General features: G+C 44.0%; 4 protein-coding genes and 1 non-coding gene across 17 annotated transcripts in view; 2 read left to right on the top strand and 3 right to left on the bottom strand.

Annotated features, from left to right (window-relative positions):
* Positions 1 to 567: 567 nt before the first annotated feature.
* On the bottom strand, positions 568 to 3,815 carry LRRIQ4 (leucine rich repeats and IQ motif containing 4). Its single transcript, XM_062603226.1, is given in 7 exon segments — positions 568 to 752; positions 755 to 868; positions 871 to 943; positions 946 to 1,032; positions 1,035 to 1,093; positions 1,096 to 1,519; positions 3,696 to 3,815. Coding segments are annotated over 7 exon segments (1,062 nt in total).
* On the top strand, positions 3,655 to 14,130 carry LRRC34 (leucine rich repeat containing 34). 8 transcript variants are annotated; one of them, XM_062603442.1, is made up of 11 exons: positions 3,655 to 3,753; positions 4,339 to 4,460; positions 5,324 to 5,448; positions 5,587 to 5,651; positions 6,434 to 6,517; positions 8,146 to 8,274; positions 9,650 to 9,745; positions 11,625 to 11,779; positions 11,875 to 12,030; positions 13,448 to 13,574; positions 13,850 to 14,130. In XM_062603442.1, the coding sequence occupies exons 2-11, from the start codon at positions 4,345 to 4,347 to the stop codon at positions 14,051 to 14,053; spliced, it is 1,257 nt and encodes a 418-aa protein (XP_062459426.1). In that variant the 5' UTR covers positions 3,655 to 3,753; positions 4,339 to 4,344; the 3' UTR covers positions 14,054 to 14,130. The 8 variants fall into 8 exon arrangements, with proteins under 8 accessions (XP_062459426.1, XP_062459425.1, XP_062459424.1 ...); XM_062603441.1 differs by having other exon boundaries at positions 3,655 to 3,768; positions 4,342 to 4,460; XM_062603440.1 differs by having other exon boundaries at positions 3,655 to 3,768.
* Positions 14,131 to 17,981: 3,851 nt separating this feature from the next.
* Positions 17,982 to 29,960, bottom strand: MYNN (myoneurin). Its single transcript, XM_062603448.1, has 8 exons — positions 29,669 to 29,960; positions 28,678 to 28,959; positions 25,955 to 26,757; positions 23,936 to 24,095; positions 23,174 to 23,352; positions 22,820 to 22,903; positions 22,323 to 22,409; positions 17,982 to 20,653 (listed from the first exon to the last, which is right to left on the bottom strand). The coding sequence occupies exons 2-8, from the start codon at positions 28,941 to 28,943 to the stop codon at positions 20,385 to 20,387; spliced, it is 1,848 nt and encodes a 615-aa protein (XP_062459432.1). The 5' UTR covers positions 28,944 to 28,959; positions 29,669 to 29,960; the 3' UTR covers positions 17,982 to 20,384.
* Positions 29,961 to 30,239: 279 nt separating this feature from the next.
* Positions 30,240 to 30,312, bottom strand: TRNAV-AAC (transfer RNA valine (anticodon AAC)). The gene has a single exon. It is a non-coding gene; the product is annotated as a tRNA-Val (tRNA).
* Positions 30,313 to 54,704: 24,392 nt separating this feature from the next.
* The window catches only part of MECOM (MDS1 and EVI1 complex locus), a 343,256-nt gene continuing 337,012 nt past the window's right edge, over positions 54,705 to 60,948 (top strand). Inside the window, exon 1 of one of the 6 annotated variants that reach the window (XM_062603153.1) lies at positions 54,705 to 54,957. In XM_062603153.1, coding sequence (XP_062459137.1) covers positions 54,921 to 54,957 — 37 coding nt within the window. In that variant the 5' untranslated portion in view covers positions 54,705 to 54,920. The remainder of the gene's footprint in view (positions 54,958 to 60,948) is intronic. The other 5 variants (XM_062603154.1, XM_062603155.1, XM_062603156.1 and 2 more) reach the window with 5 other exon arrangements.

The raw sequence follows: 60,948 nt of genomic DNA, 5'->3' as shown, positions 1-60,948 counted from the left end.
TGCAAATGTTAGTGGTGTTAAAGGCATTAATAATACTACATCCATTTTTAAATTGCCATCTGCTCTGTTTCAGTTTGTGGTAGAATCACAGAATGGTTTGGGTTGGAAGGGACCTTAAAGACAGTCCCGCTCCAACCCCCCTGCCACAGGCAGGGACACCTTCCACTAGACCAGGTTGCTCAAAACCTCCTCCAACCTGGTTTTGAACACTTCCAGGGATGGCAGCCACAACTTCTCTGGGCAACCTGTGCCAGTGCCTCACTACCTTCACAGTATTGAGTCTAAGCAAATGCAGTTCTTACTTTCCAGTGTACACAAAAAAAAAAATAAAGACTCAAAACAATGGAAGCAGGCTAGCCAATTGGGATTTCATCTTTGTAATTCAACACAAAGGTCAGTGTTTCCACATTCTTGCTTTCTTCTCCCTGCCTGAATACAGTGATGAATAACCCAGGTTCAGGTGCATACCGGGTGGTACATGCCTTCTCACTGTAGTAAAGAAAGATGGCACACAGCTGTAATGAAGAACTTAGAATTTGCAAAAGGGAGGTATCAATAAAATATAAATTAAAACAAAGGACCAAACAACTCCTGTATCTGATTGTCATCCAGGGCCAATACTTCCACGTTTTTCATAGTGCATATTCCTTTAGGAATACCATCAAGGGAGTTGTCATTTATATAAACACAGAAAGGGACAAGCAGCAGCAGATCTGGTGGGAACTTCTTCAGGCTGCAAGCAGTTTGAGCAGTCTCATTTCAGTGAGATTCTTCAAACCTGGGGGAAGCTTGTGCAGGAGATTATGAGACAGATCCAGCATAGCAAGCTTCTGGCAGTGCTGCAGTGAAGGAGGAATGGGGGTAAGTTATTAAAAGCTAAAAGTGGCTTAACTGGGTTTGTCAAAAAGCCTCCCTCTTCTGTGATGACACTGATTATATTTTGTACTTTAGATCTATTATTTCTGAATTAGCAATATGACAAAGCTCCTTGGGAAAACTTTCAAATCTTTTTCTGGAGGTAAATTTCCTTGATTTTTTTTTTTTTTTAGGTTAACTCTTTCTTTAGGCAGACACTTGAGATGATTGTCAGAAGGCCAAGCAGTTCAATGTGATAGAGGTATCCACAGATCTGCACTGGAATTTCATGACAGTTTGCTTTGTTAAGCCTGAGCTGACAAAGGGACTACAGCTTGCTGCAAACTACAAGAGAGGGGATTGTTACATCTAAGCTCAGAGGAGATTTCATCTCCCCCAGTTCTTTGCATATATCTTGTATGTGATCCTGATCCAAGTAGGGGACCTTCATATGCCTCAGGCAATTTATGTCTCTGGGGATGCTTACAATCAGGTTCTACCCTGTATGCGGCTCTTCCAGATATTCTAGACTCAAGACCCCTGGCAAGACTGTTCAGTTACTTGTTGGATAAATCATTATGAAAAATATCCTCTGTGTGACACGTGTGGGAGAAAGAGCTTCATTCTCTGGCGCTTTATTCAGTGGTATTTCTTGTGTATCATACTCAAAACCAACAGAATCAGCTTTGGGCCAGTGACTGCCCCCTGCACTGGCCTCTTGGCTCTACTGAGACTCAGCCATCTCTGCTCTGATTCGGAGAAAACTCCAGGAACAAACTCGCCCACAGAGTTTCAAGTTGACAAGCAGGTATTCTTTATTGCGGCGCCGGGAGATAGCTCCTCCTAACGTGCGTGCCCATATACAGGATACAGGCTATCCTTATATATGAGGCTACACATGAATTACATCATTTTACAGAAAGTTTCCCACATGCATACAAAAAATGTGATGGTGGTCTTTAAGGGTTGTTTACTTCTCCCAACAATCTTCTGGCAGTCTTTGCAGCACCAGCTTGATTAACATTACAGGCATAGCAATCGTCCTGTCCTTCTACTCATCATTTAAGTTTAACTGCTCCCATCCTGGACATCTGCTAGTCCCGGGACACTCCCCAGTAGATGTTTACACCAGTTTAGTGGGTTCACGAACACCACAAACACAGCAATCATCCTGTCCTTCTACTTATCAGTTACTTTAACTGTGCCCATCCTGGATATCTGCTAGTCCCAGATTCTCCCCATCCCCAGGTCCGGTTTTTCTATTCTGCTTTTCATACACTTTTTGTACTAAGGTCCTAAGGACCTGAAACTATGTCAACTACCTTCAAGCACCGCAGTTATTTTCCATTACAAAGCCATCAAACTTAATGTTACTTGGAACTGACTACATTGTGCTTTTGTGCCCCCTTGTCTCAGCTCCGTATTTCTAATTCCAGAAGATTAAAACGATGAAAAATCACCAGTACTCAGGGACCTTCCTGTGCTAAGTTAAGTACTGACAGAATTCAACATTTAGGGACTGGTTCTAGTCTCAAGCTGTGCCCCTGCAATAAGCTATTTGTGTTCTTTGATCAAATCTCGCAGTACATACAGCAGGACCGTATCTTTGAATCCATTCATGTGAGGAATGTAGGAAATGTCCTCAAAGACTGAGGTCAGACTCAACAGCAAAGCAGAAATCCATTAAACGTTTTCGCAAAAACAGGTGCCCCAGTGAGGAGAGCTCACCCTGCTTACAGCCTTCTTTTAATCCCTACTCCGAACCGCAAAGTCCCTCCCTTGTTTCCCTGCTGGTTAGGTACTCAGAGGTTTACAGCCTTATCCGAAGCGCCTAAGTTACTAACGTGAAGTCCTGCCCCTGTTTACATTTCCCACTACTCTAGTTCAGGCGGCTCTTCTTACTTACACGTGTGCTCTTACGGTATAGTGGCCTACTTCCTCCGTCCCTCCCCATCCCTCCCCCCTTGAGCTTGGTTTCAAGTATCAAACCTTGTTCTAGCCCTTTTATCGCTCTGACTACAATGAGTTTCGGCTGAAATTTCCCGTCTATGTGCCAGCTTCCCCTCTGTCTTTTATTAGCACGCAAGCTATACTTAAAAGGCTGTAAAAGCAACACAGGGGTATTTCTTACAAGTGCATTCGGAAGTGTCCCAACAGCCAAATTCAGAGGGTGAACTTGTGAAGTCAAGGGAGCTGGATAAAGCAATCTCCTTGTGTCTTGAAGGGCCCTATTTACAAACCCTGACATTTCTTCAGCTATGCTGATGGTAAAACTGGGAGAGTCCTGCTGGAGAAAGGTGGCACCTTCTTCTGTGACAGTGGTTTCTGAGCCAGAGAGATGCCAGTGAATCTGGTATTTGACAATCCTCAAAGTTGTACTGTTGCCAGTAGCAAAAGAGCAAGGGGTGGGAAGGGAGAGACCCGATGTCTGGATAGAAGAAATCTGTCGCTGGCATTTAAGGAATGATAGGAGAAAATAGAGGTCAAGAGGTAGCTGACAGTCATCTCCTACTAAATACCCTTTTCTCTCCTGCTGTAGCCATTCTGGGATGACATCATGTTTTCAGAGATGAATGGTTTCCAGGTGCCACCAAGATGAGAGGAAGAACTGAGCAACCACCATGGGGGAGACGCATGCTGGGCTTCCCAGTCCAATTCAGATGTTGCACAAGGGTATTTTCTTCTTTATTGCCTCCAAGTTCAGTACTTGGGAGTGAGCCCCAGACGCTGTGGGACAGGAGAGTGTGCGATCCTAGCTTACTCGCTGCTGCGTACAAAGGCAATAGTGAAGCCATTTGGTGGAAAGGACCAGCACAGACACCTTTGAAGTAACTGCTAACCCATGCAACCACGGAAACTTTTGCAAAGCCTCCTTGGAGACTGAGGGCAGACGGCTGAGTAAATACTCTGGGGGTGAGCTGATGAAGCACCCCTCCATACAGGGGTCGGGCACCACGCATGCGGCCACTCTCCACAGTGAGGAGGGGAAGGGTGGCGGTGGGGCGTCATGCCAGGGCCATGGGCTGAGTCTGGCTGCCTTTGCCAGCTCCCTCCTGGAGGGCCTGTCACACCCTCCTTGGAAACAGGCTTCATTACCAACCGTTGTTAAGGTTGGGGCAGCCTGGCTCGCCCGCGGGCTGGCGCAGGGAGAGGGCGCCGGTGTGAATCGCTCAGGTAGGCCTGCGGAGGTCGGGGCTCGCCGCTTTTAGAGGGAGCAAAGGTCCTGCCTGTATGAATACTAATTCTGTTAGCTCAGGTTCCTTGGGATGGCTTCAGGAACACATCCACAAATCCACATTTTTCCCGATTCTTTTCTTGTCTGTTTGTATCTGTTATTCATGTGCTGCATACCGGCAGTTGTAACCCTTTTCAGACCAAGCCCAGTTTTATTGTTATGCAAAGCGCAGCACGACAGCGCTTGGGTCTATGGTGATGTTGCTAGGCTGCAATAACGATGCAATAACGCTTTGTTTTGTTTTCCAGCAGGTCATGTCAGTTTGCCCAGATCTTCACCAGCACTATGTGCAGGTCTGCCAAAACTTGGGCCAACCTGAAAACCCTTTCATTGCTCATGTGCTTCGAGAAGCTGATAAAAATGATGAAATGTAAGGAAATAACGAACGATGTGTTTCAGATGCTTCTGAAAGTCTTAAGATAGCAGGACAAGGAGTTGAACAGTGCGAAAGTTCATGCAGTTTCAGGCTGAAACACAAATCATATTTAGCATTTACTGCTGAAGTTCTGGTTTGACTCATCTTGACATCATCTTGGCAGAAGTTTGTAGCTATATATCCCTTCTGGGCAGCTTTACAAGCAGTGAAATCAAAAAAGTGAAAAATGTACAGGATGGTGCCTTTGTGTCCCTTAAAAAAGCCAAACCCAAATTCTAACTCCCTTCCTTTTGTCTCCTGTTTAAAAAAGCCTCAGCTGCATACAGTTAGCTTCCCTAAAATGTCTCTGAATCCTGCCAAGTTATTAACTACCCAAATTCTCTCTCATTATGTGTCTAGATAGGGCTTCCTCCCATGTATGCTCCTGGGGTCAAAGTTAATTATCCTTTCTAGAGAAAACCTGAGAAAATACAGCATGGTGAAATGGGTTGTGTTAGGTTTTGATCTTGAGGGCAGGTTAGGGTAAATAAATGAAAAGGAACAAGAAAATAGGAGATAATGAGGTAATCTCCAGGATAGTCTATATTTCCATCTGCCTTCCCCTCATCTTGCTTCTTCCTGCTTTTTGTGCATGTGTGCTAAGCAGCTGTGCAGTGTCCAGATTATCAGAAAGGACAGTGCTGAAGTACAGTTTGAATCACATTGTCTGCCATGGCATTACCAAAGGTCACAGCAGCAGCTAACTGCATGAAACACATCAGCGAGGGCAAGCCTGGATACACTTCCTATCTGGAGAGAGAATTCATTTATCTGTAGCATTTTACTTCTCCCCATGTGCTTACATTTTTATGTTTCAGCATATGGACAAAAGGGTTCACATTAAAAATAGCTGGAAATAGTCATCTAGTGCCTGTGCAGAGAGTTACAGATGACAATCTTCAAGTTCTTGTCTCTGTCTTACGTACGGCTGCATTTGTCACAGGTAAGCTTTTTTTAATATACATTTAAACATTGCTGTGTTAATATAAGAAAACTTAAGCAGGGTTTGTTTTGGTTTCTTTTTCAGAGATCAGTTCATTGTTGATATGCATCTGTCACATTCTTCGTTCATCTTTTTCAGGTTTGGATCTTAGGTATAATGTATTGACTGATGCTGGAGCAAAGACCATGGCAACATTCCTCCAGGTGCCACAGTGATGTTTCTCTTTCAGCAACTTGTAATTTATTTGTCAGTGATAATATTTGTATGTGCTGTATTGGAGACAAGAGTGCAATTGTTTGGCAAAATTTCAGTACTTTTTACTTTCACATCCAAATCCATCCTACTAAAATCTCAGACTGTATTCTCTGGGAAGATCTTTCATTTCTAGTAGAACACCCTTGGACATCTGGCTAAGGTGTCCAAAAGAAAGAACGGTTGAATAAATTGTGGGGCTTTCAGGCTTACCGTTCAGTTTAACGAAGGAGGTCATGGAAGTGTCAAATGTCCCAGGGCGTTTGTTTTAGATACTTATCACCTCTGTTAGACTTTTTGTAGGTCTAAACATAGGAAACTTTAATGCTGCCTTTTTGTCATTATAAGCACTGGAATAGAGATGGAAAATGGTGAGTTACCACTTGGTGCCTGTGTTCCTGGAGCTCAGGGTGTGCCATGAGGTTTGCAAAGTGCCTGAAGGTCTGCATCTGAGCTTGACCACCTGCCTCGTTTGGTCATGCTGAGCACTTGGGTTCGCAAGTGGTTTCTGTAAGCACCCTGAGGACATGTTTTTACGTGCTGCATGTTTTTCTGCCTTTTCCTCATCATCTGACACACTGGCGTTCTTTAACTACTTCTCCAAATCAAGGGCTGTCTGAAATGCAGTAAAGGTCAGAGGTTTTAAGTACAAGTGTGATGCATATCCTCTTTGAAAACTGCAGGCTTGCTCTGGAAAGGAGTCTGATTGCTTTCTGATTTGTTTGTTCCTCAGGAAAGCTCCTCTCTGAGGTACCTGAACCTGATGTTTAATAATATTGGCACAAGTGGAGCAGAGCTGATAGCAAAAGCGCTCCATGTGAGTATTTGCCTGGCAGATTTAAACAATGGTATCTCGTTTGGTATTTTTGCTTTTGAGGAACTGTACTAGCTGTCCTGCCAACATCAGAGCTGGCTGAAGGGGCCCTCTCTCTTCGGTCCATTCAGTGGTTTACTGTATCACAGGGACTGCTTGTTTTCTCAAAGCAAACTTCAGAAATCAGGTTTCACACAAGAAAACGTTGTACTGTGCTGCCATTAACACTTAATTATCACAACTATCACAGCTGGATTTTTCCAAGTGAAAAATGCTCTGCTGTGGGATATGCAGTGCCATCAATTTCTTCTTTTAAAAGAAAAGAATTGTATTATTTTTACCTGTACCTCGATGTCAGTATTTGTCTGGATTCAAGATGTCTCAGACATGTTTTCAAAACTCTGGCTCGCAGCAGAATCATAAAAAAAAGTCTGTTATTTTTAATGTGGCTTCCCAAGGAAATGAGGCTTGTGTGCATGATTTGTAGTGTTTGTGAAATGAGACTCATGTGAGCTCGCTCTTCCTCCTTCACAGTCTTTGGATTCTGAACCGATTTCAGCTAAATTTGACAGGCCCCCAGAGCACTAAGGTTGTACAGTAGATCATACCGGGCTTGCAAGCAGCCACCAAAGCACTAAGGTTGTACAGTAGATCATTCTGGGCTTGCAAGCAGCCCCCAAAGCTCTTTGTACAGCCCCAGCAGCATTTGCTGGGTTTGCTGAGCAGGCAGATGGCAGGACCCCTGGGCTGCATGGGTTCCTGCTGCCATTGGGCCAGGCAGGGAAGTCTGGGGGTGAAGGTAGGTTGTTATTGAGGGAGGGAGAGGGAAGAAGATGGCTGGAGTGAGGTACTGCATCAGGTGAAGGTGTGCTGGGGACATGTGGAAGACCTCAAACCTGTATGAAACTGGGCTTCATTAGTTCTGCTGCTAACAGAACTACTTGGTTTGTAATCTCTTCCTCAACTGTGATCTCTGGTAATTAGTGATTATAAAGGAAATAAAAATATGAAGCTACTCTGCATTTCATTTTGGGCTTTAACAGTTGAATAGCTGTTTTATATCCATTGAAATTCTATGGAGGGTGAGGGGAAAGATGCTGACTTTTCTAGACCTCTGATCAGAACTTTATATTGCCAGTGATGCCTCCACTCCTGCAAAGACTTACACATTGGTTTGACTCTACTAAGTAGTCCTACTGAAGGTGACCGGCTTCACTGAGCTTCGACTGGTCGTGTGCTTTAAAAGCCGATGAAAAATAAAGCAAACTATATTCTTGCTTAAAACACTTACTAGATTTAAATCAGTTTTGTTATAATTTACATTTCAGATGCCAATTCAGGCAGATTTATTTAGGCAGGATTATTTTTGTGCGTGTGAGATTTGTCGACTTGGGAGAAACAAAAGTTCTCAAATATTTGAGTTTTGCTTCCAGACTCTCATGCATTTCATTCCACTGAGGAAAGCCTGAGCCAACAGCTTAGTCAGTGTTATCACTTAAACACGATTCTTCTGGAGGGTTGTTTTGTCTTTGTGTGACAGCCAGCAGGATTCACAGGGGAAAGGACAGTGTTGTTTTTCAGGCCGCTTCAAAGGCATTGATTTTTTTGTCTCCTATTTTTATTTTGTTTAGGGGAATGAAACTCTTCTGCATATGAGAATGACTGGGAACAAAATAGGAGAGAAAGGTGGGATGTTCTTTGCTTCAATGCTACAAATTAATTCAACCTTGGAGAAGTTGGATCTTGGAGACTGTGATATAGTGAGTAACCCAGTGAAATAATCAGCAATGACCTAAGTCTTTCAAGGATATTACAAAGGTTCTGCACTACTTAATTAGGGGAAAATGCCATCTGTTGACATTGATTTTACATTTTGTGGTAGCAGTATATAATATTGCAGTGTGTACTTGGACAAGCATGTTGCATACACCTGAGAAGTCACAACTGATGATGTGTATGAGCCACTATGTCCCTGGGAATTCAACTGCTTGGCTTTCACATTTTCTGAGATTTGTTTCTGCTGTTCATTTTTGTTGTGCTGCCTAAGTCCTGTGTAAGTCATGTTGAAGGAAGGACTTCTTATTCCCTGGAGGCTCTTTTCCTTCTGAAGTATCCAGTGCACCTGAAAGTAGCCCAGTCCCATAGCTCTGTTGCTCCTATCAGGCTTCAGTCCCTAAAGGACATAAGCACAACAGTGCTGAATTGAGCAGAAAGGCTGCTCAAAATGAGCCTGATTTGATCCTAAATAACCTGGTGTCTCCTGGAGTCATGAGCAGGGAGACCGTGAGGATAGGAATGCCTCCATGGACTAAAAGGGTGCTTCCTACTCTAGCCAGTATAAAAACCTGTGGATAGCTTTTAAATCCTATATTCGTTTCCTGGAATTGCAGAATTTGCTCCTAAACTAGAAAGGGGAATACCTCAGGAAGTGTGCAGGGTGTTACAAATACATAAACAAGGGAAGTGTAGCCAGTGTAGGATTTATTTGAAAGCTTAATGTGTTTATGCTTGGTAGGGAGTTCGTAGAGAGTTGGTTTAGAATGAAGGGGCTTTGGGTGCAGACCAGCCTAACTGGAAAATAGCACAAATATAAATCAGTGAGCAAACTAGAAGGAAATAAAAAAAATCCAAATTGGCCTGTATTCTAGACTGTATTCTTTGTACCACATTATTCACATTTAGTGTGAATTTACCTAGTAGATAAATGTTAGCTAAGACTTTTATCATAGACTTCAGGGAAAACACACAAGCTGGTTTTGCTTCATAAATTAGGAAAACCAAAATAGAGGATCAATTAAATGGATGAGTATCTTTGAGATGCATTATTCTTGGTTTTTATTTTCCGAGTTGCCAAATTTCCTAGTCATTTGTACTACTGAGATGAATTCCACTCTATTATTCCACGGGGAGCTGGCACTGGTATTATCAGAAAATACATTGTGTGTCTGTAAGCACTTGCCAGCTGCATTTGTATCTCTCCAGAGTGCATGGGGGCAGAAATAACAGTATTTCTAATCTGAGCCCATTTGATGTTTTTGATCTTCTGACAATCAATTCTAGGAAGTTGCGGTAATTTGTTAGCTTGATTTATACATCAAATAGGTTTTTTTCTAAAGAGTTTATTTTTATTTCCAGGGTGTGCAATGTCTAATAGCAACAGCATCAGCCCTGAATCAGAACAAATCAGTCAAGGCAATAAACCTAAATCGTCCTTTACTGTTCAGCCAAGAGGTATGTAAGCAGACTGTAGTTTTAGCTGAGGGAAGCATAGTAAAGTCAGTACTTATGCCTTTATGTACATCTGAACTGCATGGCTCTCTGTGTTTCCTTACAAAGTGAAGTAAATTGTTGCAGAAATACTCTTTCTCTCTTTCTGTGCCAAGTTTTGTGCCATCACAGGCTGCCGTGGTTTAACTAGAAGGTTAATTGTTTAAAAATTGCTTTCTTGGTACATACACTTTTGTTAAATCATAAGCTAATGGAAAGGGCTTGATATTGGAGAACCAAGTATTCCTTCTGCTGTTACAGTGTGGAGAGTTTCATGCATAGTTCAGCAAATGGGGAGAAATGGTGTTCAGCAGGAAATGAGAGGAAGAACAAAAGACTGCTATTTATCTCAGCAGTGCAATACCCGCAGCTTAAAGAAGAAAGGCACGCTTTAACAATATGCCATAATCACTGGAATGTGTGGTTGTTTTACTGCGTGAACTTGAAGCACAAATTTAACAAATGAACGCACCTCATCAATGTAAACCCTACTATGAATTTGTTACCCAAAAGGAAGACGCAATCCTTCCGGAACAATCAAGCGCTGAAAAGAGAATCTACAAGTACAGATACACAGAGCTGTGGGGCTTTTGCTTGCAGGCATGCAGCTTCTGCACCTTGCTTTTCCTGCTGAAGTCTTGGCTGTAAAGCTGCTTGTAGCGGTGGTTTCACCAGACTGGCAGCAATTCTCGGGTGTCTGTGCTATGGACAGTATTTTCCTGCTGGCAGGATAATGAAATTAAACTGTTGTGAAGGCCAGATCTTCCTAAATTCCCACAGTTTAAGCAGATTTTAGTTGTTTCTTTTCTACTAAGACAGGGCTTGATCTACCTAACCCCAGTTTTAGAAGTCAATTTAAAATACTGCTATTGAAAATAAATACCAGTAAGGGCACGGTCTGTACCTGTGAGATTCTACTAGCCACTGTTCCTACCTTCAACTTTCTAATTTTCTGAGGCCTCTAGGTTGTTCCCTCATTTTTGGCTCTAAGTATTCACTCATTATTTTCTTATCAAAACTTCAAAATGAACTGAGTCTTACAATGACAGAAGGTATATTTTTTCCTGTAGCAACCCTATTTCTTTTGATGAAATAATAGACTAGCATCATAACAAAGTACTTTTAATGTTAGTGAGGACTAACTCAAACATTCAGTTTAAGAGCAATGACTGGAAGGAAAACTAATTAGACATAATGATTCAAACACTGATGCTTTTGGTATCTGCAGGGATGTACATAGCACTATCAATGTGCATATATCTTTCCAGTATTTTATTTATTTATTTCAGTATAATCCTTATATATTGTTTCCCAGCTATTTTTAATACAATACACAACAATAGAACATTACTGATGACCAAACCGACAGGCTGAGAGAGTTGGGCTTGTTCAGAGAATAGAAATCTTGGGGGAAACCTTACAACAGCCTTCCAGTTCCTAAAGGGAACTTACGAAGAAATCTGGAGAAGGGCTTTTTACAAGGCATATAGGAATATGACAGTTGGAGCTGGCTTTAAACTGACAGAGGGGAGATTTAGATATTCAGAAGTTCTTCACTGTAAGAGTGCTGAGTCACTGGCACAGGCTGCCCAGAGAAGCTGTGGCTGCCCCATCCCTGGCAGTGTTCAAGGCCAGGTTGGACAGAGCTTGGAAAAACCTGTTGCAGTGGAAGGTGTCCCTGCCCATGGCAGGGGGGATGGAACTGGATGAGCTTTAAGGTTGCTTCCAACCATTCTATGATTCTATGAAATCTTTCTGGTGGTTGTGAATCTCCCTTTTACTGAAACAAGACTATATTTTTTTCTTAAAGTATAGCTTAATAAGACTCAGTGTATGTTCTTAGGAAGAGACCACAGTTCATCTAGCTCTGATGTTGAAAAATAACTCTTCTCTTGTGGAACTACACTTGTGCAAGCATGGAATGAAAAACTTTGGTGTGGAGAGACTGTGTGAGGCTTTGTATGAAAACTCCAGCGTGAGATACCTTAATCTTGCCTGGTAAGAGTTTTTAAGTGACACAGCCCTGACTAACATTAGAAACTCATTTTCTTACCACCTTTTTAAGAAAAAATGTGTGCATCTCTCTCTTTCAGTAATAAAATAACCAGTGACGGTGTAAAATTTCTGGGAAAACTACTAAAATGGAACCAGACCCTGCAAATCCTAGATCTTAATGCAAACCAAATAGAAGATGATGGAGCCGTCTACCTGAGTGAGGCCTTGGCTTTGTACAACAGGACTCTTCAGGCGTTAGTATTTACACAGTTTCCCCAGAATCTGCAGGTGTAAGGAACTTGGGCTTTGCAGTGTCTGAGCTGACATCAAAACTGTGTGCTTTGATGTTGATCAAAATGGAAAAGTCAGGAAGTTCTGAACTTTTTGGTCCGTTTTTCCTTCTTGGGGTGAAAAAAACGTGATGGATTGGGTAGGATTGTTTTGCTAAGCATAGGTTTTTCCTCCTATGAGAGGTGCCCTGAGACCTGTGCTGGAAGTGAGCCACAGGTCCTCTTAGAGCCCTGCAGCTGGAGGCCAGGCCCGAGATACTAATGTATTTTGTGCAGTACAAGAAGCCTGTGTTTGGTAACTGAATGAGCTAAAGGAGTAAAACACAAGGCCAAGACATGCCGTTCAGCCCCACATGCTAACACCTTGTGTTTACATTCCTGCACTTCCAGGATTGCTCTCTACTCACTTTATCTTTCCGTGTACTTTTTTTTTTTTATATCTTGTATCCACTGCTGTGTGGCCTGACATACACCTTTTCTTCTCTTTAGGGCTTTTTGGGGCTGATGTTTGGCTCAGCTTTGTAGTAGTTCATCTTATATGTGATTCACAGTTTTTACAGTTGTTCTGAGGGACGTGTGGCGGGGGAGGAAATTAGATCTTGTTAGTTCTTTTTGCATCTTTAAAGCATAGGTCCCTGTGGTACACAACCAAAACCAAGCAGGAGCTGTACAGCTTTCAGAATTTTAAGATAATAAGACTCCATGCAGGGATAAGGCACTATATTTGTTGATTCTTATGTTCCATACTTAAGAAAATCCTCTAAGTTAGCTTCTGAGTGAACCCAAAAGAGCTGTAATCTCTCCATCAGGGTGTATTTTGTAGCCGGCATTAAACCATGCCCTGGCAGGATGTAAAAGCTGATCAAAGGCGTTACCTGAAGCCATTAGTTTTAAGTAGCAGACTGAGGAGGTGGTGGCTGCTAGGTGCCTCTGAAAGCCTTCCAGGTTCACTCATATAAAAATAACTGCCACTGCACAAAGATCAAAGCTTAGCTTGGAGAAATGCCAGGGCTTGGGCTTCAAGGCAGAGGAGAGATGAGACCTGGCCACCAGGCAGTCAGCCACTGAGATTGAAGAACTAAGTAGTGAACAACCTGTTATGGCTGCACCAGTCATGGAAATGACTTGAGAAATGGTACAAGTCCATAGTCCAAACTGCCTTTAGCAACATGGGAAAGATTTTATAGTAGGACTGGCCTTGATACAAATAAATATTTATTAATAACATATGTAGAATTTCAATATACTTATCAGATATATAATAATATGTAATAATAAAATATAAAATAAGAGTAAATCATAGTTAAACTCTTGGTTTTGACCAAGAGATGGGAATTCTGTGGTTTAGCACACATTTGCACAACTATTTTCTCTGGTTTAGGTTGTCAGTAGTAAGCAACAATATAAGTGGCAAAGGACTTGTAGCTCTTTCAGAGGCAATGAAAACAAACACAGAACTTTCCTGTATTTACATCTGGGGGAACAAATTTGATGAAGCCACCTGTATGGTAAGTGCTTGCTTCTGAACTCCTCTAAGAGGGTTGGAGTTTGTTTATCCTAGTTCATGTTTACAGTCATTGTAAAAATGACAATAATTAGCAAGATACTTGATTAACTATGGGGTTTATTTAAATAATTATAATATGGTGGTGCTGTAATGAGACTCACTGGACATCAGCATACTGAAATAATCAAATACTCTCCTGTCGTGTGTTATCTTCTAAAGACTTCACTGCAATCAAGAGAATATTCTGTGTCTCATTCTTGGTTTTACTCATTTCAGGCACTTTCAGAATTAATTCAGATGGGCCGCCTGAAACTTAACTGCACAGACGTGGAGCCTTATGAAGTGGATGGGCACATTTACCTTGCAGAGCTCTCCCATGGCCTGCAGAAGCATTACTACTGGACGCCAAGTTATTGGGCAGTGACAAAAAAGGATGCTAATGCCAGTCTGGCAATTGCAGCTGTTTCAGAATACTTGTGAGTGAGGTAGCAGCTTGAAGCATTCGGTATGCTTGAGCTTTTCCTGTCAGGTTTCTAGAAAACAAGATTGTATCAATATCATACTTGCTGCATGTTGTTTCTTCAGGGTCTTTAGTCTGGAAAGAATCTAAACCTGCTCGAAATGGCATTAAAGTATTGAACCAATGACTTTAAAATTTGTTGATAAGTAACAGCCAATATATTAAGAGCCTACTAATATGAAAATGCGTTATTTCTGCTGCAGTCATTTCTATTGCACACTGTCTTCTTTGCCTTACCATGACTAGCTGTAGTTCCAGAGTTCCTAGGTGAGAAATTTAGTGAAATGACATGCTCAGAGGAAAACATTTTCACCACAGAAGTGCATGAAGAGTGACATTAGGTATCGTTAACAGTAATGAGTAAACCAGTCACTGCCCAGAGGCATATGAAGGGTTTAGACTGCAGCAGTGCAGAGGCATGAAGTGAACTCTCAGCAGCTAACTACCCTGCTCTATTTAGACGACCTTCTCAGACCAAATGCTTCTTATTTAGAAAAGATGCAGAGGCTGGATTAGAGCAGTTGCAGAGCATCTGAGTGGAGTGTCCTGACCACCGGACTGCTGCAGGTGAAGAGCTGTTGTTGCCCTTCCTGGGCTGTGATCTCTGCCGTTGGGTTTCCATATAGCTGGGAGAGCCCATATGCAATGTTACTGCATCTCTGCAGGTTGGAGTACAGCCAGGCAGATCAAGCTGACAAAATCTTACACCCAGGACTACTGCTGGGCAGCAACTTTACTTGATAGCAAATCAGATATACTGCAGAAGAAGATTCCTGCTGAAACGGGGAGGTTTGGGTAAATCTGTTTGTTGCTACTGTGCTCTACATACACTCTCCTTTTACTTAGTAATGGTGCTTTTGATCTCTTTTCAAGAATAACCTTTTTTTAAACCCAAGTTAAATTAACCTAATCATTAAGCCACTATAATGCTGGGACTTTAAAGCTGGTATTTTGATTAGCTTGCAACTTGTACTTGTTCCTTGTACAACAAATGATACACACCCACCAACCTTGGTGTCTTTTCTTCCTGTCTCTTAAAAATTAAGAAGTAGCTACGTGGCAACTCTTCTGCACAAATAAGACAACATATACACACAATGGTAGTTAAACATTGTTTAATGATTTGGGTACAGACTTTGTAGAATTTTGGGAACCACTCAGCTTGTTTCCTTCTTCCACCCACTCTGCTCATACCTGTAGAAGTCACTAGATGTGGAGGTGTTCTGTTGTTTGGTTGGGTTTTTTTCATTCCTCCCACCCCAATCACAAATGAACCAGGCTCTGTTGCTCCAAAAAGCACTTACTGTCATAAGAGGACTTAAGAGGTAAATCCACAGAGCAGGTATGTTTGTTCCATGTACCTGTACAGGGTCCTCCTAACTTGTACTTGTCTTGTTAAGCAGAAAGCCCACACATCACACTGAAAACCCTGTTCTAGAGAGAAGCTTATAGTTTAACAGGAAGCTTATAGTGGTTAAACAGGAAAAACAGCAATGAGAACAAAAATTAAGGGTACACTGAATGTGATTGTTTGAGAACAAGCTACATGCTACAAAAACTTCTAAGTTTAAAAATAATTAGATGAGACTGTATTATCAAATATCAAAGTTGGTGTTTTCATGGGCATTGCTGCACTGGAGCTCTGCAGGTTACATTCCGATAGAGTACTTTCCATACTGAGACACTGATGATACAATTTTCTGCCAGAAAGGCCACTACAACATTCAGATCAAGGTAACTTTTTTCCACACATCTTTCTTTCTCTTGTATTTATGCAAGTATTTGTACTGTCTCTGAACCATTGTTTAATAGCAAGATGTGTAAGAGCACTCTGCACTATTGACATCCATAAAACTAGCTCACGTTATAGTTTACTTTGATAGTCCTTTGCAACAAAGGGCTGCAGAATAATTCCCACTGAATCTTGTATAAGCAGCTTCCTGCACACTAAAATAATTATTTGTGCAAAACCCTGTATTGCTTAGAGGCCTATGCCAGCGACATTTACTTACTGCTTTCCTTTCTGTGGAAACCAAACCTTGAAATTCTTAAAAGATGTCTCTTGTGTTCTTTGGACGTAGAGAATTTTTTGCCATGTTATTCTGAGCAAGTTATTCTAGCAAGCGTAATCCTGCTCAGTTAACCATTGCTTTAGCTTCCACAGCTTGTGGAAAGGCAGCATTTTTGCCCTAGTTTAAAAGGAAGGAAAACGGCTGACCCAGTAAACCAGTGGTACAGTGCAGGTCCCCTAAGTCCTGCTGTGTGCTCCAGTCACCACACCACCTTCTGTAAAATGAAACCATCTAGTAAAAATATGTTAAGATACAAATTCTGATAAATTCACTGAATATGTAGTTTAGAAAAAAAAAAGTACATCTTCAAAGCACTCTGTAAAAACCCACCCCCCCAGACACCTCAAAACAAGTGGAAAAAAATTAACCTAAAAGTCATTATATTGGATTGTATTTAGAATAATTTTTGTGTTTAATTCAGTTTGAATAGAACCCAAACTATCTTCTATTATGAGAATTTGGTGCGTAATGTAACAATCCTTGCTGTGTTAAGTGTGCTGCAGCACGTATCCTTCTGACAGGGTGTTTGAGGGTGGTTATGTTAGACTGCTTCCCTCCTCCTTTTGTGCTACCCCCTGCAGTTACAAACAGGAGACACCAGGTGAGGGAAAATTACAAAACAAGTTTATTAAAGTCTAACATAAAACACTTCAGGCTAAATATGTACAACTCCCTCCCTTCCCAGGGGATTATAAAATTGAGAGTTGAGATATATACAAATAACAGAGGAAAAACTGTATATACAGGAAAGATACTTTAAAAATAATTTAACCAAAAAATCAGTTATTAGTCCTTATGTGAACTTAATTCTGCAAGGCTTATCAACAGCTTCTCCAAGATCACAGCCCTGAAATCCTTAACATGGGACTTGTCCATCCATACTTGGAACAGTTTTTTGAAACACATGGTTTCAGAAAAAGTTGTCACACTTTGTGGCCACAGATCAGCAAAACTTTGGAAGTTCAGTGTTGTACAGAGAGCCATTCTCACACACGTATTTCCAAACAGCCAATTTGGAGACTTCAAGATGCAGATAACCTACTCAGACAAAACTTGCACTGATTTCAATGCAAAATTGACTGAAACAGTACTGAAACAGTGGGGCAAATCATGCAATTTTCTCTAAATTATTCCAATTTCCTCTTTCCTTTTGCAGGTAGGTCTCAAGATGTCTGCCTAAAAAGATTCCATGCCTTCCCCCATTAATCCCTTAGAGAAATTATCAATACTGTTATAAACCTTGTGCCTCCAAAATTAACTCGGAATCCTTGAGCCTAGGAATTAGATGTGCAGCTGATTTCCATGCATCTGTTGGCAAAAGGTACAGCACAGACCTGCTTCCTCAGGCCCAACCTGAACAAAGGTTGGGCCTGTTTATATATATATAAAATATATATATTTTATATATATACAAAATTTGTCTGTAGGTGTGTTATATATTTAAATATTTATATATAATATTTAAAATATATATAAATATTTATATATATATTTAAAATCTATATTCTAGTAAATGAATACAGTTCATAGATATCATACCTCAGTAGCTGAGATATCTTCATGAAAGATGAGGATAAAAATCAAGACTCTCAGATGGGGACTCAAGAGTGCAGGTCTTAAATTATTGCTCCAAGACAAAACTACAAGCCCGTGTATTCTATTAAGAAAGGTTAAAATTGTTGTCTTGTAAAAAATAATGATTATCTACTTGTCTATAAAGAAAACTAAATGACTAATAAAGCGTTACTGTTATAAGTATCTAAACAAATCCTGTATAAATCTAAGCACTGTATTTTTTTAAAAAAGTCTGAACTCTAAGAATACAGTAATAAGATACAATTTTAGAAATATAAAAACAGTCCAAACAAACATTGTTATGGAATGCATTTACTATGGAGGAATGTAAATATTTTTAACATATTTTTCTTTTCCAGAGCTAGTTCTCTCTTATGGTTATTTATCCTGGATATCTTAATCTTCAGATACTTTTCCTCAGGTAACAGCAGCCTATCATTAGTTTATCTTCCAAAGCTGTTTAAATATGAAAGCTGTCAGTTGTATGGTATTGTTCGTTTTCAGTATTTATGCGTATCCCAAGGCTTCGGCTCTTGGAGAGCAAAAGTAAAGAAGAACCTTAGGACAAGCTACACAGTTTGCTTTTTATACTGAGTCAAGATCCCAATCTTTGAGATTCTTCAGTTTCAAATGGCAAGGCTAAGGAATCCTTCAGGTGCTACATCAACAACAGAAGCTAAAAAACGGGGAGGAAAAGGGGAAATGCCAACAAACAGGAAAAAAAATATCACTGAGCTTCACCCATTGTCCTTTGCCAGCATTCTGAAGGACATTGGCTGTTCAGACATGATGTAGTGCAGATAAGCAAAGAAAAAAGGTCAGGCAGGTACAGCAGTAATTGGCTCCAGTGGACAGAACCAGAGATGCCTGCATTAAGAATGTTCCCAGTGAACACGGCTGTACTCCCTGCTGTCCATGGGGGACCTTATCAGCAAATTTGCCATGTATAAAGCATAAAATATGACCAAGAAGCAGAGGTTTAAATTTGCCACATACTAAAATGATCAACAGAAAGAAGCAAAAAGTCTATTACTTTACAGGTACAAACATGTAGGAAGAGAAAAAAGAATTCTATAGTGATGCTCAGGAGTCAGGGAACCATTTACAGAATATTTAAATGAAATCCTCAAAGAAATTTTTCACAAGTCTGTTTAATTAAGGTGCAGATTAATACTCCATGTAGAACAGTTAAGAGGTATCTCCTGTGCTCTTCTATTTATCAGTGTCTGGACACAAGGCATCAGTGGAAATAAAATGCTAGCACCAAGTAAATAACCAACAAACAGTATCTGTAAATGCATTGTTGGTACAGTATTATGACTGTTTTCTTACTATCTGATTGATTACTTAAATAATGCTCACATTCTGTTAATGGCACAAACTGGCAAAAAGGAGTATAAAAGAATCCCGTTTGTCAACCAGTGTGTATCTAATGACCCTAGCAAGACACTAGAAATGTTGCTTTTTAGAAATGTATGTTGCTAGTAATCAAACATACCTTCATACAGGTCTTGCTGGATACCAGTTTTGTGTAGTTATTGTGGACAAGTGATATGAGAGATAAAGCCATACATAAGTACTTCAATTAAACCAAATCAGTCATACTCTTAACAAAGCCTTGCCTACAAGAATAGCCATCTGCTTTTTTGTATTCTTCCTTAATACCCCTTCATGTAGCATTGACTTCTTGTTTTCACAGTGAAGGACAGGATTTGTTTCTTTCCTCTTTTATACCTAGTGTCTAGCACAAGAAGCAGCACTACTGTAAAAAAAAAAAAGGATTGTGAGGCTATGATTCATGCCACACCAATTAAGTCGATGCACCTTTTTGTCTCATCTGTAACATGCATGTTCCAAACTCTCCGTTTGAGCAAATGTGGTCACTTGTGCCAAACCCAGCATGTGTCAGGGATGTGAAAAAGAAACCCAGGACAAGATACACCAACACTGGATTCACTCAGAAGAAAAAAAACAAGTGACCTGTTGGAAAGAGTACCCAATACCCAGCAGTGTCTGTGCCATGAGAGCCCCCTGACTTACCGCACTTGAGAAAAAAAAATAACCCTCCTTTACTTGCCTTGTCAGGAAAATATACACGAAGCTTGCTTTCCCTCTGCTCAGACTTCAGCTGACAGTTGTAATTCTTTGGGAGCACTGCACCAGCCTGCCTTCCAGCATGCACCACTGTATCACTTGGAATGCAGGAGTACAAGCTTGCTAGTGCATCTGAATCATGATTTTCCCCTTACACCTCTGGGTTAATATTCCTAAATTATCAAATATGGCTTAAACATCTGCTCTCAAGTGACACCGTGACACATCAGATCAGCAGGAACATGGGTGGAGTTCTCCAAAATACATCAGCATATTTAACAGAGAATTTTTAAGGCAGATGTTGCTGGAAACGAATTGTCTTGTGGAAATTGGTGTTAATTGCAAATAGAAAACTGATTGTAGGTTAGCACAATTCAACAAAAATGTCAGACAGTACTGCACAATGGAAATGCCTTACAAGTGTCTTTACACAGAGGGAAAAAAAAACAAGTCCAATTCAAAAAGCGTGACTGCTTGCTCGATTATGTTCATCTCACCAAACGTGCGCAAGTTCACTATCAAATTACCTTGTTGCCTCTGTACTGCACTGTCAGTACAACTGCTGCAAGAAAATAAACTGAGGTTCTGAATATCCAGTCACAGCAGATCTTAGTAATGTTTCTGATGAAGGAGACTGACTACCCGTCACAGGAAGCAGCATCTGATGGTCTTCACTCCCAATGGGAAGAGGAAGTGCTAAAGACATCTCAGAGGGTTTCACATCTATGGACTCTGATAAGGGACTTTTCTGACTCTGAATGGATTCTTGTTCATTGAAAGAGTTATCAAGTGCATTAGAATCAGGGGGAGTTTCTGATCCTGGGGAAAAAAAAGAAAACAAAAGAAACGTTCAAAAGCTCCTGCTGCAAATTCCCTTTCAAATGACCATCAAAACAAACACGTGGTATGTCAAAGACTGCCAGGGCAGCTGGGCTATCAGTGCTTCGATGTGCTGCCAAGCCAGAATGAGCCGTAAATACAATGTAAGCACTGAGAATCACCACCTTTGCTGCTTTTAGCATGACAACTAGAGGAATGGTGCATTCCAACTTCATTTCTACTTAACATGGTACAGAAGATAACAAATCCTTAACACCACAAAGGAGCTTTGGAAAAAAAATGTAATTATGAAGACTTCCTTGAGACTTTCCATCCCAGAAAATCTAAGAAATGCAGCCACATCCAAACAGCCTCTTAATGTGAGATAGCAATGTACAATACCATCACTTATCCATAAACTTCTTCAGAAGAAAGTGTTTATTAAAGCCCTTCCTGCCAGACCCATGGTAGTTTTTATCCAGTCACTTGAGAAAGGATTTTCTGTTCCTAACTGAAATCACTGTGAAAGAATTCCTCGCTGCCTTCCTGTTTGAAGGCATTGGCTATTTGACCTGTCCTCTACCAAAGTGCACCCTGAAGCCTGTTATTTCAGCAATGAAGCACTTCCGTCTGCACTGTCTCCATGAGAGCAGACATGCCTTGTCAACTCCCCCAGCTCACACCCTGAGGCTCTGCCAGGCTCACCACTGCTCTCATCTCACCCTTGCTTCCACTGGCTTCCTGCTGCACTGGGGCCTTCCTAAATGGGGCTTCTCAAGCTTTTGACATTCAAAGCTACCTCTGCAAATAACTCCTGTTTTCTCATCCTCTACTCCTCCCAATCCAGATCTACACAGACATCCATTACTCCTTTTTCCCCATCACAGAGCCAAGGGAATTATGGTTAATGCACTTGGGGATGGACAGATAACAAGGTGTATGGAGCCAGTGCTGAATGCAGCTGGCTCAACGTCTCCATAGGCAAGTATTATGTCAAGTTTCTTCCTAATCAAAATCTTGTCTCTAGAATAGGAATGGAACGTATTTGGGAAGACTTTCTAGGGCAGAATTTGCAGGTGGAAACATTTTGCCAGCTGTCTGTCATTTTGTGTGCTTGCTAATCCAGCTCAGACTTGGATTAACATTGCATATATAAAAAATCACCCTTATAATAATTTGTGCCTTCAAGATGTAAAGTAATTCCTGTAACTACTACGCCTTGTTCACCTCAGTCACTGCCCTTGTAAAGACACACTCCTCTGACATGTTCAGAAGGGGTAAACCATTTCCTACAATTCAGACTTAGCCTTGAGGTGGAAAGTTCTCACAAGTTACTAGGACAAGAAAGTAAATATTCACGTATAGAAATTCCTGTCAGCAGCAATCCACTTCTATGTTGCTCAACATGTGTTACAGCAATGCAAATGCTTGAAAATGTGTCTTGAATCTACTTGAAAGCAGGCGATCTATGCTTTAAAAGGTTTGGGTACCTCTAAAGTGGATGCTTTTGGCTCTAAGGAGAGCTACTATCCAAAAATTATTCCAAAAATAATTTATGTTCTGATTTCGGGCCTGCATGAACCAAAAAAAAAAAAAAAAGAATAGTTATTAACCCCTGAAGACAAGACAGTTGATGTCACTTCTTAATGTTTCCTTGCAAGGAACATACCTGTGTGAACTTTTGTTTTGTGCTTCTTAAGATTTTTTATATCTGTGTAAGAATTCCCACACATTTCACAGATAAATGGTCTTTCACCTGAAAAATAACAAGTGGTTTGGTAGTTAGAACAATCAGAAATTGAAAACAAACACAGCGAGAGATGTAGGACAATGGATTTCAAGCTTGTATTTTAAACAAGTCTGTTATTCTGACTGTGTCTCTTCAGAAGAAAACTGTTTCCAGAATAGATTAAAACAAAGCAAAAAATCCCAAATGTCAGAAGTAAAGCCATGATCATTCATCAACCACACTGTTATGCAGATCTTAGTCTGAAAAAGGCAATTAAAAAATGCACAAATATTTTCTTTAAATTACGCTAACACAGAGATCCATAAATTAAGAAACTGCTACTTTCAAGTACAGCACAATATGGTGTATTTTAAAGGCAAAATGGTAAAAGTAAGATATTATTTATAGTGCAGGAAGCAGCCTGTCCGGCAACTAACCTGTATGGGACCGAAAATGTTTATTGAGCTCTCCAGAGGAAATAAAACTTTTTTCACAAATGCCGCAGATATATGGCTTCTCTCCTAAAGAAAACACAAGTAGTTTATTACTCCAATATATAAGCCAGGATAGCCAAAAGAACAAACCAGAATAAAGCAGAGGGAACGTCTAATGGGAGAAAGAGCTCCCTAAACTGGAATCAAAGGGAAAAAACATGAGTAAAGAGCTGGATGACAACTCTGGAGGTAACTCCAACCTACAGATTTCCAGGTCATTACCTATATCCAGCCCCTCTGCCAGATGCGCTCCCTTACCAGGCCTGCTGTGGTGCCACAGGACTCGTTTCCCCTTACCTGTGTGTTTTCGGGAATGGGTGATGAGAGAACTGGAGACAGCAAAGGCTTTTCCACAGCTGTCACACACATAGGGTTTCTCCCCTGTATGGCGGCGCACGTGGTAGGTGAGTGTGCTGGCTTGAGCAAACCGCTGGCCGCAGCGATCGCACACATACGGCTTCTCACCACTGTGCTTCCTGCGAATGAATGAAAATGAACATCAGTGATCCTGGGCAGGAAGGAAGCAACACCTGCGACCAACTCACTCTCCTCCATTAGCACTTTACCCCAAAATTCTCTGAACTACAAAAAAGTACAGGCCCTGCACACATGACATGCACCATGAGCACTCAGCATGTTTTGCATGATAGTGTACTGAAAGATAAAACGATGATTCCTAACACAGAAATGTAATTCCTGCTCCTGCCAAAAATGCAAAAAGCCACATGAAAATAGCAGTGAGCTGCAAGAACTGTTCTGTTCTGCTTCCCACCCAGGAACATTCCTCTCTGGTGCTACAAGCAATTTAAAACAAACCCACATCGCTGCCATTAGGATACCAGTACACAGAATGTCAGATTCATAAATCACAAACTGCTTCCCTCAGGAGCATGTACATAGGTGTAATTATTCTGTTCCACAACACGAGAGAAGACCCATGAGAAAAGAAACGGAAATGACCAAATTATGTGAAAGTGTACCTCTTGCTCGCACTGGAGTAAATTGTTCTGTTCAAATAAACACATGGATAAGCATTTGCAAGATTTCACTTTTGCCCACCTGGCATGAATCTTCAGATTGCTTGAAGTCGCAAACTGCAGGTTGCACACATCACATTTGTATGGTTTCTCTTCTCCGTGGTGCATCCGACTGTGGAACACTAACTGGCACTTCTGAGCAAAGCCTTTGTCGCAGAGTTCACATTTGTATGGCTTCTCCCCTGGTGAAAAATAAAACCCTTGTGCTCTCCGCATTTGCGTAAGAAAGCTTTCCAGCCCATTACCTGACCAAAGCTCAGGTGTCTGTTCTAATACTTCATACAAGTAACACCTTGGAACATCCCATAATCAGTCCACTGAAGCGGAATATGCCAGGAATACAGTGGATAACAGGCTATTTTTTAACACATTACCTTTTGGGAAAAAAGGTAATACTATTTTTTAATAGTGCCATTTCTCCCACATTATTTTTGGATGCTGCTACTGCATTTTCAGGCTTTTCACTAGTTCTGTCTACTCATGATTCTGAATATTCAAGATGAACCATCTGCCAAGTGAATCATCTGCCTTTTCTTGCCTGTCAAACAGCAATGGTCCTAATAGTACAGTCTAGTGCTCCATAATTTCTCATTGGTATCTGCTGTAGAGTGCTGCAGGTACTTCTCTGACTACTCGTGTTCTCTTTGTTCTCAAGAGTCTCACAAAATGGATTGCACAATGCTGCAGAGTCATAGATGACAGTATAAAAGAGCCTATCCCTGCATTACTGTGGCAGTACACAATCAAATCAAGAACTCAACTATTCTTAAATATACTGTGTACACAAGAACTTCAAAAATAAAAGTATTAGACATCTAGCCTGCCATCTAGCAACTCACACTGTGAAATTCCCTACCTACTCAGGCAAAAATTCCCAGTACAATACTCCCAAAAGCAGAAAACGCATCTGACATTCCTACCACGACTGGCCCTGAATACTGCTCACAAGCTCTGTCTCCCATATGAATCTTTGATTAGTTACTGGCTGACAATATCTGAAATTCCCTCCCTTGGTTACAGAAAGAGCACAGCGTTCTGCAGCTGCACCTCAATACATCCTACATCACCTCTTTACAACTTCATGGCTTTGTGGAAAGAGCTCCACTGCTGGCCTTGGCTCAGAGTTTTCCAAAGGGGAAAAAGAGCAAAAGTAAGTAAGTTTTTATCTGATTCACTGTTACTTCAGAATTCTCAGTGCTGGCCACAGAAGGAAGAAAACTCCACAAAACAGGTCCCTCCATTGCTCACTGGGCTAAGCATGGCAGCAATGGCCTGAAGAACAAACTGACCCAGAATCAAGTCTTCCATCTTCACGGAAGAATACAGGCACAGCACTTCTCCCACATGTCCCAGGCTCCAGCAACTTGTTGCTCATACTCTTTAAACATTAAGACAACATGTCTGACTTTCAAGTGTTCACAATTGATTTTGCTTTGATGCTTTGTTCAGTAGCTCTTGATACAACACAAACTTCTGGGAATTCTTTATTGAATGCAGAGATTGTAACACCATCACACATTTCAGCTGCATGTTTTACTAAATAAACCCGCAAGTGCTGTAGTACTTCAGCCACCTCCCCTACCTCATATGAAGGCCTTGCAGGAGAAGTTACCTACTTGTCACAAGATTGCATTTTCCCCCACTTTTGTTATCAAATGTGCATTAGAATTTGAAGTTTTAAAAAAGCAACAGAAATCCTGGTATCTAGTACAATGAGTTTTCCACGCTCTACTTGCACTGGAAAACTGGAGGTTTTGGCACTCCCTCACTCTGCAAAATTAAAGGGCACCCAGCTCTTCCGAGTCTTTCCAGAAATCAAGATGCTCAGACTAGTAAAGTCCCCTGTAGCTATTTAAAGCAGAAACTACGATTTTGTTCTGAAAAATGCTGCAGCATTTCATGCTACCAGGATATTGGTACTACCTCCATATGCATACCAGCAGCAGACATAATTCCTAGAGGAAAAAGATCACGAAGATTTTTATAGTCCTTTGTTCACAGGCTGTGATTCCAGGTCTCAGAGACAAGGCCAATGGCTTACCTGTGTGAGTCCTTACATGTGTTTTCAACTGATTGCACTGAGTGAATGCCTTCCCACAGAGCTGACACACATATGGTTTCACTCCTTTGTGTATTCTCATGTGGCGACGGAGGCTACTAGCTTCTGAAAAGACTTTTCCACAGGTGTTACACACTGGTTTAGCTTTGGAATACTTCTGGTCGAGCTCTTCTGCTGTGCTCTCCAGCTGGTAAGTGGTCTTTTCGCTGGCTACGTTAGACATACAGTGCTCCTTCAATGCGCACCCTTGCTGAGACTTTCCCCGCTTCTGTTTTGCAGCAATAGTCTGAACTAGGATATCCTGCGCTGCCAGCGTTTCACTTTCCACCACTGATGCCAGCTGTAGCTCAGAGTTATCACTGCCCTGGGCAGCCTGTTCTGTTATCTGGGTGGCCAGCTTATTGGCATCTAAAAACATCTCAATGGATGTGTTCTCAGTCACATCATTCTGATACTGTACAGATTTATTTTGTATGCTTTTGGGAGAGCTGAAATTCTTCTTTCGCTTTTTGGTCTGAGGAGATTTCTTTTCCAAAGCTGCTTTCTTTGCCTGTGGTTGAACCAACTCTGCAGAAGCAGTGTCTGCTTTCTCCTGGTTACTGTAATCTCGGAGAGTCAGAAGGCAAGTCTGTTGATTCATCTCGATGTTTCCAGTGATACTAGATGTCTCTGTAGAAGAAGGATTAGCAATAAAAGCAAAGTCCTCCATCTTAATTTTGCATTTAGCGACCACTTCTTCCACTTTGAGATAGTCTGCGGCCTGGTGAATTTCTTTAACATTCCAGCTGCAAGAAAATAAGATTTGGGTGACAATATTCTGGACAAAGCAAGCATTTGTTCTGCACCAACTGTATCAAATACAGAGGGCAGAACTACAGGAAAGTTACACTGTTAGAAAATGCAACTCTGAGAGCACATACAGCAAGATCTGATCTCTTGGTGCTGTGAGACCCCAGTACAACAGTTACTCCCGAACCGACAGCCCATCTCTGCACATCCACAGAAGCGAGAATTTTAGTTTCAGTTATGTGCCTTTTGTAGAATTTTCAATTAAAAGGCAAATTGTAAGGTGGTGAGGATAGACATGGGGCTGGTGGTCCAAAAAGCTCAGAAACCACAAGGATAAAATACTGGAGAATAAAATGCATAAATTACAATTCTATAAGCCTTCTAGCAAGTCTTAATTTGCAAGTGGCACATTCACCTCAGCACTGCTGTGAGGCAGGTATTAATCTTGTTTTATAAAACGATTTGCAAACAGTCTTAATTCTGTGTCAGCTGTGCACAGACAATGTTAACACCACAGAAGTCCTCATTTCAGCTACTACATTCTGCTTCTCAGTTGCTGCAACACAGGCCCTGATGGTTTAGAAAAAATTGATCTGGGGAAGGTGGCAACATGTACCATCAATGCATTTATGGATTTACAGCACTTTAAAGAGAGATTCATGGTAAACAACATCATTTTAGCCATCTATTACACAGTAAATGTAATTAAACAGTAAGTAACTAGCCACAGTTACTCTCTGTACATGAATACAACTGTCTCAGTATCTTGCCTTACAATAGCAGAGTTCAAAGGGCACCCTCCCCGTGTCTCTTGTGAACCCACCATCAGAGAAGACAACAGAATTTGCAGCCTAAAGGGACGCAGGGGAAGAGGATGGGTGCATGTGGGCAGACCTGTGAGCATCATTTTTAGCCAAATAGCTCTGCAACAGCAATAGATGACAATGGTACTTGCACCCTCCTCTTCCTTCAAAGATTTCAGCTGCTTCAGAATGAGTCCAGAAACTCTCCCACTGTGGTCCCAGACAGACATCAAGAATGCTGCATGATACTGCTCACACTAATCTGCAAAGCAGTGGTCACTAACTTCACCACACAGCTGCATTACCTGCTTTGTTGCTATTAATGCTTGTAGCTAATTAAAACCAAAATAAAACCAAAACAACAAAACCCCAAACACCACCATACCACCCTGCATCTGTGTACTTAAATTAATGACTGTGAGATTTCAGACAGGTTTTTAAACCTGCATTTGGCACCAGGCATTGGGAAAGGAAGGAAAATCCTGGACTACATACTTTCTAAGAAGTCATACTTCCCTTGTGAGGGATAATGTCTTGTTTGCCAAGAAGAAAGCACTGCAAAGAATCTCACTGTACATAAAGCAACATGACAAGCATAAGATCAGTGCAGTAAGGGGGGAAATGCTTTTTCTGTGACTCCTTTTGGGCACTGTAATGAAAAATTTTAAGTAACTGATCATGCAAATTCTAACCAATGCAATCTTTTAAAGTGGTGCCTATCCTCACCCATTCTTCGGACTTTACCTTCTACCATGTACACAGTTTCTGTGTGTTCTCTGGAAAAATGGACTCCTGTCATCCAACCTAAGAAAGAAAAAACGTATCCTTCCCTCTCCTGGTAATCATGCAAGATGTTTAATCCCTCCCAATCCAGACAGGGAAACTGAAACTAACAATCAGTGGAGTATCAGACAACAAACCTTTGTTTTGGCACTGGCATGTCCTGTCTAATTTTAAAACATACAAACAGATTATCTCCAACTTGTAATATTTATCATAGCCACTACCATGTGTTCCTCCAGAAGGTATTACAAAGGACAAAAAAAAAACAGTACTGCCATAACACAAAGTTTATTTCCCTGTTCTCTTTCTCTATTTAGTAGAACATGTTACCTGTCAAGGTTTAAGATTCCTGTATAAATAAATTCCAGGAGTTTCTGGAATCCGTCAGCTTTCACTTGAGTCTGATCCAAAACAACGTTATTGTCAGACGCATCTCTGTAAAAGGCGCCGAAGTACTCGCTGAAGGAGGCAAGCACGTTTCTGTGTGCTTTGAACTGGAATTCACCAATAACAACAGTGCAGTCGCATAGAAACCCAGCTTCTCGCTGCTTGTTCAGTCTCTCTAGAAGGTGCTCACAGTGATGGGAATACTGCATTTTGGTATTTTCTGACCTAGGAAAGCAAAAAAATTACATTCAAGATTTAACTTTGGTTTTCCCTTAACAGAGTAAGTTAATGATTACAAGTGAGTCAGTGTTCGAATCCATTCAGGACTACCGCAGGGTAATTCTTGTAGTAGTGCTTTTGTATGAGACATAACGAGACGGGCAGGTCTTTCTTCACTTGGGGAGCTGCTAATTTAGAGACAGGAGAGGGAGAGGGCACAGACGTGTATAATTCCCTCACGCCGCGATCGGAGATTAGTTTGTTTAAGCCTGTGAACTGTCATGTCGAAACGGGGCTCCGAGGAGCTTCCGCAGACACGAGACATCCGTGGCTCGGCCTGAACCGCGCTCAGGCGGCGGGGGCTGCCGCTCTCCGGGGAGCAGCCCTGCTCCCCGACGCACAGACCGGGTACCAACAGACCCCGGGAGCAACGGGTCTCGAGCAGGCACCGGGGCCCAGAGGGAAGGGCCACCTCGGCGCCAAGGCAGCAAGGGGGGTGCCGGCGAGCCACGGCAGCCGCGAACTCCCGGGCTGGCTTCGTCGCTGGACGGGACAGAGCGCGCAGCACCCTCCCGCACCGCGGCCCTCACCCGGCCCCGCCACAACGTGCCCCCCGCGGCTGACCAAGCACTGTCTGCTCCTAGCACTGCCCGCCCGACCCGAGGGCCGCTGCAACGCCGGCGAAGCCACCCCAGCCCATCAGCACCCCACGCACCTGCGGAGGGGACGGGAAAGGAAGGGACGCCTCCGCCTCAGGCCGCCATATTCTGATGACGCCGAGCCCGGAGCTTCCGGGATGGGGTTTCCGGCGTCCAGTTCCTGAGGGGCAGCGGTTCCACCCGTGACGAACTGGCGAACCTTGACCGGCCGCGACCCGTCCCGCCGAGGGGAAAGGGTAGCGCCGGGCTGCGAACGGCTGCCCGTGAGGGTCAGGGGATTCGAACTACAACTCCCATCATGCAGCGCGCCGTGGCAGGGCCCGCCATTACAGCGACAGGAAGCGGTGCACACCGGGAGTTGTAGTCACCATTACCTGAGGGCAGGTACGGGTAATTAACGCGACTCCCTGGGTTCAGCTCCTCTTCCTGTACCCCGGCTTGATAAACAGACTGGTTTTGACGTATTTGTTACTGTTAGTGCCTCAGTGCTGAAGAGCCTTGCCCATGCCTGTGCGTCCCACCAAGAAGGGTGTTTTAGCGTTTGCGATAGGGGCGGCTGAGCAGCCGGAGGGGACCGGATCCAGTCATTTTCTAGTGTGAAAAGATTAAAAATGTAGCACCCGTTGTTGTTTCCGCCCGGTTTCGAACCGGGGACCTTTCGCGTGTTAGGCGAACGTGATAACCACTACACTACGGAAACAACCGCGCAGATATGATTTCCGGCAGCACTGCTAATGGCACCCGTCACGGCTTCGCCGCCACCTTCCCTCCTGGCCTCTTCCTGCCTCAGCCCGGCGCCGAAGCAAGGGGCTTGCCCAAGGAACTGCATCTCCGCAGAACTGCGGCCTGTCCGTGCCGGAACTCCCCAAACACTCCCCACAGCCTTCCCCTGCCCCTTGCCTTCCACCCCGCTGCAGGGCCAGCAGGTCTCCCTGAGGTGCGTGGTGTTCCAGGGACGTCGCCCACGGTCCCTTCCACACACGCGCCGAGAATAACAGCACCAGTGCAAACGGAACACGTAAAAATCCCTTCGGCACAACTGCAGTGCCTGATGTGAAAATGCTCACGCTGCAGCCACAGCTCTGTCCAGCGGCACGTTGCCCCAGTACTAATAACACCCATTCTGTTCCTGCGAGGTCTTCAGCAGTCCCTAGAGATTAAATGTCACCATAGATCAGCAGTTGCTTGTACCAGGCATACAAGAAAAATTATATTATGTGTGCCTGAGCTTCGAGAAACACGTAACTAAGAATCCTGCTAAAGCGGAAAAATCTTACCACATTCCTAGTGGCCACGAGATTATGGTTCAGAATTAAAAGATTCACTGTCCTGAAGCCCTTTTTTACCTTCCTATCATTGGCATAGAATCACCTTTTTTACCTTCCTATCATTGGCATAGAATCACCGGGGATTGACAAGCTCTGCTCCAGTTCTATCATGAACAAATCATGATGAACAAATCATGATGTTGGCATAAGGACTTCAGTCCTTTCTGGCAGTTTTAGCCTCTTCCCTGAAACTAAAAGAAATGCTTAAACAAGGAGATTGTATGGTGGTGTTAGGTGGTGTTAAGGTGAATGCCGGTGCTCTTCCTAATAGGAAGTTTTCTGTTTGGACAGGAGGCTCCTTCCTTCCTTAGGTGCCTTACAGCCTACACAGATTACTGTGACAGAGTACACAGAAAGCTGAGCCCAACATGGTGCACAGAAGACATTTCTAAAATACCAGTGATTTTATTACAGGTTTTGCTTAACATTTCATAGAGAAGAACCTGAAGTGGCCGCTTTCTGGAAGCTAGTGTCTAGGGGTAGCTCTGTGTCCACAGCGAGTGTCTCGCCACTGTCACAGTGTCACAGTGAGGTGTGCACGTACAGTGCAGGGAGAATATGCCTTGCACAAAGAGAGAGCATGGAAGAGATAAATACCCTCTCCAACAGGGCACAGACATGGGTCCGGGCCCTAGGTGCAGCCCCCAGGCTCAAGTCCCTGCCCTAAATCGCAGGCACCAGCCCCTACACACCGCCGCCATGCCCCGGATCCGGCTCCAGGTCCCAGATTCAGATCCAGATCCAGGCCCAGTTCCCAGGGAAGGGAAGGGGGGTGGAGGGGCGAGGAGGGGCGGGAAGGGGAGGGGAGGGGAGGGAAAGGGGAGGGCGCAGTCCGGAGCGCACTCCCAGGAGCACGTGGTACTACCGCCGGGCGAATGGCCCGAGCGTCCCAAACTCCCGCCACTCTCTCCCTCCCGCCCCCTGCCCCCGCCGTAGCCAATGGCGGCAGAGGTGGATGCCACTTCTGACCAATGGAGGCGCGGTGGGCGTGACCGCGGAGGGTTTAAGAAGTGCCGCACGTCGCGTGGCGGTGTGGGGGGGCTCCAGCCTCACTAACCCTAATGGCTGCCGCCGTGCTCCCCTTGCACCCGTCCGCTGTTTTGTTCGCTGACTTTCAGCGGACGGGGGGAGCCGTCTGGGGGGGAATGGGATTTGCTATCAAAAAACGTCAGCCACGGGTCTCCCCAGCCTAGCCCGCCCTGGGGTCTCCGTCCCCCACGCAGCCGGGGGTGTGCCACGGATGCTCCCGCCGCCGCACTTTAAGGAGGCCGCGGTCGGCCGGTTCGCGCCACTGCCGCCGCGAAGAGTTCGTCTCTGTTAGCCTCGCCGGCGGTCGGGAGCGAAAGGGCGCGTCCCCGCCGGGTGCCCCAGCAGAACAAAACGGAGCAGCGTCTTCGGCACTGCCGCCGCGCTTCCCTCAACCGTGGGATTCGCGGATGGCGCTGCTCCGACACCCGCAGCAGCCTCTCCGATGGGGGCTGAGGATGGGAGGGGGGGGGCGGGGAGGGTGTCGGGGTAGCAGCGTGCGACCACCGCCTTGGGCCCGACTGTTGGGGCCGCCCCCCCCGTCACCTCGCCGTGAGGCGGCCTTGCCCCGCTGAGGCGGGCGGGTAGAGATCGCAGTCCGGGTGGCCCCGGCTTGGTGGGGCCCGGCCGCTCCGCCCGGCGGGGAAGGGGTGCCCCCGGGGCGAAGGGGGCTGCCCGGAGGCCCCAGAGTGTCACTTCCCTGCCGGGATTTTTGTTGTGTCCCGTCCTTCTCGGGTGGACGGGCGATGGAGGGGCCGTGCGCACCGCTGGCGCTGCCATCTTGTTTGGGAGGGCCCTGCGGTTGTGGAAAGCTGGGATTGTTGAATTTAACCTATGTAGCTCAAGAAGCGTTGTATTTTATTTTACTCCTCCGGTTTAGAAGTGTGGAGCTGAATTTGCAAAAGGACGCAAGCCCCCGGGTACGGGGAGCTGGCGACAAGCATTTTGCTGCAGTGCAGAAGAACGGGTTGTGCAGGGAGCAGTGCTGGGGCTTGCCCCCCCCGCCGCTCCTCCCAGTGCGGAGGCTTCGGCCCTGCCGTGTAGCAGGGGGCTCCTGTGGAATGCCCAGCCACAGCACTGCCTCCCTCACGGAGCAGTGCAGGGAGCGCGGGCTGGGCTGCTTGCCACCATGGGAGCAGGCTGTTTGGTTGCCTCTGCTGGGATTGCTTGCCATAGGCCAAACTGTTTCAGTGCTTCTGCAGCCACCATCAACCACTTAGAGAAAGTTTATCAGAAAAGTCGGCATGCGTGCGTTCCTGCACCCACCGCAGGCCTCGGCTTGGCAGGGAGCAGACATGGCCCTAGAAGCTGGGTTTGGTCATGCCGCAGTGCTCATATTTTACCAACCTTTAAATTCTTTCCTGGGCGTTTGACCAGTGCCATCTTGTGGCCTTGTGGGGTTTGGGTGTTTTTCATTCTTATCACAAAGTGCACTTGGGCACTTAAATTTTTTGCACTTCTGTTCCACGGAAACCTTCTGTTGCCAGAGTAAGTAGAAGTGGGAGAGTCCGACATCACACGCCTGAAGATGTATAGCTCCTTTCTGGTAATGGAATCTGAATGTCACTTAATAAACCCAATTTAGCTAAAACTTAACACTGGCTCTGCCAGCAGTAGTGTTCTTTCTCATTTGAAACCAATGCATTTTCATTGTTTTCTCTTGTTTCTTAGCAACAGCTTTCACTTAGCATCAAATAATTATTTCAGTCTTGCAACTAAACATGCAAAGCTGAAATATTTCATGTGCTTAGTACATTACTTTTCAAAAGAAAACTCTCCTTGTCTCTCAAGTCTTGTTTCCCTGAGAAAAGTTCTTGTTTCCTAATATATCTGATTTTGTGGCATTTACCATGATTTTTCTTCTTTCATAGTCACTTCTGAAAGAGGCTGTAAGCTTAAGCTGCCAATTTTCTGCATGCATGAGGAAGTGTGTGCTCTGCAGATCCACGTGTCATAGAAAAACTGTTTAGAAATGGAGGACTTGATCTACTTTTCCTTCTGTTTATTGATGGTAGGAAGGAAAACTTTGTGCGATGTGGTATTGTCATGGAGACTACAATAAACATAGCTGTTGCTGCTACAGCTTTCTACTGTTTCTGAACAGCCTGCAGCTGCCTTCTGGCTCCAGTGAAGCTGTCAAATAAAAAAAAAAAAAGCTACTTTGACTTTTTAGGAATCTGAAGCTCTCAGCATTTTCTTCCCTGAAGAGTTTAAAACCATTTGCAAGTGGCTGCAGCCTTGGTGCGTCAAAGTAATAGTATTTGAAGGCTCTTTTCTAAGCAGAACTCAACTGGCAGTAAGCCGCAGTGATCTGTGAGAGTCAGCAGGTCCACCTCAGTGCCATGCTTCAATCACTTGAAGTGGTTTTTCTTCCCTGCAGAGCGTAAGTGCTCTTGTTAACATCTACAGATTTGTTTGATTTTAAATATCTGATGGTTGGTTTGAAGCTTGTGTGCACCAAGAATGTTATTCTCAATGCTAGCAGTGCACAAAGTGACACAGAGGGAGGTGATGATGTTTGGGAGAAGAGGAGCACTTGTTCTCAAAAAAATTATGAAAGCCTGTTGTTGAAGTTCATATTCTGGGCTGCTGTTCAGGTGGTTTGGGAATGAGGATTGTGCATGCTGGGTGACTTGTAGTCAGGTGTCAGATGCTCAGAAATTAACATCAAGTTGTCGGGAGGTTCTGTAACAAATGTTTAGCTGGTGGACTTTGCAGGGTGTTATGCTCACATCTGCTTGAGGATGTTTTTGCTGTTTGACGTCAGTCATATGCCATGTATCATTTCAGCTTGTGTACATGGGAAGTGCCTTGGCCAAAGGTGACAAAGCACTGGGACTGCCCTGGCAGGATGAAATGCCCTCACTGCACTCTGCTAATGTATGCATGGGGACGTCTTCCTTTTGCATGGTCATCTTTGAAGTGTGCTATTTCTAACCAAACCCTAGAGTTTTCTGTCTCTGTGGGAAATTGCTCCCTTTCTGTGGAGAACCTAGGGAAAAACACCCAGCACAATGTGGATAAAATCCCTTGGGAGGTCTGCTAGACTTGGTGGGGTAGCAGATGGTATAATCTCGCTGTGCTTCTGCAAGTAGCCATCTTCTGAGGGTATTTCAAGAACCAGCAGATTTAGGGTCCCTGGGGAGATGAAGGGGATGAGTGGTATGACCCCCATTACCACATTTTTCAAGTGCACATTTCCAAGCATGAAATCTCAGCTGCAGTTTATTCCAGCTGTGGCACTATGTGGTGTGCAGAGGTTTTGAGCTGTGTTCCACTCTTGCCTCTACCTTGGTCTCTGCCTTCAGTCATCTCTCAGGGTCATTACCTTTCCTGATCTCAACAAGAATGTGTTTCCACTATCTGAAGAGCTTGTTGTATACGACAGCAGCAGTACTTTATCTTGCATTGCTTTCATTGAGCTGTTTCCAGTTTGCATTTTAGCTTTCTTGCATTGTTTTAAAAACAGGCACAATTGTTCGGGTTGTATGGGATGTGCCAGTGCACAACAAACCAAAATAAGGCATATTTATATTACTTCATGAGGATTATATGCAAAGATAGACAAACTGAAGTAAATTAGTATAGATTCACATGCTGGTATGACTTTCTGTTTAAAGTACAATTTGCTATGTACTTGGAATCACCAACAGAAAAGCTGGAGCCTTCTCACTTACTGAAAGTTCTGCTAAATGTTTCCAAAAATTGTTTGCAGAGGTGACAGTGCGTGCAGACTTTGTAAAAGAACAGTACAAGCAGAGTTAAATTGAAGTACTGTATTGAGTCTAACAAAACAGTTCAAGCTGACCTTGGTCATGAGACAACAAAAAGTGTCTTAAGGAGAAATAATAATTATCAAAGAGTAAAGAATGGTTTAATTCAAAGGCTGTTTAACCTCTGATAGTTCTGACAAACATTAATAGAACCCTACCTTAATTCTGTTTGTAGATTGCCTCAACAAGGGGTACTTTCAAAATGTGGTTGGATATTATATCTAAGGATATTCATCAGCAGAGAGAATGGAAGAAGCATATATCTCAATAATTTTTATATAATAATTCAATGGTAAATTGAAGTCACACAATTAAATCTTTGTAAATACTGAGAGTATAGACTAAAGATGGTTTAAGCATATTAATAAATTACCATGCTTTCCTTTGCCCAGCTCCCTGTATTCAGCTTAACACACCCAAGGGGGGAAGTAATTTTATGCAAAAGAAGTTTGGAAAAACCAACCCCAGGCAATGCTAAACTTATGTGAGAGCCTGAAAGAACAGCTCTGGGTCTTGGTCCCATGCTTGGTGACTTTGACCTGCTCAGTGGGTCAGATCAGGTCCCTCTTCAAGCAAGAATTCTATGTTGTGTGGCCTTTGCATAGAGAACTGGAAGGTGACTTTTACCTTATGCATTTATAGCTTTCAGATTGCAGAGGAGTGTTTGTAACTTGGGCATAATAGTATCTTGAAATTATTCTTTATTAATTAATATTTTAATCTGTGTGTATTCATGTGTAGCCACAGTCATTGGGACAGTCTTACAAACCCTCAAATCCATAAAAAAAACCCAGTTGTCAGAATGTTTGGCTTCATGTGTAGTTTCCAGTTGTTTCAGACATAAAAATGATAGTGGTTCAAGAGGAGAAGAGCCTTTTTTTCTAACTCTCTTTGGTCAGTCGAATGGTGTGTTTCAGAGATTTCAACAGGGTAAGCTGCTTCCCTGTGCTTGGTGGAGTCTTTGTTTTCTACGCCTATCTGTGCTCTGAAGGGCTGTTGGATGTGCTTTTGCTGTTGATAATATCTTTTCTAACGGTAGATGGCAGTAGCCATTCATTTGTAAAACGGGAGAGTGGAACTCAGCGCATATTACAGGGTTTGATATGCAAGTAAAATCATTCCTGGGTAGGAATGTAATTGAAACTATTTGTAAAAACTTTTCCTTTTTTTGAGTACAGATAAACTGCCATTGAATAGAAAACTTTGTGATTTAAATAAATTTATATTTTTTTAGAAGCCAGTTTAAAGCAAAAATTTTGAAAGATGCTATTTAAGCTTCCCAGGAAAGTACTGTAATGAATTGTCATTCCTATGTGAAAAGGTTTTTCGAAATGCATTTTTTCAAGTGATTAAGGAATGGTGGTTAGCATTAGGTTTTCTTACGCCTTTTCAAGTTTGCTTAAAATGGTAGCATTTTCAGCTTATGTTTGGTTGAGAAACTAATTAAAGCATCTTTACACAATGAGTTTTATTTCCTATCTATAAGCTTTAGGATTCAGCTTGACAAATATTTTTTTCACCTTGACCACTTGAAAATAGTGTCAGAGATTAGCATTTGAAGATCTTCGATTTCACTTTTGCCTCTAAAAATGCGTTGTATAATTTGAAAGCAGATGTGCAAATGTCACCCATTCTAGTATTCAGCAGTGTGTTGTAGGAAAAATTGCTTTCCATGTTTCTCATTTATTAAAGAACTGATTGTTTGCTTTTGTGGGATATATATTTTGTTTCCCAAAAGTGAACTTGAGAGTTATGTGTGAGGAAGGTAATCATCTATAACAAAATTATAACAGAGTCACAAGACTTTTGGGAATTTTACAGCTGCAAACCAAAGTTCTTATGCATTATCATGGCATTCTGTTTTGCAGTGATAACAAGTTTAAAGGCTAGAATTTCTCTGTTTTTATTGAAAAGATAATCAGACTTTTGTACATTAATGATGGAATGTTGGCAGTTGTGATAATTTCATAGAAAATTTTTTAGTGCTGCAATTAGTATTTTAATAAGGTTGTTTCTTGTTACTGTATTGGTATTATCTGAATTGTACAGTTGGACACTTCACTGTGCTCTATGGGGGACAAAATAAGGCAGAAAGGATAGAAACAGACTGAAACAAAGTGATGAAGGGGATTTGGTCCCAAGACTGCTGCTGACTCCAGATGTGCTATTCTGAGCTTCTTGTGTTCTTCATCTGTGAAATGGCAATAACGATATTGACCTCCTGTTGATGTTGTGGGTAAGCAGTGCTAAGCCATATCATCCCCTGCTCCTGTTGCCCTGGGCAATAGACCCATGGACCTGTATTGTTTTTGGAGGGGCCAGGTTCTTCATACATAAAACTTGTCTTCTAGGTCGCAACTTTGGGGAAAATTTACCAAGCCCACATGCTTAAACCTTTTCTATCTGGTTCATCCTCTGAGCCTCCTAAAGAGCAGAATTCCATCACTTCTTTCATCACTTTAATATTCCTTTAAACAACTGTATCATGGGATCTATTGTACTTAGCTATAGTATGTCTGCCATATAGTCCATGTTTTTCATCACAGGAAGCAGCTTGAACTGCTTATAACACATGGAGTACACATTTGTCTTGTTTTAGAGCAGCTTTATATCGTTCAGCTGGCTTTACAGCCTCTTCTGTGTCTAAAGATATCTATGTTTAAGTATAATCCTGAAGTTGTAATCTTCTGCATCTTTAGCCCACACTCTAGTTAGCATTTCATACTATGCTCCTCCAGGCAGCTTTGAACAACCTTAGCTTGTCAATTAAGGGGGAGCTGGCAAAACTTCTAATTTCTCTCCCTTTCCTTTTGCTCTTATCTCATATTCTCTAAGATACACGTCTTTATCTACACATTTCCAAGAAGGTGTTCAATTAATAACCCAGACAAGTCAGAGCCAATAGGATCTTTTCATGTATTAATTTAACTCTTCCTTTCAAACAGAGTGCCAGTAAATCACTGTTTTCATGTTTTCTCTGTTTATTCTGCCTGGATTTTTTTTACTGAAGTTGCATGCTGCTCCTTTGATTCTGCTCCCAAGAGATTATTGGGGATTACAGTAGTGGCCTTACAGGTAATGGGGGGTTCTCACTGATGTGTTCAATAGCACTTCTGTATTAATGCTGGTTTTAGATTGGGTTTATTTATAGCAAAAAGTAAACCCACAGACTTGGCCTTACCAGCTATAGAAATATTAGGTGTTTTTTTTTTACTCAGCTTCTCATGTGTGTCTCTGTGTTTTTTTTCTGACAACGAGAAAGATACAACACGGCTGATGAGTACAACAAAATTAATTTTATTGGAGGCTTGTTCAAAGGCAGAGGTTCATTTGTCTGTGCTAGTCATTTAGCAGTTACAGCGAGCAGTGTTTTTTCATTAGACATGAATGACAATATGTTTAGTTTCCATCTGTGTTGGTCTTGCAGCAGGTTTAAACTTGTGATAACAGCTAAGTCGAATTGGTATTACAAAAATTCCTCTTGACTCTTGTTGACAGTTTAAATGCATCTGGTCCTGAGAAGAATCTACATCGCTGTTAATGCAAGCTGGACGATAGAGTAAACCACAGTCACTCCAAGCTAGGACTGGAGATGGGGAGACCCATCTCCACAGAACAGCAGTTTGTTTAGTGAACATGAGGTGAATGAATTTCACTGAGAAAATAGGTAACCAACTAGCTTAACCATGAAGTTCTGTACTGAAAAAAAATCTTTAAAACCTATTTCAGGGAGCCTTTTCTGTTTTGTTTATTAGAGGTAAAGATGATTTTTGTTTTTAATACCAAAATAGTATGATGAAATATTTTACAAATTTCTGTTTGTATGGCTTATAAATCAGTGTTCTGACTGCATTCAGAGAGCAGCAACTGTGAATCTGAAAATATCCAAATGGATGGGAAATCCTGGTAAATGACAAGTGGGCCTGTGCTCCTGATTTTCCTTGTGAAAGCACAAGAACCTTTCCGTGAGCAATTTGCCTGAACTAAAGGTATAGAATCTACATGTGATGTTATCTAGTACAGAAACTGTTATGCAGTACAGAAAAAAATTACCCATTAATCAGTTTTTCAGAATCATCCATTTTTCTACCAAGTTGATTTATCATTCCCCAATCAAAGGATTTTCCATACTGATTTTTTTATTTCTTGGGATTGCCATTTTTAATGTAGCAGACTTGTATCACCAGGACACAAAGTTGGTTTACATCCAGTGGGAATCATAAACACATGTGGACTAGACTAATAGTTAAATTGTTGATTCTGTGATTAATATTGACCATAGTTTTAGTTGTCAGTCTTTTTCGTGGAAATCTTATAGGTATAAAGTCCAAGTTTAATATAGGGATACTGCAGTTCTGGAATATTTCCAGCATTTTGCTTCTATTTTCAAATTTATCTCAGCAGTACCCCTGAAACAGATGGCATGTGAAGCTGCGGATGACTTGCTTGCAAGCCTGCTGTGTCACAGGGCTTGGTTACAGCACAGTAATGTTAAACTCCTTCAAAATATAGTTCAGTCTTGTAATATAAGACAGTTCAAATCATGCTTTAAGTGTGTTTCTCAACTGTAAGTTCTGGCCAAGTGTTTCAGATAGTTCAGGAATACAGTTTAAAGAAAAAATCATTGCAAGAAGGAAGTATACTTAAAAAGGTGAGAACCTACCTTCGTGAAGCCAAGTCCTGCAACACATTTTTCCTTTTTTTTTTTTTTTTTTTAGTGAGGGCTTCAAGTGTTCTCCATCTTAACATGTGTGCAAGGTAAAATGTGCCTTTTAAATGAGAACTTTGTAATAAATAAGAGGTATGTAAATTCATTGGTTGAAGACTTGAGAACCAGATTTGTAATTCAAAGGAGATGTAGTTGAACACTCATTGGTAGAAAGACAGGTATCAGGCTGTCTACAGATTCCTGAAGACCATGTACGGCTTGCCAAGGAAATACACATATTGACAGTGTTCCTTAAAGGCATGCTTCAAGGGCAAAATTAAAACATTTCCATAGGGTGTAGCCATCAGTCACCAGAAGGATGTTCTCATACAGCAAGTACAACACAGTATAGCTTTCCAGTGACCTTAACACACCAGCCAACATAGGAGCTGCTATAGTAATTACGGATTACATTAAGTATCAAGTAAAAGCCAACAGCCAGCTACTAGGCAAACCTTTTATGCTTTATTAAAATCATATCTTTCCCAGAAGATTCAAACTAACAAAATTAAATTCAATAATGCAATCAGTAAAAAGCAGGTTTAAAAAAAAAAAAAATCTCATTTGTTGATAATGTCCCAGGAAATCCTGTGTTTTATATAATGCCTAATATACATAAGCATGGAAATAATCCCTCAGGTATATTAAAGGGTTTCAGTTGCACATTCTCTGAGACTGCCTTGAATTTTACATAGTTACATTTTATTAAGAAATAATTGTTAACATAGCAAGTGTGCATTGCACTTAGATTAAAGATTAAAGACTTTGGTTACCTAATATTTCATCAATTAAAATATAGACAATCTTAGAAAGTATGAAATTGGAGGGGTTGCTCTTACATATCAAGAAGCTACTTCTCCTTCCTGAGCAACTGACTGAGATTGTTACAGGCTCTGGAAAACAAAAAATAGGGGTTTGACATGAAAAAGGAGGAAGGAAAAAACACTTTTTACCTAAGGAGACCAGAGTTCACTGCTAACACTTCTGATAAATCACTTATCTATCACTGGATATATCATGTATTGGGTCACCTTAAAGGAGCCCTACTGGGTCTGACTTTCAGACCAAAAGTTTCTGAAAACTTGGCATTTTCAGGAATTGTCAGAATAAGATTTTTTTTTCCCCTGTATTGTCCAAGGGAGTATGTTTTATTATATAGTAGAACCTGTGTTCCCTGTGTCTGAGAACTGACACCGTACAGCAGCTGCTTTGTGAGGTTATTTGTCAGTCTTTGAGTTTTAAAACAAGGTATATGCTATTCCCATGTATCATATGCAAAATTTAGAAAAAAAATTAATATTGAACAATATTCTACCACTAGGTTAGTGCTTTGTTTCTGTGAGCCTGAAGGGTCCAAGACCAGGCTGTAAAGCTGTCAGCAACTGAGTCGAGAATACACCAAACATCTAGAACATGGTTAAGAGCAGAATGTGGTGCAGATTCTCTGAGTAGGTGGTAAACCAGTTAAAAATAAATAAGGCCAGGTTGAATCAGTTTCATGACAATGTGTTATACACACAGAACATCACAGTTGCAAAAATCTAGCTCTTCAATCATTAGCTGGCACAGTGGTACAAGAGCCTGGCCCCAGCCATGCCTAAATGGGGAATTCCAAGCTTATTTTTTCTGCAGTTCTCCCAAACAGATAAGAAATGTAGCAACTTTTGTGCATTAGGTCACAGCTCTTACCTAAAGGAAGAAGTGCTGCCTAGTCTGTTCCTATTGAAAAGCATGAAAATACTGCTTCCAGTAGGAGTTAACTCAGAGTTTGTCATTCTTAATTTAGGCAGTTTGTTAGCTATTCCAGATCTGGATGTAGTCTTAGTTACGGCTTTTGAATCAAAGTTGCCCTAATAAATTCTATTTTTATTATTCTTTTTTAAAAGTCAGATTGCTTATTTAAAAACCAAAGCGTTGGTTCCTATTTTTTGAAAAACAAACCCAAGTCTCTTCCCCCCTGACCTGAGTCTTTATTGTTTGCTATCTCAGAAAACTTGCCTGAAGCAGAAAATGGATCAGGGAGTAGCAGTACAGCAGGCCAAAGTCAGCCCCTGTGCCCATCTGGTGCAAGAGTTGGAGGTGTGCCTACTGAAACCAGGGCTGATTTGGTCCTCTATCTTCACTTGTGAGTAGAGATTCTGTTTCAGTACTTCAGAGGCGCCAGAGAAAACTTTGTAATTGATGTTTTCCACTCATTTTCTTTCTCTGCTGGTTCTGTATTTTGGTTGAGTCATGTTTCCCCAGCTTTCAGATGTATGCTTGAATGCTGGAAAAACTCACTCTCATGCATAATGAAAGAGGAGAAGTTACAGAGGAGGAATTTATTGGCTGGAGTCTCCATTCCTGCTCTATATCTTGCTCTACAAGCTCCCACAGCAAGTGAGCAGTAGAGCCAAGAATAGAACACCACTTCTCTGACACCCAGTCCAGTGCCTTAACCCCTGCCTCCCATGAGAAATTTTGTTTAGGTTTTCTGTACAGTCCAAAGATAAGATCACACTTTATTTTGGTGCATAAATTGATCTCTAGGGTGAATGAATAAGGTTGGGAAATAGCCAGAGAATAACGCAATGTAAATAGTGAAACGTAAGGAGGTTATATATATATAGCTTCTCAGACTGCTGTGTGTCTAGGTAGAATTGATTAAAAATTATGTGAAGTATTCAAGTTCTTTCCAGTTTGTTTTAAGTACACAAGGTCTTCTTCAGAGAGAAAGCAGGATTTCTCTTGCTCAGCTGGGTTTTCTTTGAGAGCAACCAATGAAGGTTCCTGCTATTCTACTCTAGCAGTACGTGCTTTGTTGGGATAATCGCAGGTGTTGTGTTGCCTGTTTGGGGACAGCAAATTAATTTGGAAAAAGATGGGAGTTAGCATGGATTGACAGATGCATTCTAACTGCAAAGCATAGCTGTTATTACAGACTGAGTATAATAAGGCGAAGCATGTGTAAACTTAGCATGGGGATGTTAATATGAAACATTTAAATGCATCCAGTACTCACAATTGATAAAGAGTGATATCTGAAAGTGCTGACTCAGCACCCCTGACTTCTGAAACAGCCACACTTCTAAGTTTGGTTAAGCAAAGTAAATGCTCTCCAGAATACCCAGCTGCACCAAACTGACAGGGTGACTCACGTTATCCTTTGGTTTGGTGTCCACCAAACTTTCCATGACAGGCATGACTGCATTTGTGCTGTGTTAGCCAGTGCCTTTTCAGGATTTCTCCTGCAGACAGACTGAGTTTTGACAAATCAGGGAGTTAGCATCTTGTACTTAATTTCAGCCAACGTAAGAACCTCTCTTTTCCTTTCCCAACATGTGAACAAGAAGCAAGTGCTAAGTGCCACAGGTGAAAGCTGTATTCCACCCCACTTTTAAAAGCATATAGGTTTAAATAGTAAATACTTGTGAAAGATTTATTTCCAAAATGTCTTCACACATCATGAACAAGTGTGTGTGTATATGCAGGGAATAGAGACTGTTGTGAAAGGCTGTCATGGTAGCTTTCTCTCTGTGTTCTGTAGCCATGCTCATTGCTTTAATGCAGCATTTGCAGTTCAAACTGCTGAAATGCATTGGAAAATAACCCTGTGTTATTTTAGGCACCTAGCAGTGAGGATGCACAAACAAGTTGCATGACCTTACAGCACCACTTCCACTCATGGCAAAATAAAGCATTTGCCTTGCTCACTGGCTAGAAATGATTGGGAATTGTTCAGCAGTGCTTAATACTTGGAAACTCACTATTTCTCATCACTGAAACATTTTGTGGGAACATGCCAGTTTCAGTGAAACTTCTGTAATAAAAAGTTTGTGTTCAGGCTAGAATGTAGAGGGATTGTGCTCTAACCCTAATCCGCCTGTCTTCACATTCCAGGAGAGCCCTGGTTATGGCTTACGATGTTGTTAGACTTTTCCTGTGCTTTTGTAAAAACAAACAACAAACCCCAAACAACAAACAAATCCTACTTCTAAGTTCATCTTGTTGCAATTGGGAAGGCTTTTGAAATTATTTCTGGGATGGGAAAAATTCTTTCTCTTCTCTTTCAACTTTGCACCTCACCAGTCCATCATGAACTTTGCATCTGAGATTTTCCTCTTGATGAATGAGCTCTCAGCCATAAAGACTGCTGTGAGCTAGACTCAAGGACTTTCCTGAAAAATAAAAACCAAAAGGCTAAACCACAGTTACCTTAGGAAATGTGAGAAAGGAGAAAAATGGTATCTTTGCTCTCCTGCCTCTGCTTTAGGGTTTTGTGTTCATTCTTCAGCCAGTCTCCTACTTCAGGTGCTGACTGCTCTTTCTCAGACATGAGATGGGGGTAGAGCATCATTGTGTTATCAGGGAGGGTCTTCTGGATTCAGAGCTGCCCTGGGCTGTGGCATCTCGAGGCACTGGCAGGCTCTGATGGCTCTGCTGTAACCGATCCCTTTATGGATGCTGTGTCTGCCGCACTAAGGGAAACTGCAGATTGACTTAGCTTGTCACCTTAATGGGCTTTTTTGGTTACTACAGTTAGAAATGCCAGCTACGGTGTAAAATAAACAAATGGAAATTTCATCTGTTCTTTCTGGAACCTGATGTCTATTGTTATTTAATGCTTGCTGCAGTTGTGGCTGTAATTTGTTTGGTTTGCTTTGGTCATTATCTTTGTAACAACTGAAAGAGCTGAATTTTGACTTTGGATAAATGTGAGATGACTACTGTTTGTACTCTGCCTTCTTCCAGGCAGCAGATATCAAAAGGCTGCTCCTCTAGGTTGCATTGCTGTCAGAGAACTCGTGGTGATATGTTTACATGGTGATGTATCAAAGTGAAAAAATCTTACAAATCACTACTCAATATGCGCATCTTCCTCTGGGAAGATGCTGGGGGGGGCAATGGTTGAACATCTGTTTAGTGTGCTATTAGACTGTGCATATATTCTGGTGATGAGTGCAGAATGAAAGAAACAATATAGAAAAGCAAACAGGAATATTTCAGAAAGTTTTACAACAATGTTTTGGAAAAGGACTGTTTGGTAGTCAAAGTATCATGACACTGTGCTTGATGGCTCTTGTCTAGAACCTCAGGGCTTTAATATATGTTGTGTTTAAGTGTGATTGAAATCTTTTGGGTTTCCATATCTAGCAGAAAGTTCTAAGCAATGGTATCTGTACTTGCGTTCTGAGCAGAAGTCTCAACATAAAAAAAAACAAGGGAGTAATTCCTATCTGATGTGGAAGGAATTGAACACACTCGACTTCTGTCAGCTGTAAGTGCTGTCTGTAGATGCCCTGCATTGATGAAAGGTGTTGGATGATATGCACTTTCATAGAAGGCTCCACAAATTGAAATAGCAGTGCTCTAACAGATTCTTCCTTCTAAAGTCGCTTAGCAATAGCTATCAAATCAGCTACTAATACAGTTGTATAAAATGTGTCCGTGCATTCCCTCTTTAATACTAATGGATCCTGTGCAAAAAGTAATTTGAAAATGCCTTCCAAAGAGAGCAAATGTGGTTTGTTCTCAGCGAAGGTGGAAGCCTTAAACAGAACTCCCAGTGGAGGACTGCAAGAGAGCAGGATACTTGCTGGGCACTGGAGGGCAAAAGCAGCAAAAAGAAATTTCAGGCTTTTTTTTTGTGGGTACCTCAAATTTGCTTCTGACAAACTTTTAATTTCACTTTTTATTTTAAGAAATTGAAAGCATTTTTCATTTCTACATAGTTTTTACTGTGTCTTTGAACTGTGAACCTTATCGTTACGATTCAGCAGGGACTGGAGGATGGGGGTCTTTGGCTTGGTGCAGTAAACATGCTCTAACTAGCCATTACTTTTGGTTCCCTGCTCTCATAACTCTTGTTCTTTATGTGATGCTATTTGCATCTCAGCTACAGCAGGCATCAAATAAGATGTTTAATTAAAAATGTTGACGGAGATCCAATTTAAGATCAAAGATGACATGCTATCAGAGATCCAGAACCTTGATACCACAATAATGGGTACCTTAGAAACAGTCAGATGGGTTAGATTAGATAGTAATTTATTATAGCTTGTTTCCTTTTTCTTAGTACTCATTCCAGAGACCGTAACCTGATGGAAGTTTTAAGAAGAAACAGTAATTTTAAAAGTGAAAAGTAAAAGGCTTTCAGTTTAAACAAAACTGATCAAAAAATGATGGAAAGAAGAAAATGAGACCTTTAGAATATATATAATCAAAAGCACAATAAACATTGACTGGGAGTGTAATCCTGAATGCTAACATAAATTTGTTCGTTGTAACAAACATTTAGTCTAATTTGATCTTTGAATGTATTACTGCCAGAAACAGTAGAATTTACAGGCACTAATGTGTTGGTTACTCTTAAAATCCTGCTGTAACTATTGATGCTGATGGTGTCTCCCACTGAAAAGACCATTTTAATTATCACTGTTATCCATCTCAGTGAAGTCTTTGCTTGTGTATTATTTACAGATCATGTTTTAAACTACTAAATAAGTTGTGCACTGAGACGGGAACAAGAGATAAAATTATGCTACATTGCCAGCAGAGCACGACAATAGGGTGTGAATTTGAGCTCTTGTGAGTTAAGAGCTTGTGATACAACTCTCCGAAAAAAGCAGAGGCCGAGTTAGTTTGCTACATGGCAGTGTGTCTGCACAGGTACAGCTCCCATCTCACAGGATATTAATGACCTCCGAAAAGATGTGAGAACCCTCCACTTCTAATGTAGCCTGTGGCAGTTAATGGAACCATTAAGTAGTAGATAGGTAGTTAATAAGCTTATGTAAGCGATGTGGTTTTACCTGTTTACTTTTGTTTTACTTCTGAATGACTTTGATTTTAGATGAAGTAATCTGAATGGCTGTTTGGTGGACAACAGTATTTTTTTTTATTTTTTTATTCTTTCACACTTAGAAATTATTCTAACAGCTCTTCCGGCTGATAAATCATAACTAGGTTGGTTTCTAATGCATTTGAGCTACCAGCCAGTATGTGCAGAATGTTATCAGTTTTCATGTGCTACAGATAGGGGAGGTGGAAAAGTGGTTTTAAAATGGTGTTGAGCTACTGCAAAGATTTTCCACTTGCTTCTCAGCCATTGCTGTTGTGCAATCTCAGGACTATTGCACTCAAGTGGTAGAGGGTACACTCTGCCAGGAGGGACACTGCAAAGCTTCCTTTGACACTGATGGAACCCAAAAAGCTCTGAAATGGGCAAAGTGCTATTATTCCCCCAGACTGACAAAGGAGCATAACCGCGGCTCCTGCTTGCCAACCCCAGCCATCTTTCTCCAAAAAGACTTTAAATGACTTTCTATTTTTTTTTCTTCTTACCCCAAAGTGGCTTTGGAAACATGTCAGGAATGCAAATAAATGTATAAAAGAGTCAGTCTAATCGGGTGTACAGTTCTCAGAACTTCATTACTCTTCGTTATCTGAAAAACTGCAAATAAGAAAGCAAACGCCAGCAGGGCAGAGATGCATTGTCACATTGCGAATTTTGTGTTAGGAGAGATATTTGTGAATGCTAACAGAAAGCCTAGGATCCAAAATTTGGTGTGTGGGTTCATTCTTGTGAATGGATGCTATTTTTAGAAACGAACTAAATTGAAAAATCCTTATTTTCCATGCAAATGGACATCTTGTTTAAATTCAGAGGCAAAAAAACCCTGGGGTTAAGTGTAAGACCCACAACTCAATTTGCATGTTGGGGAATTCAGACTGTAACAGAAGCTTTGTCATGTTAAGGTGAGGTCTTTCCTGTGGCTGTTCAAGTGGGCTCTAAAGACTTTTTAACATGTAGCAGGATATTAAGGGGAGAAGGTCTGACTTACATCCCTTTTTTTCAGACCCACTTCTGCAGGTTTCAGCACACTTTCCGTGTCTCGCCCGCGGGATGTTGCTGAGGGCGGGATAGGTGCCCAATTGCCTACACACGATTTCATCAGGAAAGGTATATGATTTATTGCCCTGTAAAGGGTTTTGACATGAAGCCTGTGAAAAGCACTATATAAATGCCAATACAATATAAAACGTCACACAAATACTTTACTCATTAATTCTGACCCTGTGCTTTTGTATTGGAGAGAAATGGGAGTGAAATATGAATGTGTTCCTTATGCTGTAAAGGGAAAAATGGGTTTGTGGATTTGATAAAGGCTGATGTGTTAACCTGCCTTTGCGGTTCCTTTAAAGACAAGCAGCAAGAAAGCAAGAAGCCCATTCTCTGCCCAGCTGTGAATGGAAGTAAGTAAAGCACCAACAAAGGGAAAATCCACGTTTGTCCATCCTAACACTCCTTGGTCACAATACTGCTCTCATGACACAAGCAGATGATTTCAGTTCTTTCTCAAAATTTCATCTATTTCAGCACTGCTAGTGGAAGCCTTTCTGCCATTGCCCCATTACATACCACCTCCTTCGCCTTCTTTAAACAGCTTAATAACCACCCCAGCCTCCATGGCATTGAACAGGCCTGTTTCAGCCTGTGACTTTGGCGAAAGAAAACATCCTTCATGTGTTACTGACCCGGCCGAGCTGAGCACAGCTCATTCACATTGTGCTGCCCACAGGGAGAAGTGGCTCCTCAAAGCCCATGTCTCACCAGTCCTTCCTTCTGGGAAGCCACTGGGTTTTGCCAGAAAGGAAGGGGAACATCATGGCAGAATCCAGAAAGCCCCATTTCACCTTCTGCAAGGATTTTTTAGCCTTTCCCTGCTCACTTTGTGTAATGGGAGACAGCCTGACCCTGCTGGCAGGAATCACAACGCCCTTGAGTCTAATCAACCAAGGTTTTCTCTCACCAGCTGACCCACCGGTCTGGTGTGCCTTCAGTTCTTTTCATACATCACCTTTAACTATTGCTGAGTACTGAGTAAAATTTACTGCATTCCTTCATTTGGATTTCAGGTTGCTCTTCAAATTCCTCCCCCCTTATGTGTTTCTCTGTGATTTTGATTGTTTCTATTTTTGGTTTTAATAGGCTCTTCACTTTCTGCTGATCTCTGCTGACATTTTTCCCTTTTCATTTGCAGTACTATTAATTCCCCTCTTCAATGTTTTGTCTACATTCAGCACATGTTTGGTTTTCTCTAATGGCCTGTAATTACTCCCCCCCCCCCCTTAATTTTTTCAATTACTTGTCCACTGATTCTCCTTTAAGAGCAAGACATACTGGGGGTAGCCTCTTGAGGATGTGACTTTTTTGGCCAGAGCTGGGGTTGTGGGTATCAGTTGTACCTCTCTTTGGTCAATCCTTGACAAGTGTTTTGGTTGCAGTTAGTTGATTTTCAGGTCCTGTGTGCTTGGTGATTCTCCTGCACTGCCATTGTCTAGTGGGAACAGAGGCCATGGCAAACCAAGCTGGCTGTGGGACCTCAAACCAGAGACCTCCAGCTCTTGGCTGTGGTGGAGCTTCTCTCTGTTGCAGGTAGGGAACGGAGGAATGCCAAGACCGAGGGACCAGGGCAAAGGAGGCCAGAACATCTGCAGTGAGGTAGAAAAGCAGATTCACCTCTCTGACGTCCCTGTTTGTCAAACCAACCTCCACCCTGGTCTTCCAATATAGCCTCTAGCCTGGTAATTCCTCCCAGTTTTTGTTTCAGTCTCATTGTGGTGGAAATCCAAGTCTTTCCTACAGGCACCAACAAGATGTACTTCATAGCTGGCATCCCATACCGTTTTCATGGGGAAATGCTTCCAATAGAGTATTTTGCAGGTCTTACTGGTATTCTCTTTGTGGCTCTCAAACCTATGAATGCATTTAATTCTTCCTAGCACTTGTGTTTTCAGTGGTACCTTCACCAGGGATAGGATAATTCCAGGCCTGTGGAAATTTGGAGCCAGCTTTGCTTCGGGAGGGTGTCTGTACGAGGCCACAGACGTGTGTCCCACGAAATCCCACTGTGGGCTAATTTTATTCCTGGCTCCTGACAGCTCCCGGTGTGGGGCGTTCACCCGCGCTCTCACCCTGGACCGGCCCACATGCTGTAGTGTCCCGTCGCTGCCACGAGGGGGCGCCGCAGACCGCAGGGCGCGGGCGCAGGGGCGCGCAGGGGTCGGGGCGAGACTCAGCCTTGGCGGCGGCTGCGACCGCGCGGTTCCGCCAGGCATCACGGCTCTTGTGGCAGGCAAAGCCGGCCTGCGCGGGCGCGCAGTCGTTCGCTGCGGATTTCTCTCCAAAGATGGGTCGAGTAGCGTTACTGGGTTAAAGGGGGCGGTGGGGAGCCGGGGGGGGGGTAACATTTGCTCCCTCACCTCTGAAGTCGTTTAAAAGCACCGGCACGGGACGCAAACGGAGGCTTTGTGCAGGCGTGTGCGCGGAGCACCGTGCAAAAGAAACACACACCACCCCCCCCCCCTTCCCCCCAGCCAAACCCCAAGTGGTCAAACCAGGTTTGTTAAGGAATCCGGTAAGTTATAGGAAGCAAAATTAAATGTCTGGTGCTTACACGACGGCATGTTTTACAAGGGAGAAGGAAACTGTGCAGAAAATGCATGGGCTTTTATTATTGGTTTTCATTGCCTGTATTGTGGTGGATGCTTTATGCTACGGAGAGCAAGTTTAATTGAACCAGATCGCTGATTTCATATAGCAGGGGGCATGAGGTGGGGGGGTTGTTTTGTTTTCGGAGTTAACCGTTTCGGGGACTAGAGGCAGGCAGGACAGAGCTCCGCAGCCTCCAAGTTTCGAGCCAGCAAATAAAAACACATTACATAAACACAAACACTGAGCCCGGTTATTAAAGCCTCAGTCTCTCTATTATTTTCCCTTGTACTTGGTGCCTTTTTTCTTTTTCTTTTTTTTTTCTTTAATCACATCTGTCGTTCCCAGCCTTTCCCAGGAGTGCTGAGCAAAGCGACAGCTTCCATGTGACCACCTAGCACAGGAGGAATTTTCTGCTGGGAAACTTGGGAGCAGTTTTCTCCTTTCCTTTCCTTTCGAGAGCTCGGAAAAGAAAATATGCATCTTCCCTGTCATTAAAGTCTCTGCATTTGTCCTCAGACTTCTCGGGTTTATCCAAACTTTCATGCTTGTGTGTGTATCGCCCCCGCCCCCCTTTCCGTGCATTTGTAAAGTAGCCCCATCTAGCAATGATAAATATCCCTGTTGATCACTTGATTGATTACCTCTCGGAAAGGTCACGCGGGCTTGCAGTAATTTCCTTTTGCCTAAGGCTCCCTTTTCACTTTTACTCCCGCACGACAGCTCCGAGTATACAGGATCTTTATTTTTTGATTTTTAACCCCTAAAGAGCTCCCCGAAAACAATGCGTTGGTGAGAAGCGGGAGGGGAATCAGCCGGCGGGGCCGCGCTGCCCCAGCCCTCACCGCGCTCTCGGGGCGGGTCGGGGAGGCAGAGCCGCCCTCCCCTGCTCTCCCGCGGGCTCAGAATTCGGATTTAAACAACCAGACAAGCTATTAATTTACCCATGCTACCCAGGGTCCTGAACCCAATTAATTTCTAATAATTACAGCCCAAGGGGGCTGGAGAGATCCCTCTGCCTCCTTCCAGCCTCGCCACTCCGCGGCACCGAGGTCAGCATATCATAATAAAGTGTATATTTGGAGAGTGATCAGCAGAACAGTGAGTTATTGCAGTGAATGAAAATTGTTTCCATTTTGGCTAATTGAGCCCGTGGCTGAAAGCTGGAGTTCTGAGACTAAATAAAGAGAACTGTTTCATTTCGAGGGGGACTGGGAATCCCTGCCTGGCTTTTTGGTCACCCAGCAAGGAGCTTAATTTCTTAACAGTGAACCTGAAATCAAGCGTTGGGTAAACAGTATTAATAATTGCATTACAATGATTAAATTAATCTTACTGGTAGCTAGGAGAATATAGATTGAGGTTGAATAGCACGATGTAAAGTTCACTGCACAAAGACAATAGCACAACAAATACCTCGATGAAGAATTCCAACTTTTCTCCAAGTAGGCTGCTGGGCTCATTCGATTATAATGTAAGGAAGGGAAAATTTCCTGTTACGGGGAATGCACTGAAACCTGTGTGTGAAGGGGGGGCGTTTGGTCTCCCAGCTTATGTTAGAAGTAGGTTTAATTCCGCCCCTCCGTCCAGAAAAGGAAAACAAAACAAACGAACAACAACAAAAAAAACCCACAACGAAGCAAACCCCCAGATTTAAATATTTCTTTCGGGCCGCGGATGTGCTTCAGGCGCGCCCGCAGCCGCGCAGCCCCACAGCCCCGCGGCCGGCCGTGTCCCGCCCGGGAGGCAGCGGGGGTCGCCGGCGTAGAGGAGCCTCCCCGCTCAAACGAAACGGATATCCTGGGATGCTCGCGGGGACCTTTCGCGCAGGGGGGAGAGCCGGCGGGGCCGCGGCACCTGCCGGGCTCCCGGGGCGGGCGGGCAGGTGGCCGTGACGGGCGGGCGCCGCCGGGGTCAGTGCTGCCCGCCCGGGAAACCCATATCTGCGAGCCCGGCCCGGCAGCGGGGTTCCCACGCGTGTTCCCCGCCGCGCCGGTCGCGGCTGCCCACGGGGGAGGACTCGCACCCGGGCGGCGGCTTTGTCGAGGTCTCCGTTTAAACCGGGGAGCGGGGGGAGTTTTGCCCAGTTCACGGTTGTTTTCTGTTCTCCCCCCAAGCGAACCGGCGCCGCGGGTTAACGAGGAGGGGTGATTTGGGGACACCCCGATGCAGCCCCGCAAGGAGAGAGACGCTGCCTGCGAGCAAGGGCTGGGGTCTGTAGTGCCCGTTCCCCGAGGGCAGCTCCGGCCCTGCGTCCGCCCGGGACAGCCCCTGCTGCGCACCCTGAGGGGTGCGGACGGTCTGCGGCCGGGGGAGGCCCAGCTCCACGCGTGTGCAAGGCCGCGCAGCGCCCTGCCAGCCTGCCCCTCCTGCTCGGGGGGGGGGTGTGGGGGGTGAGGTGTACCCCTGCCCGGCGGCGGGGAGCTGCGGGGTGGGCGCGGGGCAGCTGCTGGGCCTCGAAAAAAATAAGAAACCCAATGTGCAACTGAAACATAACGATGGGGATCAAGGACGGCTCCGCAGAGCCGGTTCAAGTGCTTGCGCCTGTCTGCCGGGCGATGGGGGAGCAGCCGGCAGCCGCCGTGCCCCCGCTTCACCCCTCCAGTGCGGGCACTGTCACCGGTGGGGTGCGGGGGACGCTGGGCGAGGGGGGGCGCCGCGGGCTGCCCCGATCAGCAGCACCGGCAGCCGGGGGGGGGGGAGTGTTTGTTGGGGTGGGGAGTGTGAAGGGGGAAGGGGCGATGCTGAGGATTTTATTAAAACAAAAAGTTGAGCAGTGTGTATGTACTGGCGCAGCCCCGAGTCTGAAAGATTGTAATTTTCTTTTATGGTGTCTGGCAGGATTTGCAACAGATATTAATGGGAACATAAATAGCGCATGGAAGGTATTGAACAAAACTGTTTAATGCAAGGAGGTTGTACCAGAGGAAAATCTATATGTAGTTTGGATTGATTCATATCTCGGACACAGCCATCCCCTAAAGGAGCTCCCAATTTCTTCGCGCTCCCTCTTTGATTGGCAAACCCTGTAATTAAAACAGATTAGAGCTGTGGGTTCACTGTTTTAAAAGCGCCTTTTTTCTTTCTTCTGCCCAAATGGTGGCGGCTGAAAGGAGTTCAAGGTGAGGAAAAAGTGTGTGCACTGGGCAAGGGGGCATACGTAGTAAAACATGTCAGTAAGTTGTGTCTCTCGCTATATACGCAGAGACCTACGCTAATTGCGGCAGGGTGAGAATAAACCATTTAAACGTTGCGAAGACGCCAGGAGAACGTTAAGGTCACACACACACATATATATATGTATATAAAAGTAAAAAAAAAAAAAAAACAATGCAGGAAAAGCTAAAAAAGAAGGAAAAGGTAAAAAAAGAGCAAAAGATAAAGAAAAAAGAAAAGATAAAAATAAGAAAATAAGTAAAAGTATTTTAAAAAAAGTAAAAATAAAAAGGAAAAAAATATAAAAAGGATTAAACCAAAGTAAAAAATAGAAAACAGAAAAAGGTAAAAGAGTAAAAAATGGAAAAAATAGGAAAAAAAAAAAGGAAAAATAAGGTAAAGGAGAAAGGTAAACCACAGGCGGAAGAGGTGAAGGAGAGGTGTCCCTCCTCGCCCCCCAGCCCCTGCCCCGCTGTGTCCGGCTGCGCAGGCAGCGCAGCGGCAGCCCCTGGGCCCCTGCCCGCCCGGCCCGGCCCGGCCCGGCCCGTCCCGGGCCCGCTGTCGGGTCTCCCCCGGCGGTGATGGATCGCTGCAAACTTTTTTTTGGCGGCGCTGAAATGTTGAAGAGCGGGGGGGAGCCGCCCGTGCGCATGTGCGAAGGTGTCCGAACTGACAATGCTGGAGAGATAGCGAGCCGGGATTGAGAGAAAGGGAGAGTGTGTGTGCGGGAGAGGGAGAGGAGAGCGGGAGAGGGGAGCGAAAACGGAGGAAAAGCTCCGGGAGGAGAAAAAAAAATAAAGCCCCCCCCAACCGCACGCCAGCATCGGCCGCGGGACGGGCAGCATGCGATCCAAGGGCCGGGCGAGGAAGCTGGCCGCAAGTAGGTGCAATACCCCTTTCTCTTGGCTTTTCACCCTCCCTCTCTGCCATGTTGCACAGACATGTCTGATGCGGCGCTGAGCTCGCAGACAACCTGCAGCATCCCCCCTTCCCCACTGCCTGGCCCGGCCCGGCCCGGCCCGGCCCGGCTCGGCTCGGCTCGGCGGGGACCGGGAGGGGGCAGCCGGGGTGGGGGCTGCGGGCGGCCAGCGGGAGGTGGGGAAGGAGTTGAGGAGAAGTTCAGTGGCGAGCGCTGGAAGTTGCTGCCGCTGCCGGGGGCTGGAGTGTGTGTGGGGGGGGTGGTCGGGAAAAGGGGGCTGCGAGTGGCTCCGGGCCCTATAGTGGGCGCTGTCGGCTGTCGGCAGGACCGGGGTGGGTGGGTGCGTGAGTGTGAGTGTGTGTGAGTGTGCGTGTGCGCGGAGGGGCAGCGGCAGCCCGCGGGGCAGGCGGCGAGCCCGGGGCGCAGGTAGCCGATGCGGAGCTACCGGAGACACCACCCCGGCCGCGTGCTTGTGCCAAAATCCACCCCCAAACCGCGCGTGGGAGCGGGCCGTGCGTGGGAGCGGGGCGGGGGGCACCACGCGTGGCCGGGGATGCCCTCCTCGGGAGGGGGGGGCAGGGGGGACTGTCGGAGCGGCTCGCAGCACGCTGGGGTCCCCGCTCTGAGGCGAGGTAAATGCTGTCATTTCAGGCGCTTTTCCAGCACTTTTTATACAGTTTGGCCGCCCGAAGGTCTGTGCTCCGCGAGGCGAGGGCTCGGCCGTCCACACGCAAAGTCCGACTGATTTAATTATTATTATGCTTCCCCATCTGTTTCCCCTTTATGATGGGGAGCTTTGCTTTTAACTGCAGCACTCTTGGGGCTTATATTGTTATTTTCCTTTCTTTTTTTTTGGTATATATATATATATTTTAAAAAGGGAATCAGCAACAAAACTTCGCCAGCTTTCGCGTCCTATTTTAAAAGCAGCTGATGTCTTTATTTTCTTTGACACATCTGGGCAAGTTTCATTTGATATCCATGGCGATGGCAACTCACATTCCCGAGTGAAAAAAAAATGTGGGCAGGCGGAAAAAATAAAAACAACCCCCCCCCCCCCCCCCCCCCAAAAGGTCAGATGAAATGTTGCATAAGTTACGTGAGGTAAAAAGCAGATACTTATTTACTCTTTATTTGTGAAGGGGAAAAAACGTAGAGGAGCCTGGAAAAGGGGAAGCGAAAGATGTCTCCGGATCATCATCAGCTTTTCTGTGAACCTCAACAATAACAGCAGCAACCTGCATTTGATGAGGGGATTTTAAAGCGGATAATCCAGCGCCCACAATTTAAAACCAAATATATTGTTAGATCTCCAGGTTGCCAGCCCTTCTTTGGAGGTAATTACGGGGAAAAAAATTAGTAATTCTCACATCCCCGACAAAATCCGTCAGGTTTCTTTGCCTCTGCCTTGCTTTTCTCGCTGTGCAGCGATGCAGGGCTACTCCTGCTCCTGTTCCCGCTCCTGATCCCGCTCCAGCTGCTGCTCCTCCTCCGCGGGCGAGATCCCACCGTCTGCAAAGTTTCTGCTCTGGGCTCTTGGTGCAGCAGCAGCACTTCCACCCCCCCAACCCCCCCGTCCCAGACAGATGCGTTACATTAAATAATCCTTCGGTTACAATCCGCTCATAAAGGAAATCATATTTAAAAAGCCGGGATATTTTTTTCTCCTGTGTGATTCTTTCCCCCCCCCGAAGAGCGTCTCACTTCCACGGCAAGTGGAAGGAGGGTTGGAGGCGATCCTTGTAATTTAGTTGTTCGAGAGGAAAAGTTTTTAGCTTTTCAGTTCTTTCTGGCTGGGTTGGGAATAGAAAAGAGTTTGTAGCCTTCACCCTCCTCCGTGGAGAGCAGGGTAGGTCGGGACCAAGCGCGCTTCTGGTGTAATTTCGCTTTTACTGCTTCGTGCGTGAAACAAAAATCGTCCCGATGGCGCGGCTGTCGCTGATACGCGGGGAAGGTTTTTTACTCTTCATTGAGGGAGAATCCGTGAAGCGTGCATGTTCTTGACCTCAGTGTAAAATTGATAAAAAACAATTTGGAGGCTTTGCCCCCCCCCCCAAGAAAAAAATAAAAAGGAAAAATAAAAATAATAGAAGAAGAAACAAGCAAAGCCACGCGGGGAGTAGCTGGTGAATTTTCAAATGTCAAACTGTAAAAATAAGAGGAAAAACCACGCTGAAGGCTTTGTCCCCGCCACGCTTTCGGGTGGCAGCTGGTGGGGTGCGGACCCTGACGGGGTGCAGGCCTGGGGTGCGGGCCCGGCCGCCCACATCGCTCTGCACCTGCGCGGGCATCCCCGCTCCGCGCTTGCTCAGCGCCTCGGCCCCGGGGCAGCTGCTTTTCCACTCGGGTAGGTTTGTGCCCGCCTGGTGGAACCGTATCCCCGAATAACCCCTGGGCTGGGGCAGACCCCAGCCACCCAGCAGCCTCATAAAGAGCCAGGAGGTGATCAGATTAGGGGAACACACGGGAAGAAGGAGGCACTTGTTACTTTTACACTTTATCACCACTTTTTTACAGGCAATTTAGTGCAGCCAAGGTAGATCCAGATCCCTCCAACCATCTGAGATAGTAAAATAACACTTTCCTAAGTTTCAGCAGGTTTTCCTGAGCCTGTAATTTGCTTCAGTCTAGTACTTAAAAGGCTTGATTGAAAAACAGAGCTGGCAAGTTTATTTGCCTGTTTAAGACTCTGTGCGGGAATTTGTTTTCGAGCCGGGAAATGTTTGCCGTGTCCGGGCTCCCGGCCCTCTCCGCGAGGCGGTTTCTTTGCCACCGCTTTACCCTCGCCTCTGCCTCTCGCCGCCGGCACCGCGGGTCCGTAACACCCCCCGCCGGGGGGCAGCGGGGCTGCCGGCGGCGGCGCGCAGCCAGCCCCGGGACACCAACACCGGCCCGGCCCGGCCCGGCCTGGCGGCACCCGTCGCGCAGCGCCGTCCCCGGGTGGCTCCTGCGTGGCGGGTGCGGGCACAGGGGCTGCGTGGTCGGGCGAGACAATCCCATTATACGCCGGGCACATTTTCACCCCGCTGCTCATTAACCCTTCTTAGGGGGGAGAGCGCGCGTGTGGCTTCTCGCTTCTTTCCTTCTGCTTTCTCTTTCTCTCTCTTTTTTCTTTTTTTTTTTTCTTTTCCTTCCTTCCTTCCTTCCTTCCTTCCTTCCTTCCTTCCTTCCTTCCTTCCTTCCTTCCTTCCTTCCTTCCTTCCTTCCTTCCTTCCTTCCTTCCTTCCTTCCTTCCTTCCTTCCTTCCTTCCTTCCTTCCTTCCTTCCTTCCTTCCTTCCTTCCTTCCTTCCTTCCTTCCTTCCTTCCTTCCTTCCTTCCTTCCTTCCTTCCTTCCTTCCTTCCTTCCTTCCTTCCTTCCTTCCTTCCTTCCTTCCTTCCTTCCTTCCTTCCTTCCTTCCTTCCTTTCCTTTTCCTTTCCTTTCCTTTCCTCCTTTCCCTCCCTTCCCTCCCTTCCTTTTATGTCTTTTCTTTCTTCTTCCCCTTCCTTCCATCCTGGTTCCCTTTCTTTTCTTCCACCTCTTTCTTGTCTCTCTGTCTCTGGTTCTCCTCGTCTCCCACCATCTCTTACTCGGGGCCACCTTTATGGCACTGCGCAGGCGATGCCACGTGGGGCTGAACCCAGGTCTGAGCCTGCTGTGACTCTGGGCTGCTCCTCGGCCACCCCGGGGCTGGCCACGGTGCGGGGCAGAGAAAGGACACAAAGGAAAGGGATGGTCCGAACGGCGAGCTCGTTATTAATACAGACCTGCTTGTAAATGAAAAATGTAACCCTTGTTAATTAATGCTGTTTACATGGGTTACAAGAAACTTAAGAAATGTTTCTACAAAGGGGAAGGAACTGTTTACAAAACTCTTTCAAAAGTGTGACATATTGCTGCAGTTCCAGCACTAAAAAGCCAAACACACTTACACGCCTTTGAAGTTGGCTGGCTGAGGCAACATTATTTGACTCGGATTCAGATATTGCTTGTGGGTATAACTAATGGCTTTTACCTAGTTAGTGGGCTGGGAGGGGCGAGGGCCTGGGCGCCGTGGCCATTGGGTCCCTCCAGAGAGCTGGGGCTGGCTCTCCGCCAGCTCTGTACAATGTCAACATTGAATATTTGAATTCCCAGACTCTATTTAACAACTTTCTAAATAAATAAACTCATTGTGTGTCTGTGTTTAAAATTATTTCACCTCTGTCATGAAAGCTACAGCATCTCATTACACCGGCCTCTCCGGCTGCTTTTCCCCCTTTTCTGTCCTAACAAACACAAACGTAGCTGAGCACTAATTTTTTCTTTCCCCTGCCTCAAATCTCTCCTTCTCTCCCCTTTTCACTCTCTGTCTTCTTGGGAAGCACGAGTGGAAGCTGCCTGCACATCCCATGATGTCATTGGGATGGCTCTGTGCACCCTGCTATCTAATCAGAACTAAAACCAAAGCCAGGTTCACCAACTCGGTTAAATATTAATCATTTCTAAAAGGAGGCCCCTGTGAGTGCCATTGCTGTGGCGGTGCCCTGTACATACTCAATCATTTTGGCTGCTGTACCACAGGCAGGCTCCAGGGACAGCTTTCATTGTTGTTGCCATAAATGGCTATTAGTGTTCATATTCACCTATTCATGGAGTTATTTGAGTGCACGTAAGTGTGCATGTGTCTGTGCTTCTGTATGTGTGTACATATGTGTGCATTTGTAACATAGCTTTCTGTTTATGCCCTGGAGATACATATACTTGTATGCGTGTGTGTATATATGTATATGTATAAAATAATGATATATGTGTGTGCACACACAGAGAGAAACGCAGGTAACTACATTTGATGCCTGCAATCACAATTAATATATGTGCTGGTTTAGAGTGGGGTTGTGATATGTGTAGGCTCCTGGGGTGCTTGCAGCCTGTGCACCTATGTTTGAGCATTTGCACAGGCTCTTACATGTTGTGGGCGCATACAGACAACACAGAATTGGTAAACAGGAGCCTGTATATTGTAGCTCTGTGTACTTCTGTGCTGGGAGTATTCGTTGTAAAATGTTTATTGGCTCCACATGTAAGTAAAGGTATTTGGCCAGAGAAGGAATTTCTGGCTGTCCTGGGGAGAACAGCTCCCTGATAAAGCTGCCTCAGTTGCTGAGGAAGAAAGTGGGATGAATTTTCTGCTAGGACAGTTACATGATGCAGAAGGATAAAGGAAAGCAATCGTGACAGCTCCAACTCAGGCTGGATGAGGAAAGGGCAGTAGGAAGTAGGTGGAGTTTTATAGATCTCAGGTAATGAAGCCTTGCCCACAGAAATTGCCTTGCTTTGCAGTAAACCACTTTCTCAACAAACGTACTTTAACTCTGGAAGGGTTTGTTCAGACACTTAGATTTCTGACCAAGAATTCATGATATTTGTTTATTTAAAATCTAACTAGGTTTGCGGTCATTTTTGGAGCAACTTGGTGCTCTTTTGCCGTAATTTAATACAATCAGTTTTGCATCACTTCAGTCTAATCAGACAAGGAGTGGTTTATGAAGAGCAGGAGGTTTAATCCCACATGGTTTTAAAACTAGCAGATACAGTGTTACCCAGTAGACAGAGCTAGAACTGGGCAAATTTGTATCACAGGTGTCCCTGCTGAGCTCAGGGGTGCCCTGTCCCTGTGTTTAAGGGCAAAGGAAAGCCGGCAAACTGTGAAGATGGGAAGCAGGAGTAGGGTGCGCACACTGAGATTAGGATACAAAGAAGGGGGCCTGGGGTCACAGAAGTTTGATTGCTGCTCTGGTGGCTTTTCACTGGGTTGCTGCCGTGTTCATGCGCAACTGGTTACTGCTGCAGCTCTTAATACACAGACTAGGAGCCAGACAAGACCAGTATAGATCATAATATGAACCACTACGCATCAGAAAGCACCTCCAGGCCTCCTTAGCTTCAGGGCCTGATGGAGGGAGGTGTTTGCTGGTAGATAAGCTCAGCTAG

This window comes from Pezoporus occidentalis, unplaced genomic scaffold (assembly GCF_034315485.1).
Source record: "Pezoporus occidentalis ecotype Australia unplaced genomic scaffold, CSIRO_AGI_Poc_V1 ctg8, whole genome shotgun sequence".
In the NCBI taxonomy this organism is placed as follows: Eukaryota; Metazoa; Chordata; class Aves; order Psittaciformes; family Psittacidae; genus Pezoporus; species Pezoporus occidentalis.
Note: the sequence above shows the minus strand (reverse complement) of the source record. Positions and strands in the feature narration are given on the sequence as shown.

Excerpts from the sequence above, each read along its gene's own strand:
- MYNN (XM_062603448.1), bottom strand. The coding sequence starts at position 28,943 with ATGCAGTATTCCCATCACTGTGAGCACCTTCTAGAGAGACTGAACAAG. Across the intron at positions 23,353-23,935 it reads AATCTGAAGATTCATGCCAG|GAAGCACAGTGGTGAGAAGC; the intron begins GTGGGCAAAAGT and ends ATTCATTCGCAG. Across the intron at positions 22,410-22,819 it reads ACATTTTCGGTCCCATACAG|GTGAAAGACCATTTATCTGT; the intron begins GTTAGTTGCCGG and ends GTTATTTTTCAG.
- LRRC34 (XM_062603439.1), top strand. The coding sequence starts at position 4,282 with ATGGTGATGTTGCTAGGCTGCAATAACGATGCAATAACGCTTTGTTTT. Across the intron at positions 5,652-6,433 it reads CCATGGCAACATTCCTCCAG|GAAAGCTCCTCTCTGAGGTA; the intron begins GTGCCACAGTGA and ends TTTGTTCCTCAG. Across the intron at positions 8,275-9,649 it reads ATCTTGGAGACTGTGATATA|GGTGTGCAATGTCTAATAGC; the intron begins GTGAGTAACCCA and ends TTTTATTTCCAG.